General features: G+C 48.4%; 1 long non-coding RNA gene across 1 annotated transcript; it reads left to right on the top strand.

Moving 5' to 3' along the window:
* Positions 1–40,359: 40,359 nt before the first annotated feature.
* Positions 40,360–46,031, top strand: LOC143792906 (uncharacterized). The gene is made up of 2 exons (XR_013219994.1): positions 40,360–41,559; positions 44,651–46,031. It is a non-coding gene; the product is annotated as an uncharacterized LOC143792906 (long non-coding RNA).
* Positions 46,032–72,089: the final 26,058 nt, after the last annotated feature.

Here is a 72,089-nt window from a genome sequence, read left to right as displayed (position 1 = left end):
CACCTACGGGACCGAGAAGGCCCCAAGGTCGAAACTACAGGGACAGATCAGATCGTGATGACCAAGGAAGACCTCTGTGTTGGGAGTGTGGCAGCCCTGACCACGTGAGAAGAGATTGCCCCCACAAGGAGCACCATCAGAGACCCCCTCCTCCACGTTCATGAAGTTCAGGCCAACCGGTGCCCACCTTCCCCACCACTCGTACTTCTTCATCTTGCGGTACAGTGACCCTGGAAGTGGACAACCAACCTCTCAAGTTCTTAGTGGACACTGGGGCGGCCACCTCTGTCATCTCCTCTTCTCAGCTGCCTCCTACTATCTCCCTGTCTTCAGACTTCCTCACGTGTATTGGAGTTGAAGGCCAACAAATCTCGTCACCACTCACTGTTCCTGTCCCAGCTGGCCCTTTCTCCGGTGTCTTTGCCAAGTTCCTGGTGGCTGAAACCTGCCCCGTCAACCTCTTAGGAGCTGACCTCCTTCAAAGGCTTCGTGCTACCATCACCTTCGGTGATCAAGGGATGGAACTGCAATTACAAGACCCTGCTTCGCAACAAGGCACCGAAGATCGTTGTGTCCTTAAGGCCTTCCCTCTGATGATGATGACTCTGCAACCGACACCTACCCCAAACCTGCCTGACCTACCTGCTGCTTTGTGGTCAGCTGGACCTGAAGACGTGGGTCTGCTCAAAGTGCCTCCAGTGAAAGTCCACCTCAAACCTGGGCACCCGTACCCCAGGCTACCTCAATATCCACTTAAGGCTGCCCAAGAACAGAGCCTCGGAGTCCAGATTACCTCCCTCCTACGTTCTGGAGTTCTGATCAGGTGTGTTTCACCCTGTAACACACCCCTGTTTCTGGTAAAGAAGAAGACAGCCCCCGGGAACCCTCCGAGGTACAGACTCGTTCAGGACCTCAGAGCAGTCAATTCAGCCACCATCTTGGAAACTCCTGTGGTACCCAACCCAAACACTTTTCAGGATTTGAAAATTACGTCACGGCTTGTGATTGGTCGCGTCGCGGTCACATGGGCGGCACGCGACCAATCACAAGCCGTGACGTAATTTTCAAATCCTGAATGCCTAGATTAGGCATTCAGGACCTGAAATTACGTCACGGCTTGTTGTGATTGGTCGCGTCGCGGTCACATGGGCGGCACTCGACCAATCAGAAGCCGTGACGTAATTTTCAAATCCTGAATGCCTAGAATTAGGCATTCAGGACCTGAAATTACGTCACGGCTTGTTGTGATTGGTCGCGTCGCCGTCACATGGGCGGCACGCGACCAATCAGAAGCCGTGACGTCACGGAAGGCAGTAAACGCGCGCATTTTAAGCAAAGAAGGCTGCCGGTTCCCTCGGTGAGGTGCAGGCTGCGTCGGAGAGGTGAGTATAGCAATATTTTTTATTTTAATTCTTTATTTTACACATTGCTATTAATCCCGATACCGATTCCCGATATCACAAAAGTATCGGATCTCGGTATCGGAATTCCGATACCTGCAAGTATCGGCCGATACCCGATACTTGCGGTATCGGAATGCTCAACACTACTGACAATTATACCTGCTATAATTCCCACGACACCACAGGTACACCAGTAGGGATCTTCGAGACAGGTTTCTCCAAAGAGAACAGTTCCCTAGATACTGACTTGCTAATTAATCATACACAATATATGTGCAACATTTATTGGTTATGTGGAGATGGTAAGCTCCATCCTAGGTTGCCTAACGCCTAGACAGGTCAATGCACCCTTGTTAAACTAGCTATGCAGCTCAAGATTTTACCTTGGGATGCAGAGGTACCTGATGAACCTACTAGAAAGAGGAGAAGCCTTGATCAGCTCCACATGAGTTATGAAGAAGATCCACTAGTATATATTGATGCCATTGGAGTGCCAAGGGGGGTGCCTGACCAGTTTAAAGCCCAGAACCAGATCTATGCTGGCTTTGCTTCATTAATCCCACAGGTGCAGATCAATAAAAATGTTGATTGGATCAATTACATATATTACAGTGAACAAAGATTTGTCAATTATAGTTGTGATGCCTTTCAGGGTATAGTTGAGGAATTGGGCCCTAACACTAGAATGACCCTCCAAAACCGACTAGCCCTTGATATGATTTTAGCTGAGAAAGGAGGAGTCTGTGGGATGGTGGGAGAGGAGTGTTGTACCTATATCCCTCAGAACTCTGGGGTGAATGGAAAGACCATGATAGCCCTTAAAAAGATAACTGGGTTGGCAGCAGAATTGAAAACTAATGCTGGAGTAGACACATCTTTCTTTTTCGGCTGGTTGGGTGGGCTCAAGGGATTCCTTCAACAAGCTTGTCTGGTACTGATTGCCCTCCTCATAGTTGGATCGATAATCCTCTGTTGTGTTATTCCCTTGTATAAAAAGGTTATTGCTGAGGCAACTCCGACTGGCACCTTCCTCAATCAAGAAGTAGACCCACCAGAGTACGATGGTACTGATCCAGGGGAGATCCCTAAGTACGTCCCCCTCAAGAAATTAGACAAAACCCCCTATTCTCAGATGACGCTAAGAGATTTAGTTTAGGGACAGCGGGAGAACTCCATGTGAGTTTAGTGAAGGGTTCAGCTGCCTGGAGGCCTCTCGCAAGGGGAGAGCTTCTGAGGTGCCTGGATGAAGAAATCCACCTCCCCTTTCCCCATCACATGGACAGTCTCGAAGGATCTTTCTTTTTAGGGAAAAACTTAGTGTTTAGGGGGGAATTGTCAGGGTGAAAAGATATATCTTTATACACTTTTTTGTACTTTTATATTCTTATGCTGTGAAACAATAAGTTTTCCTCTTTGCTTGCTGATGCAAATGTAACTATATTTAAAATGGCTGTCAGTATTCGCCTATGCCCTAGTTTTGTTCCTGAGAAGTTAAGTATCGTTTCTGCTGAAGTCGAAACCTGAGATACGTGGAGAGAAGAGGATCCACCAGATGACGTCAGGACTAACCAGAAAGACAGGATACTAGACATATATTGCTTAAACCCTGCCCATTGCACGCCATCCCCTAATACACTACATAATGCTGTGTATCAGGAAATAAAGTTCAGTTGCTGTGACCGTTGCTAATACTTGTAGAAGCACGAGCATGCACTGAGATTGAACCAGCTCTTTGTCTGACTCATTCTTACCTGGTACCAATGCTCATAGTCTAATTTGGGATGACTGGTGAATGAAGGGTATTGTTGTGACGACCCCGACAGTGTGTGTTGCCAGCGGCAAAATACACAATGAACCAAACCTTTTTGGGGGAAAAAAATATTATTATTTATTTTTTTAACAAATAAAAAAAAAATTAACTGCGCCTGCTTGGGGTAGAGTGCTGGAAAAGGGGGGTATGTAGCTGTGAAGTTTTACTGACTGTGGACGACGCAGGGGTGGCAGGAGAATGGGCAATTAAATTACTAGGGTCTGGCAGATCGGGGATGGGGCTCGATGTATGAGAGGGCTGAGACATACTGGAAGGGTGAGACAAACCTGACATTACAGACACATTGGGAGGTGAGGGGGGAGGAATAGAAATAGTCCGCTGTTTTTTTCCCTTTTTGGGATCGGCACTGCGGTCTGGGGAGCCTCGGTGGGCTCATTTCTTGTGGCCTGGTCATAGTGGCCTAACTGTCAGTCTCTTTGTCCCGCTGCTGCGGCTGCATGGTTGCGGTTGGAGGTTGGAAGGCCATGCCCGGGTCCTGCTGCTGCATTGTGGTGGCGAAGCGGAAGGACATGCCAGGGTCCTGCTGCTGCATCGTGGTGGCGGAGCGAAAGGACATGCCAGGGTCCTGCTGCTGCATCGTGGTGGTGGAGCGGAAGATCATGCCAGGGTCCTGCTGCTGCATCATGGTGTCAGTGGAGGAGGTCCAAGCAGGAGCAGCAGTTGTCATGGTGGTGGCGGTGGGCTGTCCTACAGCACTAGGCATGGTGGTGGTGCTGTAGTGGTGTCCAGCAGTGCTAGGAATGGAGGTGGCCATGCAGTGGTATGCAGCAGAGGTCGGCATTGAGTTCAATTGTGACACTATAGGCACAGGTGGATATGTGGCCACTGTCTGCTGAAAATACCGACTCTGCTGCATAGCCTGCAAGTAAGCAGCATTGCAAACCTGCATGACACTAAGCTGGAGATCAGGAGTAAGGTGTTCCAACATTCCCTGTTCAATTTGGTTAAAAAAATGATGTGCTGGCCTCTGGAGGTCGGCTTTTACTTGGTCAAGGCTTTTGGTGACCTCCTGGATACATGTATTCATATGGCTAATGGCAGTATCCAGTCGGTCACCCAAAGCCTTGAGTCCATCGTGAAAAAACGAGCTCAAGTGCAAAAACTCGGGCATGAGTGACCTGTCCGATGACCTCTGCCGCTGTCGGGAGGAGCCCCAAAAAAAGGAGCAGAGGCAGAGGACTGGGAAAGGGGAACACCCCGCTCCAGAACCTGGGTCAACAGTGCTGCTCCATGTGCTGTGAACAAAGGAAAAAAAATGAATACCAAAAACTAAAACAATGCCAACTCCTGTTGAATAGAAACATACAGAATATGGCAATACAACACAACCTAATACACAGGAAAAATACTTACGTTCTCTGGGCAAGGACCGGTCTTAAAAATGCCAGAATGCGATGTTATTTATACTTTCGGATCTTTGCTCCAGAACCACTGGGAACACGGCTCTCTTGACGCAGGTCCTTGTTGAAGCGGTCCTTCATCGAACGCCAATGTGTTTTGACTTTGAGCACTGTTGAAAAAACAAAACATAATGGTTAGACAATGTACTTTTGGCCATGCTCACACAACTGTGTGTGATGAGAGAAACTCCTGAGAGTTTGTGTCATCACACACAGTTGTGTGAGCACGGCCAAGGTCTCTGCTGCTTAACACTGCATTGCAATACTTACAAAATGTATTTTGGACCCGAGTCAGGGCATTGTCCCAGCCATCCCACATCGCTTTTGCCACCTCATTCCATAGCCGCCGGATCGTTACGTTGTCCAAGTGCTGTGGAACCTGGGAGATGAGGATATCATTGTCAATGAGGTCCTCATTCTGTTCTGGAACCTAAAACATAAATGAAGACATTAAATGTTGTATACATTAAAGGGGTTGTCCACTACTTTCAGTTAACCCCCAATGAATCCCCCGGGGCCCCTGATGAATTGTGTAAATACCTTCTGTTGCCGTTTTCACCTGTGAGCGGCGCTATGCTGGCGGCTGAGTTCGGGTCACGTGACCCCCAGGCTGCAGCCACCGCTTATTTCTGCCGACGTCACGTCAATTTCCAGACTCTGGAAATTGACGTGACGTCATGAGCAGGCGTGACCCCAGGCTCACAGTCAGCAGTCACTCATCAAGAGTGACTGGGCTGTGGGCGGCGCTGGGGGCTGCAGGGCTGTGATGGGGTGGGCGGGGCTAGGCGGGGATGTGCGGGCAACGCTAGGCAGGGATGGTTGTGCGGGCCGGCGCCGGTATGTGCGGGGGTGTGCGGGCTGGCGCCGGTATGTGCGGGGGTGTGTGGGCTGGCACCAGAATGTGCGGGGGTGTACGGGCCGGCGCCGGTATGTGCGGGGGTGTGCGGGCCGGTGCCGGTATGTGCGGGGGTGTGTGGGCTGGCGCCGGGATGTGCGGGGGTGTGCGGGCCGGCGCCGGTATGTGCGGGCCGGCGCCGGTAAGTGCGGGGGTGTGCGGGCTGGCGCCGGTATGTGTGGGCTGGCGCCGGTATGTGCGGGCGATGCTGGGGTCTGCTGGCCGTGCAGGGGTCTGCTGCGGGGCGGTGCAGTGGTGGTGACGGCGGGGGTGTCTCTGTTTGCAGGCTTCGTCCGATGGGACTACAAGTCCCATCGGGCTCTGCCTGCTACAGTGACAGTAAGTGACACATTAGCCAATGATGGGACAGTAGTAGTCCCATCATCCGGTTAATGTGTTGAATGTAAAAAAAAAAAAACACATACACACATATACACTACATACATACATACAACACACACCATCTGACATGTAACATGTGACAACATGCGACAACATACGACATGCAATGACATGCGACGAGTCCTAGTGTTGAGCGATACCGTCCGATACTTGAAAGTATCGGTATCGGAAAGTATCGGCCGATACCGGCAAAGTATCGGATCCAATCCGATACCGATACCCGATACCAATACAAGTCAATGGGACTCATGTATCGGACGGTATTCCTGATGGTTCCCAGGGTCTGAAGGAGAGGAAACTCTCCTTCAGGCCCTGGGAACCATATTAATGTGTAAAATAAAGAATTAAAATAAAAAATATTGCTATACTCACCTCACCGAGGGAACCGGCACCTTACCGAGGGAAGCGGCAGTGTTCTTTGTTTAAAATTCGCGCTTTTCTTTCCTTTACAAGAAGTCCAGGCTTGTGATTGGTTGCGTGCCGCCCATGTGGCCGGGACGCAACCAATCACAGCAAGCCGTGACGTAATTTCAGGTCCTTAAGGATTTTAAAATTACGTCCCGGCTTTGTGATTGGTTGCGTCGCAGTCACATGGGAGACGCAACCAATCACAAGCCGTGACGTCACGGGAGGCTGAACACGCGCGCATTTTAAAATGGGCGCGTGTCCAGCCTCCCGTGACGTCACGGCTTGTGATTGGTTGCGCCGCGGTCAACCAATCACAAGCCGGGAGGCTGGACACGCGCGCATTTTAAAATTTTAAAATGCGCGCGTGTCCAGCCTCCCGGCTTGTGATTGGTTGATCGCGACGCAACCAATCACAAGCCGGGACGTCACGGGAGGCTGGACACGCGCCCATTTTAAAATGCACGCGTGTCCAGCCTCCCGTGACGTCACGGCTTGTGATTGGTTGCGTCTCCCATGTGACTGCGACGCAACCAATCACAAAGCCGGGACGTAATTTTAAAATCCTTAAGGACCTGAAATTACGTCACGGCTTGCTGTGATTGGTTGCGTCGCCCATGTGACTGCGACGCAACCAATCACAACGCCGGAACGTAATTTTAAAATCCTGAAGGACCTGAAATTACGTCACGGCTTGCTGTGATTGGTTGCGTCCCGGCCACATGGGCGGCACGCAACCAATCACAAGCCTGGACTTCTTGTAAAGGAAAGAAAAGCGCAAATTTTAAACAAAGAACGCTGCCGCTTCCCTCGGTAAGGTGCAGGCTGCGTCGGAGAGGTGAGTATAGCAATATTTTTTATTTTAATTTTTTCTTTTACACATTTTTACATTAATGTTGTTTCGATACCGATACCCGATACTACAAAAATATCGGATCTCGGTATCGGAATTCCGATACAGCAAGTATCGGCCGATACCCGATACTTGCAGTATCGGAATGCTCAACACTAGCGACGACATGCAGCGACATGCACCATGCGATGACATGCGACATGTGACAACATGCACCATGCGATGACATGCACCATGCGACGACATGCAACATGAGACGACATGCATTATGCGACAACATGCAATATGCACCATGCGACAACATGCGGCGACATGCACCATGCGACGACATGCAACATGCGATGACATGCAACATGCGACGACATGCACCATGCGACGACGTGCAACATGAGACGACATGCACCATGCGACAACATGCAATATGCACCATGCGACAACATGCGGCGACATGCACCATGCGACGACATGCAACATGCGATGACATGCAACATGCGACGACATGCACCATGCGATGACATGCACCATGCGACGACTTGCACCATGCGACGACGTGCAACATGAGACGACATGCACCATGCGACAACATGCAATATGCACCATGCGACAACATGCGGCGACATGCACCATGCGACGACATGCAACATGCGATGACATGCAACATGCGACGACATGCACCATGCGATGACATGCACCATGCGACGACATGCACCATGCGACGACATGCACCATGCACCATGCGACGACATGTGGCAACATGCACCATGCGACGACATGCACCATGTGACATGCACCATGCGACGACATGCAACATATGACATGCAACATGCGATGACATGCAGCATGCAATGACATGTGACGACATGCAACATGTGACATGCACCATGCGACATGCACCATGCAACGACATGCAACATGCGACGACATGTGACATGCACCATGCACCATGCAATGACATGCGACATGTGACAACATGCACCATGCGACGACATGCACCATGCACCATGCGTTGACATGCACCATGCGACGACATGCACCACGCGACATGCACCATGCGACGACAAACAACATGCACCATGTGACGGCATGCACCATGCGACAACATGCACCATGCGACGGCATGCAACATATAACATGCGGCGACATGCAGCATGCAATGACATGCGATGACATGCGACGACATGCAACATGTGACATGCGGCAACATGCAACATGCGACGACATGCAACATGCACCATGCAACGACATGCAACATGTGACATGCAACATGCCACATACAGTACGTACATACATACAGACATACAGTACATATAACATAGAGTACATACTCACCATCACTTGTCACTTTGATCCCTGAAGCCAGTGTCATCTGTAAAAAATATTAAAATAATAAACAAACACTATACTCCCTGATCCGCAGAAATCCAATTAAAACGAGTGTCCCTCGACGATCTCCCGTTTAGAGCAGGAGCATCAACTGATGCGACCGCTCTCCGGGTCTCCAGGAATACAATGATGGAAGGTATCCTTCCACAATGTATTCCTCACAATGTATTCCTACGCCCCTGTGAGAAAATAGTCCCTACTCTCACTTTATGGCATTGCTGTTTGAGAAATTTTCCCAGGCAGCAATTGCCATAAAGTGAGACTTTGTCCTAAGGTAACCTCTCAGTGATGCACTGCAGGAGCCATTGTCTCCTATCAGTATGTCACTGGAGGTCCTATAGAGCAGTGACATCACCCGATGTCACTGTTCTATAGGGGAGATGATCGTCATGGGACACTCACTATTAATTGGACTACGACGGACAGGTAGTATACGGTTTATTATTTTACGTTTTTTGCAGGCGCTTAAGTATGGTAAGTATGGTTAAATGAAGAATATTAAAATACTTTTTTCCTAATGTGCGTGTGTTTTATTAACCCTTTATTAGTATTGGATTAATAATGGATAGGCGTCTTATTGACGCCTCTCCGTTATTAACCCGGCTTAATGTCACCTTACAATAGCAAGGTGACATTAACCCCTTATTACCCCATATCCTACCACTACACGGGAGTGGAAAGAGAGATGCGCCATTTCTGGGGCAGCTGCGGACTGGTATTTTTAGCCGGGGGGACCAATATCCATGGCCCCTCCCTAGGCTATGAATATCAGCCCGCAGCTGTCTGCGTAGCCTTTCTGGCTATAAAATATAGGGGGACCCCACGTCATTTTTTTGGGGGTCCCCCTATTTTAATAGCCAGTAAAGGCTATGCAGACAGCTGCGGGCTGATATTCATAGCAGGCTACAAATATTGGCCCCTGGCCGTCGGCTTTCCCCCTCTGGCACAGAAAATTGCGTGGGAGCCCATGCCGTTTTTTTCCATTTTTTTATTAAATTCAATGCTCATTAAGGCCTCTTTCATACTTGCGTCGGTACGGGTCCGTCGCTATGCATCGGGCCGACGTACCGACGCACATTGTGAAATTTGTGCACGACGTGGGCAGCGGATGCAGTTTTTCAACGCATTCGCTGTCCATTCTGAAGTCCGGGGAGGTGGGGGCGGAGTTTTGGCCGCGCATGCGTGGTAGAAAATGGCGGAAGCGACGGACAAAAAAGTTCACTTGAATGTTTTTTTGTGCCAACGGTCAGCCAAATCACGACGGATCCGTTGCACGACGGACGCGACGTGTGGCCATCCGTCACCATCCGTCGCTAGTACAAGTCTATGGGTAAAAAACGCATCCTGCGAGCACATTTACAGGATCCGTTTTTTCCCCAAAAAGGTGGATTGCGACAGATTGCTAAAAACACAAGTGTGAAAGTAGCCTTAGAAACCGGCCTTTCTATTATATATCTATGGATATATCTATCTATAGATATATTTATAGATAGATATATCTATAGATACATAGATGTATCTATCCATATATCTGGCTGCTTTCATACATCAGGTTTTTGCCGTCAGGCACAATCCGGCGAGTTTTGTAAAAAACGGATCAATTTTTTTCCGCCGAATCCGATTTTTTCTCATAGAGTTGTATTAGCACCGGATTGTGCCTGATGGCCACACGTTTCATCCGTTTTTTGCCGGATCAGTCAAAAAAGCTGTTTCCGCTGGACGGAAAACACATACAGAGGAACGTTTTTTCTGTCCGGCAAAAAAACGCACAGCAACGGATCCTGCAAAAAACGTATGAAACTGAGATGTGAAATGATGAATCCGGCCTCCGAATCCGTTTTTTCATGCATGTTTCCATTCAAATGATGCACATTTTTCGTTTATTTCCAAAAACTGCATCAAAACCAAGCAAGAACCGCACCAAAAACAGCATCAAAACCACCAAAAAATTCATCAAAACTGCACCAAAAACTGCATCAAAACCTAGTGCAGTTTTGCAGTTTTGGTGCGGTTTTGATGCAGTTTTTGGTGCGGTTTTGATGCCTTTTTGGTGCAGTTTTGAAGCGTTTTTTATGCAGTTTTTGGTGTGGTTTTTGAGCGGTTTTGATGCAGTTTTTGGTGCAGTTTTGATGCAGTTTTTGGTGCGGTTTTGGTGCAGTGTTGATGCAATTTTGGTGCGGTTTTCATGCAGTTTTTGGTGCGGTTTTTGCGCGGTTTTGATGCAGTTTTTGGTGCGGTTTTGGTGCAGTGTTGATGCAATTTTGGTGCGGTTTTGATGCAGCTTTTGGTGTGGTTTTGATGCCTTTTTGGTGCAGTTTTGATGCGTTTTTGATGCAGTTTTTGGTGTGGTTTTTGAGCGGTTTTGATGCAGTTTTTGGTGCAGTTTTGATGCAATTTTGGTGCGGTTTTGGTGCAGTGTTGATGCAATTTTGGTGCGGTTTTCATGCAGTTTTTGGTGCGGTTTTGATGCCGTTTTTGGTGCGGTTTTGATAAGTTTTTGGTGCAGTTTTTGGTGTGGTTTTTGCGCGGTTTTGATGCAGTGTTGATGCAATTTTGGTGCGGTTTTCATGCAGTTTTTTGTGCGGTTTTTGCGCGGTTTTGATGCAGTTTTTGGTGCGGTTTTGGTGCAGTGTTGATGCAATTTTGGTGCGGTTTTGATGCAGTTTTTGGTGCAGTTTTGATGCTTTTTTAATGCAGTTTTTTGCGCGGTTTTGATGCATTTTTTAATTCGCTTTTGGTGCGTTTTTTGCGCGGTTTTTATGCTGATGTCCTGTCTGTACCCTGATGTCCTGCCTGCGTCCTGATGACCTCGTGTTCCCTGATGTCCTGATGTCTTTCCTGTGTCTCATGTCCTGATGTAACTGATGCCTTGGCCTGCCACGCCAATGTCCCAGCTGATAACCTGGGCTACCACACCAGTGTCACAGATGTCCATTCGGTATTCCTAATGTTCTGATGCCCTGCCTGTGTCCTGATGTCCTGAAGTCCTTCCTGTGTCCAGATGTTCTGTCTGTACCCTGATGTCTTGCCTGCGTCCTCATGACCTTGTGTACCCTGATGTCCTGCCTGTGTCCTGAAGTCACGCCTATGTGTGCCTCGGTGATCTGTTTGTGCCTTGGGGTCCACTGTGTGGTACCCTTCTGGAAGGTGTGGAATCAGGAGCCTGACATCATTATGTTTTGCTTATGTACTGTGTGACTTTACTTTAGTAAACTTTACTTTCTCTATACCTGAAGTTGTGCGGTGTAATCAAGTCCTACATGTCTCTTTCCTTGTCCACATGCTCTGCTGCCACAGAACCCGGTCTCTGCCCTCCCCTAGTTCGGGTAGGCCCGGGTCCCCCTCTGTGGTATAAAGGGTCCGTATTGCGTCCCCGGGGGATGTGCACCCCTCGCCGTCGTGGTCGGTCAGCATGGGGGCATCTATGGGCAGGGTCGCATCAGCTGCTGCAGCTTACCGTGACACCAGTAATGCAAAAAAGCCCATTCTCTTCTGACAGTAGAAAGGTTTCACTCTTTTGTGGAAGCAACTATGTGAAAAATGATGTCCCCCTCAGTGTAGATTATAACTAAATTCTGGGTGTAATATTGCTTTGAATGATGAGGTGAAGAAAGGCTGAATTAATCCCATTGACAGTAACAGGGCTTGCTTGTCAGAAATACCAACCTTCTAGTCATCTGGCTAGGCCAAGACCAGACTGGTTTGGTTTGTTCCAGCTCCCAGGGTATGAGGTCACTGAGCTGGTAGAGTCTTCTCACATGATTCTGGAATCATCCAGAAGAAGCTTATGATGAGGAGATTGAATACCAAATTCTAATATGCATACATTAATCAGGAGATGGCAGAAAAGTACAAAGCACATTGCATATTAGTCACTCCTCAAAGTTAGCACTAGTGATGAGCGAACGTTCTCACCACTACTCGGTACTCGCCCAAGTATCACTATGCTCAGTGTACTCGGCGAGCACCGAGTATTTCCGGGATTATTCGGCAGGAGCTTGGGTCTCCCCCTTTTAATTTTGGCACTTTTTAGAGTGACAATCAGCATGCAGGCATTGTCTGCCATGCACTGTAATACCGCAGCCATCTTTGTTGTGGTATTACAGTGATTTGATGCCTCACAGCGTCATCGGGTCTATAAGAGACCTGGCGCTGCCCTGCTCACTGCATTCTGCTCCAGACTCAGCTAGTGTAGGGAGAGCTGATGCTGAGACTGCTGAGATAGGGTCAGATTCTTACTTTTATTAGTTACTGTGGGTCTACTAGTGTTCAATCCACAAATCCTGATAAACCAAAAGTCCTTTTTAGGGCTAATTCGTGGGTACTAGTGTTGAGCATTCCGATACCGCAAGTATCGGGTATCGGCCGATACTTGCCGGTATCGGAATTCCGATACCGAGATCCGATACTTTTGTTGTATCGGGAATCAGTATCGGGATTAATATCAATGTGTAAAAGAAAGAATTAAAATAAAAAATAGGGATATACTCACCTCTCCGGCGCAGCCTGGACTTTACCGCCGTAACCGGGAGCCGTTGTACCTAAAAATGCGCTCTTGAAGGGCCTTAGATGAGGTCACTGCGCTCTGATTGGTCCGTAGCGGTCACATGGGCCGTCGCGACCAATCACAAAGCTGTGACGTCATCTTAAGGTCCTTCACGCGCTGATTCTTAGGAAGGAAGGCTGCCGGAAAGAAGCCGAGGGTGAGTATATACCTAATAGGAATATACTCACCCTCAGACGCGCCCTGCTTGTTTCCGGCAGCCTTCCTTCCTAAGAATCAGCGCGTGAAGGACCTTAAGATGACGTCACGGCTTTGAGATTGGTCGCGACGGCCCATGTGACCGCCACGCGACCAATCACAAAGCCGTGACGTCACCTAAGGTCTTTCAAGCGCTTGAAATACCTTAGGTGACGTCACGGCTTTGTGATTGGTCGCGTAGCGGTCACGCGACCGCTACGCGACCAATCAGAAGCTGCGGACGTCTTCTAAGGTATTTCAAGCACTTGAAAGACCTTAGGTGACGTCATGGCTTTGTGATTGGTCGCGTAGCGGTCACGCGACCGCTACGGACCAATCAGAGCGCAGTGACCTCATCTAAGGCCCTTCCAGCGCGCATTCTTAGGTACAACGGCTCTCGGTTACGGCGGTAAAGTCCAGGGCGCGTCAGAGAGGTGAGTATATCCCTATTTTTTATTTTAATTCTTTCTTTTACACATTGATATGGATCCCAGGGCCTGAAGGAGAGTTTCCTCTCCTTCAGACCCTGGGAACCATCAGGGATACCGTCCGATACTTGAGTCCCATTGACTTGTATTGGTATCGGGTATCGGTATCGGATTAGATCCGATACTTTGCCGGTATCGGCCGATACTTTCCGATACCGATACTTTCAAGTATCGGACGGTATCGCTCAACACTAGTGGGTACATAGATTGCAGCACTAGGTAGGCAGGGGAGTCAATGTGCACATATCTACATCAGTGCACGGCATGAAGCCACTGTATGTGAGTATATAGAACACTCACTGCATGCCTCAAAAAGCTCCACTCCTATCTGCTGCTGCGTATTTTATATATACGTAGCTGCAGGTATCCATGGCAATTTTTTTTGCACCTTATACCTGCTAATTTTATTATAAAGCAATCCATAGCCCCCTTTTTTCTACATTTATTTGCTTGGTCACACTGCAGCCTACAGCCAGGTCATTGCAATACAAGAGAGTGAAAATCTAGCAATTTAAAAAAAAAAAAAATTGTCCCAGGCATCAAATGTGAGTGCGCAGAAAAATCTGGCCTTTTTTTGTACTATATTATTTTTGGAGTGTCTTAAAACATTTTTGGACACCATTTTGCTGCCCCAAAAATCTGTAGCTGGTCCAGAAATATTTTGCTATAGTTCTTATATTTATCACTGTGATTTGTATGCCACACGCATCACATATCATTGCGCTAAATATTTTACAATTTTAGTACTCCAATTTTTTTATAGTGTCATAGCCTACTTATTGACACAATTTTAGTGGACCAAAAAAAATCAAGGCCACATTTTGATCAGTCTGTTATCTCAGTCTGACACCTAGTCTATCTGTGGTCTCCAAATTCTTGCTTTTCAGGCATACATTGCATTTTTTTTGTCTGCTAGCCTTGGTCTATACAGTATTTTGTGGTAAAAACAAAACAGGCCACATATTGAAACAATCTGTAATCTTCGTCAGACCCCGGTGTATCTGTGGTGTCAAAATCCCTGCTTTGCAGGCATACATTGCATATTTTGGTCTGCTGGCCTTGGTCTATACAGTATTTTGTGGCTAAAAAAATTTTAAAACAAAAAAACAGGCCATATATTGAAACTGTGTGTTATCTCCATCAGACACTCGGTTGGTGTATCTGTGGTGTCCAAATCCTCGCTTTGCAGGCATACATTGAATTTTTGGTCTGCTAGCCTTGGTCTATACAGTATATTGTGGTTAAAAGAATTTTAAAACAAAAAAGGCCGCATATTGAAACAGTCTGTTATCTCCGTCAGACGCCTGGTGTATCTGTGGTCTCCAAATACTTGCTTTTCAGGCCTACTGATCACATATAAGTTTTGTCAAAATTAATCCATTTGTATTGAACTTTTCAAATATTTCAGTAGTCCATTTAAAATGGGAAAGGCAAGGGATGTGGAAGTGGACGTGATGCTGATGGTGCATGCAGAGGACGAGGCCGTGGCCAAGCTGAAAGTGGGCCACAACAAAGACCCACATCTTCTTGCTCGACCTTCCTGTCCCAGTTTCTAGGGGACCGCAGCACACCACTATTGAAGCCAGAGCAGTGTGAAATGATTGTTGGTTGGATAGCGGATAATGCTTCCAGTCACTTTGCCACCACCATGTCTTCCACACCGTCAAGTCTGAGTAGCCGTGAGTGTGGACCGCATATTACTCACCCTGATCCTCCTTCCTTCCACCATGCCGAGTGCCCTGAGACAACTGATCCCACACTTGGACACTCCGAAGAACTGTTCTCTTTTCCCTTTAAAGATTCCGGACTCTCAGCCGGTCAACTTGAAGTGAGGCCAGATGAGATCGCATGTATCAATGCCCAAAGATTTGAACAGCCACGGTCACACGAAGGCGATTGTGGAAAAGTGTCACAAGAGGTGGATGTTGATGAGGCACAATTGCCAGAAAGTCAGGAGGAGGAGCAGGGTGCAGATGTGGATTATGAGATGGTGGATGACATAGTAACTGACCCAACCTGGCAGGAAGACATGCAAAGTGAAGACAGCAGCACACATGGGGAAAGAGGCAAAGCACCCCAACAGGCAGGAAGAAGCAGTGTGGTGGCCACAGACAGAAAGCGTGCATCCATTCCCAGCAACACCAACATGACGGAAGTTGCCATTCCAACTGCTAGATCTTCCTGAGTCTGGTTATTTTTTAGAGACTCTAACGATAACCCCAAACAGGCCATTTGCAGCACTTGCCATGCTCACATCAGCAGGGGTAGCAAAACTACCAGCTTGACCACCACCAGCATGATCAGGCACATGGCAGCAAAGCACCCAATTTTGTGGACCGAACCCCAGGAACACTGTCAGCAGGTGACACCACTGCTTCCTGCACTGTTTTGCATAGAAGACAATCCCCAGTCCAGGGTGCATGTGAAGATGCCGCATGCCTTGCACCTGTTGTTGCCCACAGTCAACCAGCACCATCATCAAGCCCATCCACATCCTTTCCCCCAGCGCAGCCTTCAGTTGTCTATACCCCAGTCATTGGAACGCAAGCGAAAATGCCCAGCCAACGCCCCACAGGCTACAGTACTAAATTCTAACATTTCTTGTCTGCTTGCGCTCGAAATGTTGCCTTTTAGGCTCACTGAGACGGAAGCTTTCCGAAATCTGATGGCAGCGGCCATCCCAAGGTACTTGGTCCCCAGTCGCCACTATTTCTCCTGGTGTGCCGTACCAGAATTACACCAGCATGTGTAACACAACATTACCCGTGCCCTCAAAAATACTTTTACTGGGCAAGTCCACCTAACCACAGACACGTGGACAAGTGCTTGTGGGCAGGAACAGTACATCTCAATGACGGCACACTGGGTTAACATAGTGGAAGCCAGGACACAGTCGGACCTTAGGATGGAACACATTCTCCCCATGCCGCAGATTGCGGGCCCTACATAAATCGGGATTACCTCCACAGTCTACAGCTCCTGCATCTCCTCCTCCTCTTCAGCCTCCATCTCTGAAATGCGCACATCAGTCAGAAGTTTGAAGCACTGCAGCACTGCCTCAGCCAAGCGGCAACAGGCTGTGCTGAAGCTAATCTACTTAGGTGACAAACTGCACAATGCTGAAGAGTTGTGGACAGAGCTGAAAGAGCAGTCAGATTTTGGACGATACCGTTGAACCTACAGCCAGGCATGGTCGTGTGTGAAAATGGCCGGAACCTGGTGGCGGATGGCCTGAGGACAGGGAGGAGGAAGAGGAGGATGAGAAGGAGGAGGACAGCATGGTCAGTCGTCCTGTTGGTGAGGACACTGAAGTCTTGCCTGTTAACAGTCTGGCACTCATGGCTGACTTTATGTTGCACTGCGTTTCCGGTGACCCTCACATTATAAAAATTTTCAGTGACACTCATTACTGGTTGGTGACACTTCTGGACCCAAGCTATAAGGAGAACTTTCAGTCTCTTCTTCCAGAGGCAAACAGGTGCACTAAAATGTTGCAGTACCAGAGGGCCCTTGTAGAAGAATTACAAAAAAAATTCCCATGTGAGAACGCTGGCAGCAGATGTCAGCGTTTGTTGTACAACCAAGGAGTCCAAGCAAAAGAGACAGAAGTACAATCCAGCTCAGGCAGGGGAACAATGGCAAAGTTCTGGGACAGTTTACTCAGACCCTCCCATCATGCCGCCACAGAGGCAAGGGGTGCTGGCACAAGAAGTGCAAAGTTTGAGAAGATGCTGAGGGAGTACCTTGCAGATCGTACAAACCTCCTCCCTGATTCCTCTGTGCCTTTTAATTATTGGGTATCCAAGCTGGACAGGCAGGTGGCATGAACTGGACCTCTATGCCTTAAAGGTCCTGGCCTGCCCTGCTGGTAGCTTTCTGTCAGAGCAGGTTTTTAGTGCCGCTGGTGGAATTACAACAGACAAGCATATCAGCCTGTCAACTGACAATGCTGACAGGCTGACTTATAAAAATGAACAAGGGCTGAATTGGGCAAGACTTCTTTCTGTACACCACAGAATGAAAACAGTGAAACATAACCTCAAATACATTGTCTTTTTTTGTGAAGGTGTCTTGTCATGCACCTATTATCATTCTCCGCCACTAGAACACCATGGTGAATGAGTTCTGTGCTGCTACAGCCATTCAATGTTTGGGCAAGGGCGTCTATGGTCCCCATAAATAATTTTATAAAAATGTACCCCCCATGGGGAAATGTTTGTCAGCCCATGCACTTAGTGTATTGTTATGATCCGGTGGCCTTGGAGCCGCATGAGACCTTCTCTGGAGAAGGTGGTACCTGTACAGACCGCAACCCTAAACTGACACCGCAACTAGAAGTAGCCGTGGGGTGTACCTAACACATCCTAGACACCTCGACACAGCCAGAGGACTAAATAACCCTATAGATGGAAATGGGAATTCTATCTTGCCTCAGAGCAGAAACCCCAAAGGATAGGCAGCCCCCCACAAATATTGACGGTGAATATAAGAGTAAAGACACACACAGGCTGAAAACAGGATTTAGCAAAAGAGGCACTTCTAGCTAAATAGTAAAGGATAGGACAGAGTACTAAGCGGTCAGTATTAAAACTCTGAAAATATCCACAGCAGAAAATACAAAAATTCCACATCTAACTAAAGACATAGAATGTATATCTGCATCTCCAGAGAATCCAGCATGACTGAAAAAATCCAAACAAGTCTAAGCTGGACAAGACAAAACAATAAATTGTTCTGAACTGAAAAGCACACTACATGTGTGCTGCAGGAAAATAAACAAGACACTTATCTTGGCTGAATTGGCAGCAGAGCAGAAGGAACCAGACAGGGATGTAAACCCTCCAAGAACAATGGACAACTGGCACTGACTAATGAATACAGCACACCTAAATACCGAATAGAGCTGCAATCAGCAGAAACACCTGCCCGGATTACAACCCAGAGACAACTGCACTATCACAAACAACCACCAGAGGGAGCCCAAGAACAGAATTCACAACAGTACCCCCCCTTGAAGAGGGGTCACCGAACCCTCACCAGAGCCCCCAGGGCGATCAGGACGAGCCAGATGAAAGGCACGGACCAAATCAGCAGCATAGACATCAGAGGCAAAAACCCAAGAATTATCCTCCTGGCCATAACCCTTCCATTTGACAAGATACTGAAGCTTCCGCCTCGAAAAACGAGAATCCAAAATCTTCTCAACCACATACTCCAACTCCCCATCAACCAACACAGGGGCAGGAGGATCAACAGAGGGAACAACGGGCACCACATATTTTCACAATAAAGATCTATGGAAAACATTATGGATGGCAAAAGAGGCTGGAAGGGCCAAACGAAAAGAGACCGGATTGATAATCTCAGAAATCCTGTAAGGACCAATAAACCGAGGCTTAAACTTAGGGGAAGAAACCTTCATAGGAACATGATGGGAAGACAACCAAACCAAATCCCCAACCCGAAGCCGGGAACCAACACGCCAACGACGGTTAGCAAAACGCTGAGCCTCCTCCTGAGACAACACCAAATTGTCCACCACATGAGCCCAAATCTGCTGCAACCTGTCAACCACAGAATCCACACCAGGACAGTCAGAAGGCTCAACCTGCCCTGAAGAAAAATGAGGATGAAAACCAAAATTACAAAAGAAGGGCGAAACCAAGGTAGCCGAACTAGCCCGATTATTAAGGGCAAACTCGGCAAATGGCAAGAAAGCCACCCAATCATCCTGATCAGCAGACACAAAGCATCTCAAATAAGTTTCCAAAGTCTGATTAGTTCGCTCGGTCTGGCCATTTGTCTGAGGATGAAATGCGGAGGAAAAAGACAAATCAATGCCCAACCTAGCACAAAAGGCTCGCCAAAATCAAGAAACAAACTGTGAGCCTCTGTCAGACACAATATTCTCCGGAATACCATGCAAACGAACCACATGCTGAAAAAACAACGGAACCAAATCAGAAGAGGAAGGCAATTTAGGCAAAGGCACCAAATGGACCATCTTAGAGAACCAGTCACAAACCACCCAGATAACAGACATCCTCTGGGAAACCGGAAGATCTGAAATAAAATCCATAGAAATATGCGTCCAGGGCCTCTCAGGGACCGGCAAAGGCAAAAGCAACCCACTAGCACGGGAACAACAAGGCTTAGCCCACGCACAAGTCCCACAGGACTGCACAAAAGAACGCACATCCCGTGACAAAGAAGGCCACCAAAAGGACCTACCAACCAAATCTCTGGTACCAAAAATACCAGGATGGCCAGCCAACACAGAACAATGAACCTCAGAAATCACTCTACTAGTCCATATATCAGGAACAAACAGTTTCCCCACTGGACAGCGGTCAGGTTTGTCAGCCTGGAATTCCTGAAGAACCCGTCGTAAATCAGGGGAAATGGCAGAAAGGACCACCCCTTCTTTCAGAATGCCGACCGGTTCAAGGACCTCAGGAGAATCAGGCAAAAAACTCCTAGAGAGGGCATCAGCCTTAATATTCTTAGAACCCGGAAGATACCAGACCACGAAATCAAAACGAGAAAAGAAAAGGGACCATCGAGCCTGTCTAGGATTCAGCCGCTTGGCAGACTCGAGATAAATCAGATTTTTATGATCGGTCAAGGCCACAATACGGTGCTTAGCTCCCTCAAGCCAATGTCGCCACTCCTCAAACGCCCACTTCATAGCCAACAACTCCCGATTGCCGACATCATAATTGCGTTCAGCAGGCGAAAACTTACGGGAAAAGAAAGCACATGGTTTCATCAAGGAACCATCAGAATTCCTCTGAGACAAAACGGCCCCTGCCCCAATCTCAGAAGCGTCAACCTCAACCTGAAACGGAAGAGAAATGTCCGGTTGACGCAACACCGGGGCCGAAGTAAATCAGCGTTTAAGCTCCTGAAAGGCAGAGACAGCCGCAGAAGACCAATTCGTCACATCAGCTCCCTTCTTCGTCAAATCGGTCAAAGGTTTAACCACACTGGAGAAGTTAGCAATGAAACGGCGATAAAAATTAGCAAAGCCCAAAAATTTCTGAAGGCTCTTCACGGATGTGGGCTGAATCCAATCATGAATGGCCTGAACCTTAACCGGATCCATCTCAATAGATGAGGGAGAAAAAAATGAAGCCCAAAAAAGAAACCTTCTGCACTCCAAAGAGACGCTTAGACCCCTTCACAAACAAAGCATTATCACAAAGGATCTGAAATACCATCCTGACCTGCTCCACATGAGACTCCCAATCATCGGAAAAAATCAAAATGTCATCCAAATATACAATCATGAATTTATCAAGATAAGTCCGGAAGTTGTCGTGCATGAAGGACTGAAAAATAGATGGAGCATTAGAGAGCCCGAATGGCATCACAAGGTATTCAAAATGACCTTCGGGCGTATTAAACGCGGTTTTCCATTCATCCCCCTGCTTAATACGAACAAGATTATATGCCCCCCGAAGATCAATCTTAGTAAACCAACTAGCCCCCTTAATCCTAGCAAACAAATCAGAAAGCAAAGGTAAAGGGTATTGAAACTTGACCGTGATCTTATTCAAGAGGTGATAATCAATACAGGGTCTTAAGGAGCCATCCTTCTTAGCAACAAAAAAGAATCCCGCTCCCAACGGTGAAGAAGATGGCCGAATATGCCCTTTCTCCAAAGACTCCTTAACATAACTCCGCATGGCGGTATGTTCAGGCACAGACAGGTTGAAAAGTCGGCCCTTAGGAAACTTACAGCCTGGAATCAAGTCAATAGCACAATCACAGTCCCTATGCGGTGGAAGGGAACTGGACTTGGGCTCATCGAATACATCCTGAAAATCAGACAAAAACTCAGGAATTTCAGAAGAGGAGGGAGAGGAGATTGACATCAAAGGAACGTCATTATGAACCCCCTGACAACCCCAACTAGTCACAGACATAGACTTCCAATCCAACACAGGATTATGTACCTGCAACCATGGAAAACCTAGCACAATAGCATCATGCAAATTATGCAACACCAGAAAACGACAATCTTCCTGATGGGCTGGCGCCATACACATGGTCACCTGTGTCCAAAACTGGGGTTTATTTTTTGCCAAAGGTGTAGCATCAATGCCCCTTAAAGGAATAGGATTCTGCAAATACTGCAAGGGGAAACCACAACGCCTGGCAAATTCAAAGTCCATTAAGTTCAAAGCAGCGCCTGAATCCACAAACGCCATGACAGAAAATGATGACAATGAGCAGATCAGGGACACAGATAACAGAAATTTAGGTTGTACAGTACTGATGGTTAGGGTTGAGCGACTTTCATTTTTTTAAGATCGAGTAGGGTTTTGGGAAACCCGATTTTGTCCAGAGTCGAGTCGAGTGCAGTCGGCCGATTATCGCTAAAAGTCGGGGATCGACCGAAACACGAAACCCAATGCAAGTCAATGGGGAAGCATAGTCGGCAGTGAGTGGAGGCCAGGAAAACACCTACAGTGCCCATTTTAATGCCAAAAACATCCATTCTTGTTTCTGAAGCTTGCCAATCTTAATTAACTGTATAATAATAGTTGGGCATAGGGAATTGGGGGAAAGTTGTGGGGGGAGTAGGGCTGGCTCAAGTTTTTCGTGGGCCCAGGAAATGCGGACTACGTCACGGCGGTGTTGCAGGGAAAGGTAAGTATTTAAATGTTGCAAGTGCTGTGATCCTGAGCAAGCAGGGGGGGGCCCACTCGTTCGCATTGGCACTGGCACAGGGCCCCTCAAAGTACAGCGGTGTGTTTGCATGGCGGGGGCGCCTCCCACCAGCAGCGACACTTTTGCGTACTCTGAGGGGCCCTGTGCCAGTGACGTCGCCAACGAGTATGCCCCCCCCACCTGATGAAGGAACCTGCACTTTCATCTGCACCTTCCTCTTTGTCCCTGTGTAAGGTGGTATAACATGCGGGAAGGGGAACCTTACTTTCAGCAGGGTCAGATTCTGGCTGTGTAGAGTACAAGGGGAATGTAGTGGTCTAGGTCAATGTACCAGCAGACTCATTTAGCAGTGGCTGGGCAATGGGCAGGATGAGGAGGAAACAGATATAGGGCCAAAGAATAAAGTAGGCTAAATGCAGTTCAAAATTGGTAACAGGACTAAACAGGCGGCATTGCTTTGTTCAGTGGAGTAGCAAACCCAAGAGCAGCAGACACTGTTTCAAGGGCCTAACCACACTAGTAGGCCAAATGCAGTTTAATATCTGATAGTATAGGGCGAAAGCCAGAATGTGGAAGCTCAGCTTTGTTCAGTTGAGGACAACACCAGGGAGGGGCAGACACCTTTAGTAGGCCGGAAAAGCCTATTGCATTTTTTAAAATGGTAATTTGGAGCAGAAGGTTGAAGCTCAGCTTTATTTAGTTGAGGGCAACACCAGGGAGGGGCAGAAGCCGTTAGTAGGCCCTAACCACCATTTTTTTTTTTAAAAACCACTTAATGAGAGCCGGAAGGTTGAAGCTCAGCTTTATTTAGTTGAGGGCAACACCAGGCAGGGGCACACAGACAGACACCTTTAGTAGGCCGGAAAAGCCTATTGCATTTTTTAAAATGGTAATTTGGAGCAGAAGGTTGAAGCTCAGCTTTATTTAGTTGAGGACAACACCAGGCAGGGGAACACAGACAGACACCTTTAGTAGGCCGGAAAAGCCTATTGCATTTTTTAAAATGGTAATTTGGAGCAGAAGGTTGAAGCTCAGCTTTATTTAGTTGAGGACAACACCAGGCAGGGGCACACAGACAGACACCTTTAGTAGGCCGGAAAAGCCTATTGCATTTTTTAAAATGGTAATTTGGAGCAGAAGGTTGAAGCTCAGCTTTATTTAGTTGAGGGCAACACCAGGCAGGGGCACACAGACAGACACCTTTAGTAGACCGGAAAAGCCTATTGCATTTTTTAAAATGGTAATTTGGAGCAGAAGGTTGAAGCTCAGCTTTATTTAGTTGAGGACAACACCAGGCAGGGGAACACAGACAGACACCTTTAGTAGGCCGGAAAAGCCTATTGCATTTTTTAAAATGGTAATTTGGAGCAGAAGGTTGAAGCTCAGCTTTATTTAGTTGAGGGCAACACCAGGGAGGGGCAGAAGCCGTTAGTAGGCCCTAACCACCATTTTTTTTTTTAAAAAACCACTCAATGAGAGCCGGAAGGTTGAAGCTCAGCTTTATTTAGTTGAGGACAACACCAGGCAGGGGCACACAGACAGACACCTTTAGTAGGCCGGAAAAGCCTATTGCATTTTTTAAAATGGTAATTTGGAGCAGAAGGTTGAAGCTCAGCTTTATTTAGTTGAGGGCAACACCAGGGAGGGGCAGAAGCCGTTAGTAGGCCCTAACCACCATTTTTTTTTTTAAAAAACCACTTAATGAAAGCCGGAAGGTTGAAGCTCAGCTTTATTTAGTTGAGGGCAACACCAGGCAGGGGCACACAGACAGACACCTTTAGTAGGCCGGAAAAGCCTATTGCATGTTTTAAAATGGTAATTTGGAGCAGAAGGTTGAAGCTCAGCTTTATTTAGTTGAGGGCAACACCAGGGAGGGGCAGAAGCCGTTAGTAGGCCCTAACCACCATTTTTTTTTTTAAAAACCACTTAATGAGAGCCGGAAGGTTGAAGCTCAGCTTTATTTAGTTGAGGGCAACACCAGGGAGGGGCAGAAGCCGTTAGTAGGCCCTAACCAAAGTTGAAGGCCAAATGCAGTTTAATTTCTTATACTATAGGCCGAAAGCCAGAAGGTGGAAGCTCCAATTTAGACAGTGGAGGACAATTTGAATTAGGGACTGCAGACAGACTTAGTAGGCTGTCCCCTGTGGACCATGCATCCACCACATTAACCCATTGCGCCGTAATGGACACGTAATCTTCCGTGGCCATGCCTACAGGTCCATGCGTCTGTTGTCAGGTGCACCTTTGTACTCACAGATTGCCAGAGTGCATGGACAATGCGGTCTTCTACATGCTGGTGGAGGGTTGGGATGGCTTTTCTCGCAAAAGAAGTGTCGACTGGTTAGCTTGTAGCGTGGTACAGCGTAGTCCATCATGGCCTTATTAATAGTAAATAAAATATATAACTAGGCTCTATGAACTTTTAAATAGGTTCCAGGGGTACACGGGCAGCATTGGTGTGGTCAGTGGAGGAGTATTGCAAGTAGGGGCTGCAGACAGGCTATCAAAGGCCTAAAATACCAAACAGTAGGCACTCATGGCAGTTTTACATCGGTTACATGGATACACAGGCAGGCACTCCAGGCAGCATTGTGGTCAGTGGAGGAGTATTGCAAGTAGGGGCCGCAGACAGGCTATCAAAGGCCTAAAATAACAAACAGTAGGCAGTCATGGCAGTTTTACATCGGTTACATGGATACACAGGCAGGCACTCCAGGCAGCATTGTGGTCAGTGGAGGAGTATTGCAAGTAGGGGCCGCAGACAGGCTATCAAAGGCCTAAAATAACAAACAGTAGGCAGTCATGGCAGTTTTACATCGGTTACATGGATACACAGGCAGGCACTCCAGGCAGCATTGTGGTCAGTGGAGGAGTATTGCAAGTAGGGGCCGCAGACAGGCTATCAAAGGCCTAAAATAACAAACAGTAGGCAGTCATGGCAGTTTTACATCGGTTACATGGATACACAGGCAGCTAGGTGGTGAGTGGAGGAGTATTTAAAGTAAGGACCGCAGACAGGCTATCAAAGGCCTAACATAACAAACAATAGGCTCATGGCAGTTTTACAGCGGTTACATGGATACACGGGCAGGCAGCTTGGTGGTGAGTGGAGGAGTATTTAAAGTAGGGACCGCAGACAGGCTATCAAAGGCCTAACATAACAAACAATAGGCTCATGGCAGTTTTACAGCGGTTACATGGATACACGGGCAGGCAGCTTGGTGGTGAGTGGAGGAGTATATAAAGTAGGGACCGCAGACAGGCTTCAAAGGCCTAACATAAGAAAATGGGCTGGCTGTAGGCACTTTATAATTGGTTCCAGGGGTACACGGGCAGCAGTGGTCTGGCCAGTGGAGGACTAGTGGAAGGAGGGACCGCAGACAGGCTTCAAAGGCCTAAAATAAAAAAATGGGCTGGCTGTAGGCACTTTATAATTGGTTCCAGGGGTACACGGGCAGCAGTGGTCTGGTCAGTGGAGGACTAGTGGAAGGAGGGACCGCAGACAGGCTTCAAAGGCCTAAAATAACAAACAATAGGCTCATGGCAGTTTTACAGCGGTTACATGGATACACGGGCAGCTTGGTGGTGAGTGGAGGAGTAGTGCAAGGAGTGTCTGTCCCAGTACTCCCAAAATATAAATAGATGTTAATGTCTCGCAAAACAACCAAAACAAAAAAAAAGGTGGCATACTTAGGTACAGGGGTGGGCTCATCTGCTGAGTTTCTGACATAGTAATTTGGCAGTAACTATTTAATGGTGCCAATATAGGACACAGACACAGACTACTTTAAGTTGCATCATAGATGTCTACAAATTTGTATTGTCAGTGCCAGACATTGAATGATGTCAGCGAATAGACTAAAGATTGGTGGAGCTGTGCGACATAATTTTGCACGTGGTAGAGCACATTTTGAGCTGGGGTAGGGGGGAACTCTCTTGAGGCCGGCGGGACCGCCCCAGGGCCCCTCATGTTACAACGGTGTGTCTGACGTTGGGTGCGCACCACCACCGCCAGAGACACTACATTGTACTATGAGGGACCCAGTAGCAATGCCGTCAACCAAAAGCGAGCACACCCACCTCTTCAGACAAACAGCAGTCTCACGGGTGCTTGCGCCAAGTCGCGATACCACGGCCCCGTGTGGGGAGTTTTGCCATTTAGGGAGGTGTAAACATGTCGTATGCTGTACAATCAGCTGCAGCAAATTAGACATTAGAAAAGTAATTCACAGGCAAGAGCTTTTCATAGGAAAGCTAGGTGTCGGCCGGGCAAGGTGGGGCAAAAGATTTCGAAATCCAGTTGTGGTTCATTTTAATGAATGTTAGATCATCAACATTTTGGGTAGCCAGACGAGTCCTTTTTTCGGTTAATATTGAACCTGCAGCACTGAATACTCTTTCTGATAGGACACTTGCTGCCGGGCAAGCAAGCTCCTGCAATGCATATTCTGCCAATTCTGGCCAGGTGTCTAATTTGGAGGCCCAGTAATCAAATGGGAATGACGGTTGAGGGAGAACATCGATAAGGGATGAAAAATAGTTAGTAACCATACTGGACAAATGTTGTCTCCTGTCACTTTCAATTGATGCAGCAGTACCTGTCCTGTCTGCGGTCATAGCAAAATCACTCCACAACCTGGTCAGAAAACCCCTCTGTCCAACGCCACTTCTGATGTGTGCACCCCTAACACTCCTAGTCTGCTGCCCCCTGGAGCTCGTGTGAGAACGATCACGTGCGCTGTGTGCTGGGAATGCCTGAAGCAAACGGTCAACAAGAGTTGATTGTTTGGTTGCTAATATTAGTTCCAAGTTCTCATGTGGCATAATATTTTGCAATTTGCCTTTATAGCGTGGATCAAGGAGGCAGGACAACCAGTAATCGTCATCGTTCATCATTTTCGTAATGCGTGTGTCCCTTTTTAGGATACGTAAGGCATAATCCGCCATGTGGGCCAAAGTTCCAGTTGTCAAATCTCCGGTTGTGATTGGTTGAGGGGCAGTTGCAGGCAAATCTACGTCACTTGTGTCCCTCATAAAACCAGAACCCGGCCGTGACACGCAACCAATTTCCTGTGCCCCCGGGAAAGGTTCGGCATTAAAAATATACTCATCCCCATCATCCTCCTCGTCCTCCACCTCCTCTTCGCCCGCTACCTCGTCCTGTACACTGCCCTGACCAGACAATGGCTGACTGTCATCAAGGCTTTCCTCTTCCTCTGGTGCAGACGCCTGCTCCTTTATGTGCGTCAAACTTTGCATCAGCAGACGCATTAGGGGGATGCTCATGCTTATTACGGCGTTGTCTGCACTAACCAGCCGTGTGCATTCCTCAAAACACTGAAGGACTTGACACATGTCTTGTATCTTAGACCACTGCACACCTGACAACTCCATGTCTGCCATCCTACTGCCTGCCCGTGTATCCTCCCACAAATAAATAACAGCACGCCTCTGTTCGCACAGTCTCTGAAGCATGTGCAGTGTTGAGTTCCACCTTGTTGCAACGTCTATGATTAGGCGATGCTGGGGAAGGTTCAAAGACCGCTGATAGGTCTGCATATGGCTGGCGTGTACAGGCGAACGTCGGATATGTGAGCAAAGTGCACGCACTTTGAGGAGCAGGTCGGAGAACCCAGGATAAGTTTTCAATAAGCACTGCACCACCAGGTTTAAGGTGTGAGCCAGGCAAGGAATGTGTTTCAGTTGGGAAAGGGAGATGGCAGCCATGAAATTCCTTCCGTTATCACTCACTACCTTGCCTGCCTCAAGATCTACTGTGCCCAGCCACGACTGCGTTTCTTGTTGCAAGAACTTGGACAGAACTTCCGCGGTGTGTCTGTTGTCGCCCAAGCACTTCATAGCCAATACAGCCTGCTGACGCTTGGCAGTAGCTGGCCCATAATGGGACAACTGGTGTGCAACAGTGTCATCTGCCGATGGAGTGGTTGGCAGACTGCGTTCTGTGGAAGAGCTGTAGCTTCTGCAGGAGGACGAGGAGGAGGAGGAGGAGGGAGTGCGAACGCCTACAGCCAACTGTTTCCTAGACCGTGGGCTAGGCACAACTGTCCCTAAATTGATGTCGCCTGTGGACCCTGCATCCACCACATTCACCCAGTGTGCCGTGATGGACACATAACGTCCCTGGCCATGCCTACTGGTCCATGCATCTGTAGTCAGGTGCACCTTTGTACTCACAGATTGCCTGAGTGCATGGACGATGCGCTGTTTAACATGCTGGTGCAGGGCTGGGATGGCTTTTCTGGAAAAAAAGTGTCGACTGGGTAGCTCGTATCGTGGTTCAGCGTACTCCATCAGGGCTTTGAAAGCTTCGCTTTCAACTAACCGGTAGGGCATCATCTCTAACGAGATTAGTCTAGCTATGTGGGCGTTAAAACACTGTGTACGCGGATGCGAGGATAAGTACTTCCTTTTTCTAACCAGAGTCTCATGTAGGGTGAGCTGGACTGGAGAGCTGGAGATCGTGGAACTTTCGGGTGTGCCGGTGTACATGGCAGACTGAGAGACGGTTGGAGACGGTATTGTTTCCGCCGGTGCCCTAGATGCAATATTTCCTCCTACAAAACTGGTGATTCCCTGACCCTGACTGCTTTTGGCTGGCAAAGAAACCTGCACAGATACTGCCGGTGGTGCGGAAAATGGTGGCCTTACAGTGACGGAAGGGATGTTGCGTTGCTGACTAGCTTCATTGGCCGAGGGTGCTACAACCTTGAGGGACGTTTGGTAGTTAGTCCAGGCTTGAAAATGCATGGTGGTTAAGTGTCTATGCATGCAACTAGTATTTAGACTTTTCAGATTCTGACCTCTGCTTAAGCTAGTTGAACATTTTTGACAGATGACTTTGCGCTGATCAGTTGGATGTTGTTTAAAAAAATGCCAGACTGCACTCTTCCTAGACTCGGATCCCTTTTCAGGGATTGCAGACTGAGCTTTAACCGGATGGCAACGCTGTGCTCCAACAGGTTTTGGCTTTGACACGCGTTTTGGGCCAGATACGGGCCCGGCAGATGGAACCTGTTGCGATGTTGATGCCTGCTGCGGCCCCTCCTCCACCTCCGCTTCTGAACTACTGCCGCCTGCACCCTGTTCCCCCAATGGCTGCCAATCGGGGTCAATAACTGGGTCATCTATTACCTCCTCTTCGAGCTCGTGTGCAACTTCGTCTGTGTCACTGTGTCGGTCGGTGGTATAGCGTTCGTGGCGGGGCAACATAGTCTCATCAGGGTCTGATTGTGGATCTGTACCCTGAGAGGGCAATGTGGTGGTCTGAGTCAAAGGAGCAGCATAGTACTCTGGCTGTGGCTGTGCATCAGTGCACTCCATGTCAGAATATACTTGTAATGGGCATGGCCTGTTAAATGTTTCACTTTCTAAGCCAGGGACGGTATGTGTAAAGAGCTCCATGGAGTGACCCGTTGTGTCGCCTGCTGCATCCTTCTCTCTTGTTGTAGTTTTTGCTGAGGAGGACAAGGAAGCGACTTGTCCCTGACCGTGAACATCCACAAGCGACGCGCTGCTTTTACATTTACCAGTTTCGGAAGAGGAGGCAAAAGAGCTAGAGGCTGAGTCTGCAATGTAAGCCAAAACTTGCTGTTGCTGCTCCGCCTTTAAAAGCGGTTTTCCTACTCCCAGAAAAGAGAGCGTTCGAGGCCTTGTGTAGCCTGACGACGAAACTGGCTCCACAGCTCCAGACTTAGGTGGAATATTTTTATCCCCACGACCACCTGATGCTCCACTACCACTACCATCATTACCAGCTGACAATGAACGCCCACGACGACCTCTTGCACCAGACTTCCTCATTGTTTTAAAATCTTAACCAAAGTAACTTTATTTGTTGCTGTCAAACAACTTACACGGTGAGCTATAACTTCAGTATGATTTCAATATCCCTTAACAGGTTGGTGAGACCACAAGGAAAATCAGGCACAATGTTACACACTCTGTTTTCTGTGGCACAAAATCACAGAGATGACACACACGCAGGACTGTCACTCAAGCACTAATGTCAATATTAATCTCCCACCTAATTTATTTATTTATTTTTCTCAGGGAGACTTTAGAAACCAAATAATATTAAAAAAAAAAAAAAAAAAGGCTTTCTATGGCCCACAATTAGAGAGAGAGAGGTGGCACACCCAGGAGTCAAGACTGGCGCACAAGCTGAAAGGGCAATATTACTCTCCCACTGTTTTTTTAAGTTTTTTTTTTATTTCAGGGAGACTTTAGAAACCAAATAATATTAAAAAAAACAAAAAAAAAAATAGCCTTTCTATGGCCCACTGAATGAGAGACAGAGGTGGCACACCCAGGAGTCAAGACTGGCACACAAGCTGAAAGGGCAATATTACTCTCCCACTGTTTTTTTATGTATTTTTTGTTTTTTAAGGGAGACTTTAGAAACCCAATAATATTTAAAAAAAAAAAAAATAGGCTTTCTATGGCCCACTGAATGAGAGGGAGAGAGGTGGCACACCCAGGAGTCAAGACTGGCACACAAGCTGAAAGGGCAATATTACTCTCCCACTGTTTTTTTATGTTTTTTTTTTTTTTTTTCAGGGAGACTTTAGAAACCAAATAATAAGAAAAAAAATAAATAAATAAATAGGCTTTCTATAGCCCACTGAATGAGAGATAGCACACACAGCAGTGGCACACAAGCCCTGACTGAGGCCAATATTTTTCTCCCACTGATTGATGTAGTGTTTTTGTGTTGAGGTAGATTTTAGAACACAAATCAAGGAAAAAAAAAAAAAATGCTTTTTTATGGCCCACTGAATGAGAGAGAGGTGGCACACCCAGGAGTCAAGACTGGCACACAAGCTGAAAGGGCAATATTACTCTCCCACTGTTTTTTTATGTATTTTTTGTTTTTTAAGGGAGACTTTAGAAACCCAATAATATTTAAAAAAATAAATAAATAGGCTTTCTATGGCCCACTGAATGAGAGGGAGAGAGGTGGCACACCCAGGAGTCAAGACTGGCACACAAGCTGAAAGGGCAATATTACTCTCCCACTGTTTTTTTATGTTTTTTTTTTTTTTTTTCAGGGAGACTTTAGAAACCAAATAATATTAAAAAAACCAAAAAAAAAAATAGCCTTTCTATGGCCCACTGAATGAGAGAGAGAGGTGGCACACCCAGGAGTCAAGACTGGCACACAAGCTGAAAGGGCAATATTACTCTCCCACTGTTTTTTTATGTATTTTTTGTTTTTTAAGGGAGACTTTAGAAACCCAATAATATTTTTTTAAAAAAATAAATAGGCTTTCTATGGCCCACTGAATGAGAGGGAGAGAGGTGGCACACCCAGGAGTCAAGACTGGCACACAAGCTGAAAGGGCAATATTACTCTCCCACTGTTTTTTTATTTTTTTTTTTTTTTTCAGGGAGACTTTAGAAACCAAATAATAAGAAAAAAAATAAATAAATAAATAGGCTTTCTATAGCCCACTGAATGAGAGATAGCACACACAGCAGTGGCACACAAGCCCTGACTGAGGCCAATATTTTTCTCCCACTGATTGATGTAGTGTTTTTGTGTTGAGGTAGATTTTAGAACACAAATCAAGGAAAAAAAAAAAAATGCTTTCTATGGCCCACTGAATGAGAGAGAGGTGGCACACCCAGGAGTCAAGACTGGCACACAAGCTGAAAGGGCAATATTACTCTCCCACTGTTTTTTTATGTATTTTTTGTTTTTTAAGGGAGACTTTAGAAACCCAATAATATTTTTTTTAAAAAATAAATAGGCTTTCTATGGCCCACTGAATGAGAGGGAGAGAGGTGGCACACCCAGGAGTCAAGACTGGCACACAAGCTGAAAGGGCAATATTACTCTCCCACTGTTTTTTTATGTTTTTTTTTTTTTTTTCAGGGAGACTTTAGAAACCAAATAATAAGAAAAAAAATAAATAAATAAATAGGCTTTCTATAGCCCACTGAATGAGAGATAGCACACACAGCAGTGGCACACAAGCCCTGACTGAGGCCAATATTTTTCTCCCACTGATTGATGTAGTGTTTTTGTGTTGAGGTAGATTTTAGAACACAAATCAAGGAAAAAATAAATAGGCTTTCTATGGCCCACTGAATGAGAGAGAGGTGGCACACCCAGGAGTCAAGACTGGCACACAAGCTGAAAGGGCAATATTACTCTCCCACTGTTTTTTTAGGTATTTTTTTTTTTCAGGGAGACTTTAGAAACCAAATAATATTAAAAAAAAATAATAAAATAAATAGGCTTTCTATAGCCCACTGAATGAGAGATAGCACACACAGCAGTGGCACACAAGCCCTGACTGAGGCCAATATTTTTCTCCCACTGATTGATGTAGTGTTTTTGTGTTGAGGTAGAATTTAGAACACAAATCACGGAAAAAATAAATAGGCTTTCTATGGCCCACTCAGTGAGAGATGGCACACACAGGGATGGCACTGTAGCAGAAATGCCAATCTTAATCTCCCACAAAAAAAACAAAAAAAAAACAGGGACTGTCCTACAATTACTATCTCCCTGCAGTAATCTAAGCCAGGTATGGCAGGCAGCAATAGGAGTGGACTGATGCACAAATTAAATAAAAAGTGTGGACAAACAAAAAAGATAGCTGTGCAGAAAGGAAGGAACAAGAGGATATGTGCTTTGAAAAAAGCAGTTGGTTTCCACAGTGGCGTACACACAGCAATACAGCTATCACGGAGCCTTCTAGGGCAGCCCAACGAGCTACAGCGCTGAGGGGGAAAAAAAAAAAAAATAGCTTCCACAGTCCCTGCACACCGAAGGTGGTGTTGGACAGTGGAAATCGCTGCAGCACAAGCGGTTTGGTGGTTAGTGGACCCTGCCTAACGCTCTCCCTGCTTCTGACGAAGCGGCAGCAACCTGTCCCTAAGCTCAGATCAGCACCAGTAAGATGGCGGTCGGCGGGAACGCCCCTTTATAGCCCCTGTGATGCCGCAGACAGCAAGCCAATCACTGCAATGCCCTTCTCTAAGATGGTGGGGACCAGGATCTATGTCATCACGCTGCCCACACTCTGCGTTCACCTTCATTGGCTGAGAAATGGCGCTTTTCACGTCATTGAAACGCGACTTTGGCGCGAAAGTCGCGTACCGCATGGCCGACAAGCACAGGGGTCGGATCGGGTTTCATGAGACGCCGACTTAGCCAAAAGTCAGCGACTTTTGAAAATGATCGACCCGTTTCGCTCAACCCTACTGATGGTAACTGAACTGGCGATTCTCTTTGTACGCTTAGGACAGACTGAAATAACATGAGAAGCATCGCCACAATAAAAACACAACCTATTCTGATGTCTGAATCCTTGTTTTTCTGTTCTAGACAGAATCCTATCACACTGCATAGGCTCAAGCATCTGCTCTGAGGACAACGCCACAGCGCGCACAGCTCTGCGCTCACGCAAGCGCCGATCAATCTGAATGGCCAGAGACATAGAATCACTCAGACCAACAGGCGTGGGAAACCCCACCACAACATCTTTAATGGATTCAGAAAGACCCTTTCTGAAAATTGCCGCCAAAGCATCATCATTCCATTTAGTCAGCACAGACCATTTTCTAAATTTCTGACAATACAATTCTGCTGCCTCTTGACCCTGAGACAGGGCCAACAAGGTCTTCTCCGCTTGAGCCACAGAATTTGGTTCATCATATAATAATCGTAGAGCCTGAAAAATGGCATCTACTTTAAGCAAGGCCGGATTCCCAGATTCCAGGGAAAATGCCCAATCCTGAGGATCGCCACGCAGCAGGGAGATGACAATTTTAACCTGCTGAATGGGATCACCAGAGGAATGAGGTTTCAGAGCAAAAAACAGTTTGCAGTTGTTTTTAAAACTCAAAAATTTGGACCTGTCCCCAAAAAACAAATCAGGAGTAGGAATCCTAGGCTCTAAAACCGGAGTCTGAACAATATAATCTGCAATACCCTGTATTCTAGCAGCAAGCTGGTCTACACAAGAAGCTAATCCCTGAACATTCATACTAGCACAAGACTCCACAGCCACCCAGAGGAAAAGAGGGAAGGAGAGACAAAGCAGACTACAGAAAAAAAATGGCTCAACACCCTTCTTCCCTTCTTCTGAGATGCATTTAACTCATTGTTGGCCAGTTGTACTGTTACGATCCGGTGGCCTTGGAGCCGCATGAGACCTTCTCTGGAGAAGGTGGTACCTGTACAGACCGCAACCCTAAACTGACACCGCAACTAGAAGTAGCCGTGGGGTGTACCTAACACATCCTAGACACCTCGACACAGCTGGAGGACTAAATAACCCTATAGATGGAAATGGGAATTTTATCTTGCCTCAGAGCAGAAACCCCAAAGGATAGGCAGCCCCCCACAAATATTGACGGTGAATATAAGAGTAAAGACACACAGGCTGAAAACAGGATTTAGCAAAAGAGGCACTAGCTAAAGTAAAGGATAGGACAGAGTACTAAGCGGTCAGTATTAAAACTCTGAAAATATCCACAGCAGAAAATACAAAAATTCCACATCTAACTAAAGACATAGAATGTATATCTGCATCTCCAGAGAATCCAGCATGACTGAAAAAATCCAAACAAGTCTAAGCTGGACAAGACAAAACAATAAATTGTTCTGAACTGAAAAGCACACTACATGTGTGCTGCAGGAAAATAAACAAGACACTTATCTTGGCTGAATTGGCAGCAGAGCAGAAGGAACCAGACAGGGATGTAAACCCTCCAAGAACAATGGACAACTGGCACTGACTAATGAATACAGCACACCTAAATACCGAATAGAGCTGCAATCAGCAGAAACACCTGCCCGGATTACAACCCAGAGACAACTGCACTATCACAAACAACCACCGGAGGGAGCCCAAGAACAGAATTCACAACAGTGTATGGGCATTATGAGTCTAGGAGACCCGCTCCTTTGTAATGGGAATTTTTTTATGAGGCCCTCCACACTCTTCCAAGGGGGATTGTGTTGCGTGGAAATTTGGGTCAAGGTGGCCCTTGAATTCAATGCATAAGGAAACAGTATGGCAGGACCAACTGAAGAATGTAAAGTGGGTTTTCCTATGGCCATCCATTCCCTTGGTTCAAAGGCTTATTGGGGTGCATATGACTTGGTAGGAGGGCAGGCCTTGCAGTCAATACATAAGAAAACAGTATGGGATTACAAAATGAATAATGTGAAGTGTATTTTCCTGGGTCCATCCAGTTCCTGGGTTCAAAGGCTAATTGGAGTGCATATGACTTGATAGCAGGGCAGGCCTTGCATTCAATGCAACTGAAAGGGGTATTGGGGTGTGTTGTAATTCTTGGCAGCCCAGCTACTCACTGCATAGGCAATAACAGCAAAGGAGACCTAATGTTTAATAATGTCCCTTTAAGAATATTAATGCCTCCTGATGGCCCTCTAAAAATAGGCTTTGTGACTTTAAGAGTCCCTCCTTCAGAAATGAAACAAGATGTGTCTCCTTATGTGTCACACACCACATGGCCAGCTAGGGTTGTTAAATGTTACAATGACATTTCCCAGTGAATGCATGTGTATTGGTTGAAAGCAATGTGAAAGTTGAAAAACGCATCATAAACGTGAACATAGCCCAAGTGGTGGAGGAACATTTCAGTCTGGGGTAAATTATTTTCCCTGGAAAGGATGTACCTTAACATATTTCCCAGCAAAATCCATTTTGGTTTCGTTTTTGTATGTTTTTTGGTGCACCTGTAAAAATGGCGTGATACTCTGACAACATTGCTTACAGCTGTGACATAGGAGTCAGAAATGCTTCCAGAGGCGATCCCAATGATGTTCCCGTGTCATTACTGCAGTGTTCCCATCATTTTCAGATGTTTTTAGACCTTAAAAGGACCCCCGGGTGGATCGCGGTAAAAATACTTGGTTCTCCCATAGACTTACATTGGGCTCTTTGCTCGGGTCGAGTACCCGAGTATTCCAATTTGCTCGACCCGAGCAACGAGCACCCGAGCATTTTAATGCTCACTCATCACTAGTAAGCTCAACTCTCTGGCTGATGCAATCTTCAGCATTGTGTGAAATTTCACCGGGCACTTTTTATTGCGATTTTCTTAAATTAAATTGCCAATACTTGCAAATATAATGAAATTACACTTGAAGTTGATTAACAGCTGACCAATTTGATCACCTCTACTCAGGATAAATATAAGAGCATATTGTTAACGATATGCATAATCTACTACTACCTAAAAATGTGTTTTAGAGTGAATCCAGGTCAGATATTTTCCAAGCATTGTGATGGGGTTCTTTGGATCTTTGGAACTAAAATAAATGTTTTGGCTTTAACATTGCAGTAATATCAACTCAAGTCCTCAAAGACTTACAGAAAAGTCATCAAAATTTTACTAAATGTGAAATGTGCCAAATTATTTGCTTATCTTTAGCGTGTACAAAAGCTGTTTCCTTAGCCTCATAATTATGCCAAAACTTAAATATGCTTCCTCTAGAAGGAAGAGGCATGAATTAAAATATAACTTGTTTTTTAGAACATTTTATAAATTATGTACAGTTATAGCTATCATCGGACAAATTAAAAAAAATGTTTTTTTCAATAGAACTGTTGTTTTCACATTACAAAACTTATGATTTGGACTTTTTTTTTACATTGTTAAATTTCCGAGCTGCTGCAGTCTAATTGATATATGATTAGTACTTGGGGCATAGCTAAGTGGGGGTTAACGGAGTAGGTACCTGGGGTGTTGAGTAGTGATGATTGAGCACTAAAATGTTCTAGTGCTTGACATTCGAATCGAGCAGTCAGATGTTCGGACGGGCTCAACTCAAGTACCGGGTATAATGGAAGTTAATGGGAAACGCAAGCATTTTTCCTTAAGACCCAAACAGGAGGGCTGGGGAGGCAGAAAATCGCTGAAATGGATGGAAACAGTGCTCCAATGGAATGGGAACAGCATGGGGAAGATGCGTAGACGCATCTCTGACTCTCAGGTAGCTGCTGGGAGCAATATTGTCAGAGTATTACTCAACTTTTTCAGGCTGACAATAAAACATACAAAACAGGGGCCTGAGGAAGTCCAATGCGCGAAATGTGCATTGGGGCTACTTCACTAATGTACACTTGGCACCCTCCCTCATGAGTAAGCACTAGTCTGCATTTTAGCATGATTAGTAACCATGAAGTGAGCCATTTTCATTCTCCTTTCATCTACTTACATTGCCTGTACCCTTTCATTATACATGTGTACTTGCATGAGAGAACACTGTTTCTATACTTGAATAGCATTGCATGGCTGTATCACATTGCTGTCCATTTTTACAGTACATCTTTCCTCTCAAGTAGGAGTTGTATTTTGGTGTATTAGGCTCATGTGGTTGCCTAGGACTCTGTATAAGACTTGCAGGCTCAAAATATTGCTTTTTGATGGTGACGCTCAATTGTTTTGTGTCCTCTTCAGATACCTACATGTATCTGTCCATGATCTACTTTTTATTTGTGAGTAAATAAAGTTTATATATTTTATATGATTATTATGAGTATCATTCTAGTACTATTTCTTTCTGGGTCTCAATGCTCCAAACCTTTGTAGGCTGCCAAAAAAGAAGATAAAATTGATTTTCCAGGAAAATATTTTAGGAAACATTCTAACTATTGGATATAAGGAAAAATTTAAAAGAGAAAAAAATATACCTCCTCCACCCCTTAATAGCCAGACCATCTTTCACTGAATTCCCCCATTGCCTATGACTACAGCAGATGACATAGTAGAGGGGGAAATAAAACTACACCCATCAATAGTCCCCAGTAAATGTAATTTTAACATTTTAACACCTTATCTGGGCATGTGGCGTGTGTGACATGATCAGCCACATCCTGTTTGATTTAAGAAGGGACTCTGAAACTCCAAAAGGCTATGCAGACAATGCAAGAACTGCCAAAAATTTGAAAATGGAGGGACTCTGATACACCCTGTATTAGACATAAAGGAGGGCCTTATACACTGTGTCTCATCATCATCTACCTCTTGAGACATTAATTACCGTTCCCCACTGTTGTCTTCTCACCTTGGCTGCTGAAATATTTGGGCATTATTACACATAATGTGTTCATGACAAGTGGAATCACTTGTCTCCTGGAACTCGCCATGGTGGGAGGAAGTAGGATCAGGATGAGTATTATGTGGTTCAGACTCTTAACTAGTGAGACTGGACCATGAGGAAGACAGGGTGGTGCTGGGAAACATACTGATAGCATTATCTGCCACCCAGTTGACCACCTGTTGGCACGTTTCTGGCTTCAAGAAAGGTGTCCCACGCCCCCCTGCAAAGTGGGAAAGGAAGCTAGGTGTCATGGTTGAGTATGGTAGGCACGGCACTGTATAAGGAACGTGCCTCTGACTGCAGAGCTCCTAAGGGACAGCTAGAGGGGAAATCTGTGCAGTGCCAAATTCCCCCCTCCCACTACCTCCCCCAGGTGAGGTCATGATTGGGACGCCCAGCGGACCAACCGGGGAGAAGAGGTGAGTCAGGCCACACCCTCAGGGGTTAAATTCTAGTGACGGGGCCAGGTTCTCCCTCTTTCTCCCCGGCTGACCCTTGGAAGCTGTTGTCCCTGCAGCCATGTCCGAAGCTTTGTTTGAGGCCTGCGGCGGAGAGCAGCACAGGAAGGTGAGGAATGGTTAAGAGATTTTGCATCCAGCCTGGGGACTCACCTCCCTGTGCCCTCTCAGGACCCACTGACTGCACCGCAGGCCTCTTCCCTTCCCCAGGGGCGCCATCCGTTCCCAGGCTGCAGTCGTCTCACACAGCCTCTGGGCCCCCATCCCTTCCCGTGCCGCTGAGTTCGTCGGCCCTGCATGTTCCCGCGCTCCTTCGGGCCCCCACCGCTTTGCCCGGCCCCACACTCCAGCCCGGACCGCTGGCCTCCCCTTCATCCCTCGGGCTCCAGTCTTGCTCCGGGCTCTCCCCCTGCCATAGAGGCTTCGCTACCCGGTCCCCGCTCACCTCCTCCCCCATGCTGTCCACCGCTCCCATGGCTGCAGCTGTGGGAGGCAGGCAGGCGCGCCGCTCGGTCCTCCCACCCCCCGGAGCGTCTTCATGTTGGCGGCGGTCCGGCGCTCCCGACCCGATGTGCCCCCCCCCCGCTCCCGCTCCATCTGTCGCTGCTGCGGGGGGGGGCGCCATGCAGGGGCCGCTGTCTGGGTGTTTCAGGTCCCGGCTTCAGGCAGCCAGCGGGCCCTGCATCGCGATCTGGCGAAGCCCCGCCCACTTCCGGTTTGCGGGCACAAACTTCCGGTCCTGCAGCTGGAGCTCTGCTAGCTCCCTCTCCCTTCTCCTCGGTGCCCAGGCCTAATTACATGACAGGCCAGGACCGAGCTACGCTGCGCAGCGCCGCACCGGCCCCAACCACTCCGGTTCTACACTACCGTGGACCTCCGGCCAGCCCACTCCTGGCCCGCAATGTCCCCCCCAGCAGGCACATCAGCGTTGCCTGTGCGGGGGGGGCGGGGGGTCAGGGGCCAGAGCCCACCACATGGCCGCAGAGCGCGATGACCGGTCTAACCGGACCGGCCAGCGCGCTCTGCAGCCAGGAGAGTGCGCACCAAGCATGCACACAGTCGCACCAAGCACGAACATAACTACAATAAATTACGCGCCACCAACACCCCCGGCATGGGACCGCCAAGCCCCGCCCACTTACTCCCCGGAAAGCAGCAGCGCAGCGTTAGCCTGTGGGGGCCCCAACCCGCCAAATTGGTCGGGGGGCGCCTCACAGACAGCGCTCACTAGCCCCCCGTGCCAGTACCCACCACCGAGCGCTGGACCGGCCCCTGCCAGAACAGGACGGCACCACCGTGGGCCTCTGGACAGCCCACCCCTTGCCCGCCATGTCCCCCCAGCAGGCACATCGGCGTTGCCTGTGCGGGGGAGCAGGCGGTCGGGGGCCAGAGCCACGAACACGGCCGCGGAGCATGATGACTGGTCTATCGAGACCAGCCAGCACGCTCCGCAGCCAGGAATGTACGCACCAAAACACGCACACGGTCGCACCAAACACTAACACAGCTGCAATAAATTACGCGCCCCCAACACCCCCATGCTCCCAAATGCAAATCGCAGACAGTTTCCTATCTGTCCCCGCCCTTCTGCGCTCACCCTGCGGTGCCAGCCTAATAGTCTCCGCACCTTCCCTGCCCTACTCCCTGCACCGCCACTCACGCCCCACGGCCAAGGTAACGTCCCCCCTACTCCCGAGGTAAATGCACCTAACGCAACCCCGATACAGGGCGATCACAGGCATAGATGCCGCAGATCGTCCTCACCCTCATCAGTAGACTCCTACCACCGTTCCCGCCGTCCCTCTAGCTGTCGGCATTCCCACTCCAGACGCCGACACCACTCACACAGGAGCCATCCACAACTGGCTCAGAGACATCGGGGAGTTACAACGGGCGGTACCGGTCGCATGCCGAAAGACGGCGGTCTCACCGGACACCCAGAGTGGGTACCCGGTGGGAACAGACACTGACACCCCCCGTTACGGACCAGGCAGAGATCGGAGCCCCAATAGCCTCTCGTCCTCGAGCACACGACAGAGGTCATCCGTCACGTGCTCCGTCCTGGGCTGACGTACGGGGAGACATGCCATACGTACCTCCCCGGTCCACCAGCCAGCACCGAACCATCAAAACAATAGAAGCCGGAGCACCTCCCTCTCCAGGGGACGCTCGGCACCAGACACAATGCAGCAGAATACATCCCCATCCTCGAGCACACGACAGAGGTCATCCGTCACGTGCTCCATCCTGGGCTGACGCACGGGGAGACACGCCATACGTACCTCCCCGGTCCACCAGCCAGCACCGAACCATCAAAACAATAGAAGCCGGAGCACCTCCCTCTCCAGGGGACGCTCGGCACCAGACACAATGCAGCAGAAGACATCCCCGTGCCACGGCGCTGGCCGCTGGCACGCCATCTTCATCCTCCTGGGCGGGCGGCCAGCACCAGGACAGCGCCACGGCAGGAGCCAGAGTACCTCCGTCCGGAGACACTCGGCCCGCATCTGACAGCGGTGAGTTCTTTGATATCGGTGAGCACTCTACAACACAAAATGCGGGAGAAAGCGAGCTGGCAGCCGCTATTAAGACCCTAGTTCAGCAGTTGACACGCCCAGGCGTACCAACTGACACTAGCACCACCCAAGCAGCTAGTCTGCACAAGGGTGCATTTTTCTGTGGTGTTAGCCCACTGGGAGCGCACGTTGAGTTAGAGACAAAGCAAAAAATTTGGGATAATGCTGGCGTAGATAAATGGTCACTGTTATCGGCCGACCAACAGTCCGTGGACAAGGAAAGGAGAATAGGCGAGCGGTTACAGCGGCGGAACTGCTATATTTCGGTTCTAAAAACGGCTTTTATATCCCTTTTAAACCCAGACCCTTGCCAAACTATTGCAAATAATTTAAAATCACCCAGAACGTTGTTCCGAATTATTTATTTACCAAGATCTAATATATAATTCATCCCGCGCGTTTACAAGATAAGGGCAAACCAAAAATAGCGCAAACGATGAATAACTGGCTTCAGGCTTTCGCGTTTCTCGGCTGTATCATGGGCCAAAAGCACTCAGAACGCTGTTCCGAACTATTTATCTATCAGGCCCTAATCTATAACTCATATAAGTGTCACGGCGGGTCTGCATGGAAACGGTACGACGAGGAGTTCCGCAGGCGGCTGGCCTTGCAACCAGACTTGGGCTGGGGAGTGAAAGCGATGGACGTATGGTTACGATTCATGCTGTCCCAAAAAAACAGCCCCTCTTTTCATCAGCGACCACTTATCACTCAGCAACAGCAGGCCAGAATACAGGGGTCGGACGCGGACATGGGGCCGGCTTACTTTTTAACGACGGATACTGCCGCTTCCAAGGGTCCTGTAAATATAGACACGAATGCTCCTCCTGCGGAGGTGGACACCCTGCATTCAGGTGTACCCGCCAAGCAAAACAGAGCGCCTGCGACGTTTAAACCACGGTGAACTTAACCGCAATGGCCCATGGCTAAACCGTTATCCCAATAAGAAGCGGCGCAGCAACCTCATTTCTGCTTTAAATACGGCTTCTATATCCCCTTCGAGCACAGTCCCAAGTTTAAATCAGCACGCGAATTCCCAAGATTTTCAAAAAGGAGTAGAACTAGGCTCGATGGCGGGCCCATTAAAATCATTGTGTGCTCCATCGCTGACTGACAGCCTGAGTGAATCTTCACCCAGGGCTACCAGCCAGTCCAACCAACGGGAGCCGGTTTTCATCCTTCAACCGAAGGGTTTACAAATGAGCTACACAGGAGTCGGAGTTCCTCCGTTGGCGGATGTCACTCCTCCTGCGACACGCAATCGGTGTGCATGGTATGATCACTAAGGAATTAATGCCGAAAAAGGTGGTTACTTGAATCGATGCCAAAAAAGGCGGTTAATACAGTTATGACGAATCAATGATAAAGCAATGCCGAACGGGCTTTTACGGCAAATGAGAATAAACTACACTGGAGCAGGAGTTCCTCCATCAATGGGAGTCACTCTGCCAGAAGCAGATAGCGGTGAGTGTTTTCATTTTGGCGAACTCAATGGTCCGGCGGACGGTGGAACAAGCGTCCCTGAGGTGGACTTTACGAATGGGTGAAATATGGTTTCATAATGCGGGCAATGAATACAGGTCCCCGGGAATATGCTCAGAGGACAGTAAATGAGATTATTTATGGACTTGACATCATACATGCGTTATGGCGCGGGGGACGCCAAACAAAGATTTAGGCCTAAGGGTCGGTGGAAATATTGCAGATGGTTTTGCGGCAATCTACAAGGACCAGTGGTGAAAAGGCCAATGGCCTGAACTATGGACCACGGCCGCATGGGGCCGTGACCCAGCACTGGTAGAGATCTTGGCATCGAGCCATGGGGGCTCAATTGGAAAATACGAACATCCGATTTCTAACCAAACAGCTGAGAACAGCAATAGCTCTAAACAGCATGCCCTCTTCTTCTCAGCCAGCACTCGCGCTGTTGCGCCACCTAGCACTATTATGCCTCAAACACAACATCTGGTGCCGTTACAGCATCTGTAGATGATAAAATTGTTAACTCTTTGTTATCTTCCGATTGGCAGGCATTCAAACTCTTCCTCCCCAAGGCGCAAACATCGGGCCTACAATGTCCTCCTTCCCTCTTGGACATGGTGGCCAATCACTGATGCCCGTGATACGTGCTTCAGTGACACCGGCTACTTGGCAGGTTTACGGTAAGGCGTGGGAGGAGTGGTGCTCACTAACTCAAGGAACGCCAGTCGACAGGTGCGAACGGGCGAGATGCGACGTCTTTGTAGAACTCTTAGAACGGCTCAGGCGTAGAGGTGCGTCAGGGACATTAGCGTACCGTTATTTATCGGGAATAGCCTTCTTCTCTCAGCTGCTGGGGTGGATGGACATAACCAAATATTTTCTCATCAAACAAGCCGTTAAAGGCTGGAAAGGGCTCCAACCTAGTCAGGAATGCCGTCGCCCAGTTTCCTTAAAGCTACTGCACGACGTAGTTGCAATATCTTCATCAGTGTGCAAGTCACAATACGAGGCAACGCTGATATCTGCAGCGTTCGCAATCGCCTTCTTCGGGGCGCTTCGCATCAGTGAATTAGCGCCGCAGTCAAAAAAAAAAAAAAACATCAGTAGGCGGTTTAATCAACGAAGACCTCGTCATATGCAGCGAAGCTCTGCACATTGGAGTATGTAGATCCAAACGCGACCCCACCGGGAGGGGGACATGGATTGGTCAAGGCGTCAGACGGCCCCTATATGCCCGCTAAAAATAGTTAAACACTATACGATGGTCATACATCCGGGTAGATTTTTTCTTTCAAACAACGATGGGTCCCCTCTTACAAAATATCAATTTCAAGCGATTTTTACACAGTGCCTAGAGGCGGTCGGCGTGGCTCAAAAAAAAAAAAAAAAAAAAATATGGGACACATTCCTTCCGAATAGGGGCGGCTACCGAAACAGCTAGAGCGGGGGTATCGGAAGTTGAGGTGCAGAGAATGGGCCGCTGGAAATCCGCATGCTTCGCAAGATACATAAGACCAGACCTGCTTTAACACTTTTTTGTCTCTTACAGGCAGCTGTAGGTCCACAGTCCGGGTAGTGGGGCATTCTTTTGTCTACCGGGCGCGCAAAAGGGCCAAACTGAGGCCGGGCGGAATCAAGTTTGGCTTCCCGAATCTGGAAGTCAACTAGAGAGGCATCAGAGGGCTCCGGTGGCGGCAGATCTTCCCGGAGATGGTCGACATCACGAAGAGGGCCAAGGGGCCGGTGGTTCTGGTCCTACATGCCGGAGGCAATGATTTTGGGAAGCGGAAAGGGGCCGAGCTGTACACAGTAATGTCAACAGACATCGATCGCTTTGTCTGTTTATTACCAGATATGGCGGTGGTGTGGTCCGAGATAATACCTCGAGCGGTCTGGCACGGAGCTAAGGACGTAAAAGCCATTGAAAATGCAAGAAAAAGGATTAACACAAAGATGTCGAAGTTTGTGTGAGAAAAGTACGACATTGTGGTTCGACACCAAGAGTGAGAAGGGAACAATTTTGCTTTGCTAAGACTGGATGGCATCCACCTCACGGACATCGGGCTCAACATAAGTTTGGAGGGTTTGCGGGATGGTGTTGAACAGGCTCTAAGGATGTTGTGTGGGGGTCGGAGTCTTGTGTAGGTCATACACATGATCCTCCGTGGCGGTAAGTAGAGGGGGGCAAAGGTTCGTGACCTCTCATCGGCTTGCTGGCCCAGCGGTCATCGGCTGGGGCCTTCAGCAATGAGTGCGTCGCGATGTGTAATTGCCTTTCTCTACTTTGCAAATAATAAAACTGTGACCGACCTGTTCAACCCATCCAGGATTGTCGGTGTCTTATTACGGAATGGTGGGACGGGGGGAAGGCACTGGTTACGACACACGGGTCTCTGCAGTCTGGTAGGCACGGCACTGTATAAGGAACGTGCCTCTGACTGCAGAGCTCCTAAGGGACAGCTAGAGGGGAAATCTGTGCAGTGCCAAATTCCCCCCTCCCACTACCTCCCCCAGGTGAGGTCATGATTGGGACGCCCAGCGGACCAACCGGGGAGAAGAGGTGAGTCAGGCCACACCCTCAGGGGTTAAATTCTAGTGACGGGGCCAGGTTCTCCCTCTTTCTCCCCGGCTGACCCTTGGAAGCTGTTGTCCCACCCTCCCTCCCTTATAAACTGGTAAATGTACTGTGCAATTACTGTTAAAATGTTTTGAATTTTAAATTTAAAAAAAAAAAAAAAAAAAAAAATGATGATTTTTTTCTTTATATACGTCACAGCGGTAAGTAGAGGGGGGCAAAGGTTCGTGACCTCTCATCGGCTTGCTGGCCCAGCGGTCATCGGCTGGGGCCTTCAGCAATGAGTGCGTCGCGATGTGTAATTGCCTTTCTCTACTTTGCAAATAATAAAACTGTGACCGACCTGTTCAACCCATCCAGGATTGTCGGTGTCTTATTACGGAATGGTGGGACGGGGGGAAGGCACTGGTTACGACACACGGGTCTCTGCAGTCAGTTTGTTATGCTACTACAGCACAGCCTCTGTGGGCACCATAAGCAGCACGTCCACTTTCCCATCTCTTACCGAATGCTTTGTGCATTTTAAATTAGGAATATAATATATGCCTTCAAGCTTTCCCAGTATTAATAGGGAAAAGGAAATGTAGCCCTGAAAAGGACCTTTGTTTTAAAGTGGCAGCAGCAGTATACCTATAGAAGGACTGTAAGGCAATAAACTCTGCCTATTTGCTTCTAATCCAAAACTTTCTCCCCTTCACCAGCTATCTCTAAACTGAATGCAGGTAACAGCAGTTTTACTAGACAAAGGACAGTATTTAGCCTTGAAAAGGACTTTTGTTTCAGTGGTGCAGCAGCGGTATACAAGTACTGCAATAGCAATTAAATGCTGCCTAAATGCCTGCTCTAATTTAAACTTTTCCTTCTAGATCAACTCTCCCTGAACTGCTTCCAGAAGAGAGTGTGCTGAGCATTGTGTCACTGAGCCTTATATAATGTAAGCCAACATGACTACAGCATTACCGTTTATGGCAGGCAATCTCAACATGTTTGTTGGCTGTCTAACAGCAGCAAAACATGTTGGGCAGGTACTCGAGCATGGCGCTCGAGTAACCATGATTCTCGATTGAGTAATGAGCATACCCAAACACCCCGATGCTCTATCTAGTATCGAACAGTTGTGAGCACACTAGCTCATCACTAATGTTGAGTCCTATTGAGGTGGGTCAAAGACACTCTGCTTTACCCCTTGTGTTTAGATACAGGGCTAGGGAAGCTAAAGGGAACCTGACAGCTGACATATGCTGCCTGATCCAAGGGCACCATGTATCAGACACTGACTGTATGATTTCAGTATGTAGTGATGGAGCCAAATTTTTTAAATTTGGCCAGTATCACTTTATGTGGTAATAATTCTGGAACGCTTCAAAAAATCCCAGTGATTTTGAGAATGTGTTTTCGCAACACATTTTACTTTATGATTGTTAGGTGTCGAGTTGCTGCCGCTGCACAGGGGGAATCTCGAACCATGTCCGCTGTGGTTTCCCATTCTTCTCCAGCCACAGTGGAACCTGCTCAGTGGAGATGACAGTCCCAGCTCCTGGCTCAGACAGACACTGCACGTTTGGTTACTGCTGCCCTTCCAGGTTCGGCCATTATAACCAGTACTGTTCGGCGGCGAGCAAGCGCTCCTGGGACTAAGTACTGCTTTTCTCCTTCTGAGCATGCCCAAGGGAAGACCTCTCATTGGAGGTCGGGGGTCACAAGTTCAGGTCCTGTAGCAGCTCCTATTGGTCCACTAGGAAGGTCCTGGAGAGCTACAACTATAAAAGGTTCGCATGGCCGCACGGCCATGCGCCAGTATCATTTGTGTTTGGCTGTTGCCACTGGATACTCTACCACTCAGTTCATATGTGGTGTGAGTCTGTTTAGCTTTGGGGCTGTACACTCAGGCAGGCAGCTAGCGTCAGTGGGGGCAATTAGCCTTGGCTTAGCATCTGGTTCCTTCATGTGTGCGGTTAGCACAGAAGAGTTCCAGAGCAAGCACAACCCTAGTTAGGGTATTATTCCCTGGGTACAGCGTGACTCTGTGAGGCAACATAGCTTGCTTTTATTTCACACGGGGTGAAGTTTAACCCACGTGCGAGCTCAGTGTCCATCTGCCATTATGGTGCAGCAGGTATCTCTGCATGGTGGACCCCGGGCTGCGAACGCACCTCATATCAATCTTTCTATTACTTGGTGCATTCCGCTAGCCCTAACAATGATAATTGTAAATTTAGGTCGATATATTTTGAGTTTATTTATGAAAAATATCAGAAATTTGAGAAAAAAAATAAAAATTTAGCAATTTTCAAACTTTGAATGATTATCCCTTTAATTCAGATAGTCATGCCACAGGAAAACATTAATAAATAACATTTCCCTCATGTCTGCTTTACATCAGCACCATTTGTAAAATGTTATTTTATTTTGTTAGCATTTTAGGATGTTTAAAAATGTAGCAGTATTTTTTTCATTTTTTCAAGGAAATTTACAATATTTATTTTTTAGGGACTTATCCATGTTTGAAGTGACTTTACGGGTCCCATATATTGGGAAACCCCCAAAAGTTATATCATTTTAAAAACAGCATCCCCTGACATATTGAAAACTGCTGTCAGGTTGTTTATTAACCCTTCAGGTGCTTTTCAGGAATTCATTCCAAGTGGCGTGACAGAAATGAAAATGTGTATATTTACCACCTAAATGTCACTAACATCTGAACAGATTACAACAGCCATCAGACTCTAAGGCTGCTATTTGGTTGTGAATTACCATGGCAAACATCAGGACCACACAGTCATGATCTGAGGGCACCAAATGGGATAAAGAGGAAGCCCCCACACTCTGTTAACCATTTATAATGATGTAGTCACTATTGACAGCAGCATCTATGGGGTTAAAAAGATTTGGACAGTGCCAACACTGATCGTGGATGATGCAGTAAGTTGTCAGCTATAGTGTACAGGCCGACAGCTGCTGGATTGTTACCTGTATGGGGATGCTATTCTCTTATATCTCAGGTCAGTTAAAAGACACATTGGCGGTCATTAAGGGGTTAACTCTGAACGCTGTGTCGGTTCACGTGAACCCACCCTTACACACAAATCACATTGAAACTTTATACTAAATTGGTCCTTTACATTTTATTGGTGTTGACTCAATGATTGGATGATAGTTGTGTTTTACAATTTTACAAGCAGGTTCAATACTTATATACCTAATGGTTTGGTTACACATATACATTAGCATTATTTTTTTCACTTGTAAAAATAATACATACAGTATATTTATTCACATTTAACATGTTGATTGTTAGCTCATAGCACACCAGTCAATACTGTAGATCTTATATTGAGGTTCATTTTGACACATTACATCACATGTTTTATTTGTGCATGACATTGATCAAGCAAGCTTATTCATGCCATCTTATATGGAAAATACATTTGGCAATGTTTGGTGGGGGTAGTTTTTAGTGAGGTGAAATTTATATATTTTTTCTTTAATATTTGTTATTCTTTGCGTTATTATGGTGAGATTATTAGTCTTTTGTACAGTAAATATTTGTTCCTAATAATTATTGAATTGCCATCACCTCTTTTCTATTTTCAGTACATTTTATGGAAAATCAGAAGCAGTGCAAAAATGCTTCTGTCAACTTTCACTTAATTCTTAACCATAAGCAGTTAAATTATAAAAGTTTTAGCTACTATAAAATGTGTTTTCTCTCATTGTTTTATAGAAAATGTTCTTATTTCATACTCTAGAGTATCTAAAAGAATCTAAACACAGGAAATTAAGAACAGAACATAAGTGAACATACTACAATAGTAATAGCAAGTTTTAATGTCTTTGCAAAGATGTTGCCAACTATACAATGGTAGATCCAGGTGTCCATCTTTAAAATCAAATATGCCAACTTCCAGATCCCCTTCTTAATTCTCAGTCGATTGGACATGGACTACTTCCAATGGGGGTTTATGTTACACTACATGATTTTCATTTTTATATTGGCTTGTCCATTTTGCATTGAATTGTTTAAAAATAAATTTGGATTGGTGCCTCTATCCTAGCTAAGTGAGCAAATGTTTCAAACTGTGAAAGTTGATTAAATGGACCTTATAATAGAAGAACACTATATTAGGAGTTGATTGCACACACAAATAATGAATGACTGAAAACATTGGCAGCTTTATTACTATAGCCAATAATGTACATAATCACATTACAGATATTCAGACTCCATAACTAGGTTGCAAGTATGGGGCTCCTTTCACAGTGGTTCTTTATGTCTCTATTGAATCAGTGCTCACACAAAGAACTTTCTCAGACATTGTCAACTCTTTTACAGAGGTCTAACACCCCAGGTAACCGGTTGTTACAATGGCATTGCTTTCCTCACGGGGAGAGTGATGACATGCTTGGAACCAAGGAAGGATCCCTTTAACAGGTAACCAGCACATACAACACTGTTCTGACTCTGGGCCAGAAGGGGGAGCTCTAAACCCGGATTCAGGGGAACTTCCCTATATATTCTGACCTGGGGGAGGAGTTAAGTCAGTCTGTCAGAGACAAGAAAGGGGGTTAAATTGTGAGAGGAGAGTGAGGAGAGAGGAAGCAGACAGAGAGAATCTGAAAGAGGAAAGCTGGGGCCGTGCAGTCGGGAGGAGACTGAAGGGGAAGAGAAGCACAGGAGAAGTAAAGAGCTGGAGGGAAGCTGCGACGGTGCTTCCCCCATGCTGAAGTGCAGAATACCGGTAGCCGGAAGACTGAGGTTTTGGGGGTAACTCTATGCCCCAGAGCAGAAACCGGCAGACAGGAAATTGCAGGTCGCCTGCCCACCACTAACACCTGAAGGCACAGCAGCACATAGAGCCCAGGGTCATCCTGAGAGACCCCTGTAAAAAGGCTTGCGCTGCCTGCCATGCGGGTAGTGTCCTACCTCAAGGGACATAGAGAAAGTGAGGACCTTGTGTGAGGCCTAAGGCAGCAAAAGACTAGAACACAGCGCAGAGAGGAAGGCTTCCAACCCATCCTGGCTAGGGGGATTCCTGAATCGCTTCCAAGAAGGCCGGACCACACCAGCACCTGTGATCTGTACCCTGGAATGTGGCTGCCTTACACCAGTAAAAAAATAAAGTGACTGCAACCTCGTGTCCTCTAGTTCTTTCTGGCACTACACCATCTTTATCTACTACACCGGGAGCCCTGGGGACCCAGCTTAACCTTTGGGAGGCCATACCATGCCTACTGCCATACCATCACCCAAGTGGACCCCTCTAAGCAGCATCGGTCATCCCTGACTGAATACCACAGGTGGCGTCACGAACAAACTTTATTCTTTATTCAAATAACCCATTTAAAGACCTTCCCTTTTATTGGACATCCAGGGCTACGGACTGGGGTCACTGCCGCTGTGACTTTAATGACCACCGACCCGGCCTGAGTACCCCAAGATCCTAGCAGGGAGCTCCAAAACTTGGTGTCATGAACAGGATGGACCGACCCAGCAAACCCGGTCTTGTGCGCCTAAGAGACGGTGCTTTATTGAGAGACTATTGAACTGCTAATTTCCGCCAAACTGCCACCATTACAGTACCATGTGGCATGCAGGAGGAGAAGGGCATGTTGTTGTGGGAGGAGCTTGGAGGAACGGCACGAAAACTATGGCCACCCCTCACCAATACTACTATGTGAGAGAAGTATGCCCATCAATGAGAGAGGTCCGCCTCCTGGTCTGGGATGGCGGGAAGAAGAGAAAGAATGGATCACGAAAACAAGCATTTTGGAGTGAAACCGTGGCAAACCAGACTGAGGAGGAAGTGCCGGAAAGCAGCATGGTGGAGGGAGATGAGCGAGCACCGGAGCGTGGGATGGAGCAGGAGGACTCCCCCAGCCGGGACCCATAAGAACTGTACCAGCCACCGACATTGAATCCAGACCTACTGTGGAAGGAAGTGGAGGAACTTACCCAGCAGCTCGTGCAGATGGAGCTGGTGGCTGTGGCCGGGTGGAAAGAGGCCTTCCTAGGAAACCTTATCGGGCAACCGCCAGCAATCTTGTCTGGCCTGGAGCGAGAAAGAAGATCCGGCACTCCAGAAGAAAAGGTAAGGGGTGCGACCCTGACCCCGGCGGCAGAAGGCCCAATGGCTAGGCCTGAGTCCCCCCACACCGCTGTACACACCCAATGAGAGTTTTGGAGGAGCAGATCATCGACTTCACTGGGATTAGGGGGATGGCAGCCTGGACCAGATGACAGCTCCATTAGGTACAGCCAGCAGGCCCTGGGTTAACTATACTGAACCCATCGTGTGTGAAGAGAGACCCACGAGAGATGACAGAATAGAGCTCCAAGGGAAAATCCCCATCATAACATGGTGGGAGCACTGTAGACGGCGGGAGCAGGAGAGACAGCAATCTCTGGCCTGGCAGGCAGCATATGAAGAAAGAAACCTGCAGGCAAAAGCCCGAACTCGTAAAATCCCTCGGGCAGAAAGGGGACCACTATGGCAGGAAGAAGTAGTTGTCTTTAACCGAAAGAGAGGCTGGGGCTTTATTAAAGAAGCAGGGATGATAAACGAGATCTTCATTAACCAAAGAGACATTGAATCCCACTTAATGGAAGGACACCTTGACAGAGACCTTTACCCCGGTGATAGAGTGTCATATACCCGCCATATCGGCGACAAAATGTGGTACGCTCTGGATTGCAAAACGTTTGTTAAAATATGCAGACCAGGCTGCAGTATCAGTTCCCAGAGGAGCAGCAGCAGGCCAGGCCAGTTACTAAACGCCACCAGTCCACCCAGACACCCATGGTGGAACCAGCCAATGTGCCCTGGTATGCTGTTCCAATTGAGAGATATGATCTTGAGGTTTCCCGGTCAGGGAGTAGCAGTCACCAGGTGCTACCCTGGCAGAGGAAATAGACAGCTTCTGAATGTTATGACAATTGCTGAAAGTTCAAAAAGACTGCTGAAGTTTAAAAGTTCATTTGTTTGAAAAGACACTAAGGCCATGGACAGTGAATGGTCCACAAACTTTCAATTCTAAATAGCTGGCACCTCTTAAGGTGCTTTCTACTGGTTTTACATGAAACCAATGAAGAAACTTTATTGTTGATTGCACTAAAAAGTTGTTTGTCTTAAAGGGACCAAGAAGAAAAACCATTTGGCATGGCCAAAGAAGTGGTCCAGAAAGGAGACCACCTATGCCTTGCAGCCCTCCCAAAGCCTATGTTCAGGGTTTAGAACGGATCTCCCACATCATTGCTGTTGTTGGTGAGAGAGATCTCAAAATTTGCTAAATGAAACAGTTATTGATATAATGTTGAAATACTTGAATGTTTGCACCTTTAAATGATGCACTACCTCAGTTTAGAAAATGTTGACCTTGTTGCACTTTGGTTAAGAAGGTGATAGTCTGTAATATTGTTAGAAAAAGTTAACCCGTAAGGGAATTGAATAGTAGTTTATATATCAGAAAGTTAATATTGGTATTACAGAGAGTTCTATATTTTTGGTAAAGTTAATGTTTTGTACTTTATATATAGTTATGTAACATTGAAAAAAAAACAACCTCCCATAAAGGGAAGCAAAATTTTTTGCCTGTATAACCTGGTACATGCATTTCAAAAATGTTTGCAAAATCTTTAACCTGTTATTGTTGTTTTTGTTTTCCCAGTCTGGGAGTACTGAATTTAATTGGTGGGGAGTGTAACACCCCAGGTAACCAGTTGTTACAGTGGAATTGCTTTCCTCACGGGGGGAGTGATGCCATGCATGGATGCAAGGAAGGATCCCTTTAACAGGTAACCAGCACATACAACACTGTTCTGACTCCGGGCCAGAAGGGGGAGCTCTGTACCCGGATTCAGGGGAACTTCCCTATATATTCTGACCTGGGGGAGGAGTTAAGTCAGTCTGTCAGAGACAAGGAAGGAGGTCAGATTGTGAGAGGAGAGTGAGGAGAGACTGCATCACACTATACCTTGGAAATCAAGGTCCCAGAGTTTGGAAGAAGAATGGAAAGACAGACAATCCAAGCTGCGGTCTAGTGTGAAGTTTCCACAATCAATGATGGTTTGGGGAGCTATGTCATCTTCTTGATTCCCTCTGCCGACAAGCTTTTTGGAGATGGAAATGTAATTCTCCAGCAGGACTTGGCACCTGTCCACCTAGAATCTATGGGGTATTGTCAAGAGGAAGATGAGAGACACCAGACCTAACAATAGAGACGAGCTGAAGGCTGCTATCAAAGCAACCTGGGCTACGATAACACCTCAGCAGTGCCATAGGCTGATCGCCTCCATGCCACACCACATTGATGCAGTAATTGATGCAAAATGAGCCTCGACCAAGCATTAAGTACATTTACTGAACATACATTTCAGTAGGCCAATATTTTGGATGTTGAAATCATTTTTTCAAGCTGGTGTTAACTTGTAAAGTATTCTAATTTACTGAGATAATGACTTTTGGGTTTTCATTGGCTGTAAGCCGTAATCATCAACATTAACAAAAATAAACACTTGAAATACATCACTCTATTTTTAATGACTTTATACAATATATGAGTTTCACTTTTTGCATTGAAGAACTGAAATAAATTAACTTTTTGATGATATTCTAATTTTGCAAGATGCACCTGTAACTAGTGTTGAGCGATACCTTCCGATATCGGAAAGTATCGGTATCGGAAAGTATCGCTCGATACCGTCAAAGTATCGGATCTAATCCGATACCGATACCCGATCCCAATGCAAGTCAATGGGACGAAAATATCGGAATTAAAATAAACCCTTTATAAACTTGTAGGTTCATTCTACATGAAGGAAAACAACTAAGAATAATGTAGGATGTATTGGGGGACGTGCCGGAGACATTAAAGGCACAGAGGTTTAGCCCAATGTAATAGAATAGCAGGATTTTGTTTTGTTTTTTATGACGTTCGGCGTTAGAAAGATTTTGACTATGTTAATTTTTTTTTTATTTTGTCAGATATTGATGTTTCACTACTTCCACGCCCTTCACCTTCTTTTTTACTTCTCCCACACTTTCTTCTTCATTATCTTTATCATCAGCTTCTTTGACATCAACTTCTTCACCTTATTCATCTTCTTCTTCATCTTCTACCTATTATTTTTTTGGTTACATTGTTAATAATCTTTTTATTTTACTATTATCTTCATCATATTCTACTTCTTCATCATATTCTTATTTGTGACAGGCATTCCCGTAGTTGTTATCTATAAAAGTTTGAAGATTACACCTTCCGTTCTGCCTGTCACAAAACAGTTACATTTGTCCGCGTTCAGTTTGGCCTGCAGCATCAGGCTTTATCCAGGGGCACCACGAGGAGGAACGGACTCACCCCCATACACTGCTTAGTCTTCTTCTGCTTATAATTTAGATAATATTTTTTGCTCTGATATTTAGTGTTATGCTTAATGTTCTTCTGCTCTTTGTTCTGCAGCCTCTTGTTCTTCTGCTTCTCGGTCTTCCAGGTCGTCGTCGTCTCCAGGGTCGTCGTCATCGGGGTGGTCTTCAGGGTCATCGTTTCCAGGGTCGTTGTCATCACGGTGGTTGTCGTCTCTGTTGTCGTCGTCATCTTAGGGGTGGTCTTCCGGGCCATCGTGTTTAGTCACTTGAACTTGGAAATGTAGCAGAAGGTACAAGAAGGCTGAGAAAATGCCGAGAACCAGCTGATGGAACTGGAACTCGGATGGCTACCCGAAGGTCCAAGAGCCAATGGAACTACCGAGGACCAGCTGACGTTACTGGAACCCGGTTACTAAGCAGGAGGTACCCGTGCCTGAAAGCACTACCAAGGACCACCTGACGTTGGTGGAACTCGGATACCCAGAGGGAGGCACCTAAGCCAAAGGCTCTGCCCGGAACCAGCTGACGGTACTGGAACCAGGATGGGGAGCAGAAGGTACAAGAGCAAAAGACACTGCTGAGAACCAGCTGACGGTGCTGGAACCCGGATGGGTAGCCGAAGGTCCAAGAGCCAATGGAACTATCGAGGACCAGCTGACGTTACTGGAACCCGGTTACTAAGCAGGAGGTACCCGTGCCTGAAAGCACTACCAAGGACCACCTGACGTTGGTGGAACTCGGATACCCAGAGGGAGGCACCTAAGCCAAAGGCTCTGCCCGGAACCAGCTGACGGTACTGGAACCAGGATGGGGAGCAGAAGGTACAAGAGCAAGTGTCTGCGTGGCTCTTGCAGGACACGATGCCGGCTGCACAGCAGGGGAACAGCTGGCGGTGCTGAACCCCACTGACACATTGGCTGGTGTTTTTCTCTGTGCAGCTAGCAGTACCGGGCCCCAACTGGCGGTGTTAAGAGCCCGGGGTCAGCAGGAGGAGGAGATGGAGCAGAGTGTAGGCCGAAGCCTGCACTGGCGGCAGCTTTGGGTCTGTTGTGCCTGCGTGGCAGTTGCAGGACACATTGCCGGCTGCACAGCAGGGGAACAGCTGGCGGTGCTGAACCCCACTGACACATTGGCTGGTGTTTTTCTCTGTGCAGCTAGCAGTACCGGGCCCCAACTGGCGGTGTTGGAGCCCGGGCTCTGCAGGGGGAGCAGAGTGTAGGCCGAAGCCTAATTGAACCAATTTCAAAGGTAACCTTTAACCCCCCCTCAGGTGTTACAAAGTAGAAGAGCCACAGCTTATGCAGCAGTAGTGCTGCACAAGTCAAAGGTTGCTCTTTTAATTTTTCTCCTTGCACACGCTGAATGAAACACGTATAACATTTAGCCCTTTATACAGTCAAACTGTGTTGGAGGCGCGAGTTCCCTTCGTAATGAGACGCAGCACAGATGTCAAGAATCCCACCTTGGTGCTGGGTGCAGCCTCCTGAGCGTTGTTATTTGCTGTACAGGAGTCTGCGCTGTCGTGTTATCCCCTGGCCTAGTGCTGTTGGCGCTGCCCATCTTCTGACATCATTTAATGTCGGCCGGTGTGGTTCGCGATGACCATGAATCCCAGCCCCGCAGTGTCTTAACATTGTTAAAACACTGCGGGGCTGGCATTCATGGCCTGGCGCAGCACATATGTTCGCCTCTCACACTCGGGTCCTTACACCCTCTTCAGACTGTGCGGCGTCAGCTGATCCCTTATCGCATGCCACGGCCATGAAGCCGCACAGTCTGAAGAAGGCGGAAGGAGATGAGGGACAGGCGAACTGATGCACTGCTCATGCCCATCAATCACACCCTCGCAGTCCCAATAAATAAGACACCGAGGGGCGTTGTGTGGGTCAGGGCGGCCGCAGAGGAGCAGGCAGCCAAAAAATGATGCCAGAAGACGGGCAGCGCTACCAAGGGGGTTGCAGCGTGTCATTACAAAGGAAAGTCACACCACCGGGACGGTTAAATGGTCACACAGAGGACACATTTTAGACGTGTTTTCCGTTCCACATGTGCGAGGAGAATACGTTTATGAGCCACCTTGCACACATGCAGCATTACCGCTGTACAAGGTGGCTGTAAAACGCACAAACGCCTGGGGGAGGGGAGACAGGTTCCCTTCAATTTCAGTTCTTGTGTCTGCGTGGCTTTTGCAGGACACGATGCCGGCTGCACAGCAGGGGAACAGCTGGCGGTGCTGAACCCCACTGACACATTGGCTGGTGTTTGGCTCTGTGCAGCCAGCACATCTGGGCCCCAACTGGCGGTGTTAGAGCCCAGGGTCAGCAGGAGGAGGAGAGGTAGCAGAGTGTAGGCCGAAGCCTGCACTGGAGCAAGTTGAAAGGGAAACTTTAACCCCCCCCCCCCCAAGCGTTTGTAGCTGAAAGAGCCATCGTGTACAGCACTAATGCTGGAAAAGGTAAACTTAGCTCTTTTAATTATGGTCCTTGCACATGCTGAACCTAATACTTATGAAAAGTGTCCCCTCCTACCGTGATACCGTCCGGTTGGTGGAACTTTCCTTTGTGATGTGACGCAGCACAGCCGTAATTCTTACCCCCTTGGCGCCGTGCGCCGCCTCCTCAGCGTTGTTTGAATCAGTCCCGGAGCCTGCGCTGTTAGGTTAGCCCTTGGCCATGCACACATTTTGCGCTGCCCGTCTTCTGACATCATTTGGTGTCAGGCTGGCTGCGCCTGTGCGGCCGCGCTGGACGAGATCCCGCCTCGTACTGTCTTCTGATTTAATCCCACTGGGGGCCTGGGATCCGTGGCCATGCGCAGTGCATATCCTCACCTCTCACTCATCTCCCTACGGCTTCTTCAGACTGTGCGGTGTCACGGCCGTGGCATGCTATTAGGGACCAGCTGACACCACACAGTCTGAAGAAGCCGTAGGGAGATGAGTGAGAGGTGGAGGTTCAGATATGCACTGCGCATGTCCATGGATCTCAGGCCCCCAGTGGGATTAAATCAGAAGACAGTACGAGGCATGATGTCAGAAGACGGGCAGCGCAAAATGTGTGCATGGCCAAGGGCTAACCTAACAGCGCAGGCTCCGGGACTGATTCAAACAACGCTGAGGAGGCGGCGCACGGCGCCAAGGGGGTAAGAATTACGGCTGTGCTGCGTCACATCACCAAGGAAAGTTCCACCAACCGGACGGTATCACGGTAGCAGGGGACACTTTTCATAAGTGTTAGGTTCAGCATGTGCAAGGAGCACCACAAAAAGAGGCACTTTTTCCCTTTGCATCATTACTGCTGCACAAGGTGGCTCCTTCAGTAACAAACGCCTGGGGGGGGACAGGTTCCCTTTAATTTAACTTGTTGTGCATGCGTGGCGGTCGCAGTACACGTTGCCGTATACACAGAAGGGGAACAGCTGGCGGTGCTAAACCCCACTAACACATTGGCGAGGTGTTTGGCTCTGTGCGGACAGCACTTCTGGACAACAACTAGCGGTGTTGGAGCCCAGGGACAGGAGGGGGAGGTGGAGGTGGAGGAGATAGGAGGGATTGCCACACACACAGCAGGGGAACAGCTGACGTTACTGAACCCCAATAACAGAGGAGGGACTGTTGACTGTGCGTACAGCACTACTGGACGGCAACTAGCGGTGTTGGAGCCCAGGGACAGGAGGGGGAGGTGGAGGTGGAGGAGGTAGGAGGGATTGCCACACACACAGCAGGGGAACAGCTGACGTTACTGAACCCCAATAACAGAGGAGGGACTGTTGACTGTGTGTACAGCACTACTGGACGGCAACTAGCGGTGTTGGAGCCCAGGGACAGGAGGGGGAGGTGGAGGTGGAGGAGATAGGAGGGATTGCCACACACACAGCAGGGGAACAGCTGACGTTACTGAACCCCAATAACAGAGGAGGGACTGTTGACTGTGCGTACAGCACTACTGGACGGCAACTAGCGGTGTTGGAGCCCAGGGACAGGAGGGGGAGGTGGAGGTGGAGGAGGTAGGAGGGATTGCCACACACACAGCAGGGGAACAGCTGACGTTACTGAACCCCAATAACAGAGGAGGGACTGTTGACTGTGCGTACAGCACTACTGGACGGCAACTAGCGGTGTTGGAGCCCAGGGACAGGAAGGGGAGGTGGAGGTGGAGGAGGTAGGAGGGATTGCCACACACACAGCAGGGGAACAGCTGACGTTACTGAACCCCAATAACAGAGGAGGGACTGTTGACTGTGCGTACAGCACTACTGGACGGCAACTAGCGGTGTTGGAGCCCAGGGACAGGAGGGGGAGGTGGAGGTGGAGGAGATAGGAGGGATTGCCACACACACAGCAGGGGAACAGCTGACGTTACTGAACCCCAATAACAGAGGAGGGACTGTTGACTGTGCGTACAGCACTACTGGATGGCAACTAGCGGTGTTGGAGCCCAGGGACAGGAGGGGGAGGTGGAGGTGGAGGAGGTAGGAGGGATTGCCACACACACAGCAGGGGAACAGCTGACGTTACTGAACCCCAATAACAGAGGAGGGACTGTTGACTGTGTGTAAAGCACTACTGGACGGCAACTAGCGGTGTTGGAGCCCAGGGACAGGAGGGGGAGGTGGAGGTGGAGGAGATAGGAGGGATTGCCACACACACAGCAGGGGAACAGCTGACGTTACTGAACCCCAATAACAGAGGAGGGACTGTTGACTGTGCGTACAGCACTACTGGACGGCAACTAGTGGTGTTGGAGCCCAGGGACAGGAGGGGGAGGTGGAGGTGGAGGAGGTAGGAGGGATTGCCACACACACAGCAGGGGAACAGCTGACGTTACTGAACCCCAATAACAGAGGAGGGACTGTTGACTGTGCGTACAGCACTACTGGACGGCAACTAGCGGTGTTGGAGCCCAGGGACAGGAGGGGGAGGTGGAGGTGGAGGAGGTAGGAGGGATTGCCACACACACAGCAGGGGAACAGCTGACGTTACTGAACCCCAATAACAGAGGAGGGACTGTTGACTGTGCGTACAGCACTACTGGACGGCAACTAGCGGTGTTGGAGCCCAGGGACAGGAGGGGGAGGTGGAGGTGGAGGAGGTAGGAGGGATTGCCACACACACAGCAGGGGAACAGCTGACGTTACTGAACCCCAATAACAGAGGAGGGACTGTTGACTGTGCGTACAGCACTACTGGACGGCAACTAGCGGTGTTTGAGCCCAGGGACAGGAGGTGGAGGTGGAGGTGGGGGAGGTAGGAGGGATTGCCACACACACAGCAGGGGAACAGCTGACGTTACTGAACCCCAATAACAGAGGAGGGACTGTTGACTGTGCGTACAGCACTACTGGACGGCAACTAGCGGTGTTGGAGCCCAGGGACAGGAGGTGGAGGTGGAGGTGGAGGAGATAGGAGGGATTGCCACACACACAGCAGGGGAACAGCTGACGTTACTGAACCCCAATAACAGAGGAGGGACTGTTGACTGTGCGTACAGCACTACTGGACGGCAACTAGCGGTGTTGGAGCCCAGGGACAGGAGGGGGAGGTGGAGGTGGAGGAGGTAGGAGGGATTGCCACACACACAGCAGGGGAACAGCTGACGTTACTGAACCCCAATAACAGAGGAGGGACTGTTGACTGTGCGTACAGCACTACTGGACGGCAACTAGTGGTGTTGGAGCCCAGGGACAGGAGGGGGAGGTGGAGGTGGAGGAGATAGGAGGGATTGACACACACACAGCAGGGGAACAGCTGACGTTACTGAACCCCAATAACAGAGGAGGGACTGTTGACTGTGCGTACAGCACTACTGGACGGCAACTAGCGGTGTTGGAGCCCAGGGACAGGAGGGGGAGGTGGAGGTGGAGGAGGTAGGAGGGATTGCCACACACACAGCAGGGGAACAGCTGACGTTACTGAACCCCAATAACAGAGGAGGGACTGTTGACTGTGCGTACAGCACTACTGGATGGCAACTAGCGGTGTTGGAGCCCAGGGACAGGAGGGGGAGGTGGAGGTGGAGGAGATAGGAGGGATTGCCACACACACAGCAGGGGAACAGCTGACGTTACTGAACCCCAATAACAGAGGAGGGACTGTTGACTGTGCGTACAGCACTACTGGACGGCAACTAGCGGTGTTGGAGCCCAGGGACAGGAGGGGGAGGTGGAGGTGGAGGAGGTAGGAGGGATTGCCACACACACAGCAGGGGAACAGCTGACGTTACTGAACCCCAATAACAGAGGAGGGACTGTTGACTGTGCGTACAGCACTACTGGACGGCAACTAGTGGTGTTGGAGCCCAGGGACAGGAGGGGGAGGTGGAGGTGGAGGAGGTAGGAGGGATTGCCACACACACAGCAGGGGAACAGCTGACGTTACTGAACCCCAATAACAGAGGAGGGACTGTTGACTGTGCGTACAGCACTACTGGACGGCAACTAGCGGTGTTGGAGCCCAGGGACAGGAGGGGGAGGTGGAGGTGGAGGAGATAGGAGGGATTGCCACACACACAGCAGGGGAACAGCTGACGTTACTGAACCCCAATAACAGAGGAGGGACTGTTGACTGTGCGTACAGCACTACTGGACGGCAACTAGCGGTGTTGGAGCCCAGGGACAGGAGGGGGAGGTGGAGGTGGAGGAGATAGGAGGGATTGCCACACACACAGCAGGGGAACAGCTGACGTTACTGAACCCCAAAAACAGAGGAGGGACTGTTGACTGTGCGTACAGCACTACTGGACGGCAACTAGCGGTGTTGGAGCCCAGGGACAGGAGGGGGAGGTGGAGGTGGAGGAGGTAGGAGGGATTGCCACACACACAGCAGGGGAACAGCTGACGTTACTGAACCCCAATAACAGAGGAGGGACTGTTGACTGTGCGTACAGCACTACTGGACGGCAACTAGCGGTGTTGGAGCCCAGGGACAGGAGGGGGAGGTGGAGGTGGAGGAGATAGGAGGGATTGCCACACACACAGCAGGGGAACAGCTGACGTTACTGAACCCCAATAACAGAGGAGGGACTGTTGACTGTGCGTACAGCACTACTGGATGGCAACTAGCGGTGTTGGAGCCCAGGGACAGGAGGAGAAGCAGAGGAACACAATGTAGGCCGAAGCCTGATTGGAGAAAGTCGAAAGGGAACCTTTAACCCCCCCCCCCCAAGGCGTTTGTAGCTGAAAGAGCCAGCTTGTGCAGCAAAAAAGATGCGAAAGGAAAAGGTGGCTCTTTTCATGATGCTCCTTGCAAACACAGAACCAAACACTTATAAAATGTGTCCCCTGATACCGTAAAACCGTCCCGGAGGTGGGACTTTCCTTCGTAATATGACGCAGCACAGCCGTCATTCCTACCTCCTTGGCGCCGTTCACCGGCTCCTCAGCGTTGTTTGATTCCGTCCCGGAGCCTGCGCTGTTATGTTATCCCTTGGCCAGGCACACTTAGCGCTGCCCATCTTCTGACATCATTTGGTGTCAGGCTGGCTGCGCCTGTGCGGCCGCGCTGGCCGAGAGCCCGCCTTGCAGTGTCGTCTAATGTAATCCCACTGGGGGCCTGGGATCTGTGGCCATGCGCAGTGCATATCCTCGCCTCTCACTCCCCTCCCTACGGCTTCTTAAGACTGTGCGGTGTCACGGCCGTGGCATGCTATTAGGGACCAGCTGACACCGCACAGTCTGAAGAAGCCGTAGGGAGATGAGTGAGAGGTGAAGGTTCAGATATGCACTGCGCATGTCCATGGATCTCAGGCCCCCAGTGGGATTAAATCAGAAGACACTGCGAGGCGGGCTCTCGGCCAGCGCGGCCGCACAGGCGCAGCCATCCTGACACCAAATGATGTCAGAAGACGGGCAGCGCTAAGTGTGCCTGGCCAAGGAATAACATAACAGCGCAGGCTCCGGGACGGAATCAAACAACGCTGAGGAGCCGGGGCACGGCGCCAAGGGGGTAGGAATGACGGCTGTGCTGCGTCATATTACGAAGGAAAGTCCCACCTCCGGGACGGTTTTACGGTATCAGTGGACACATTGTATAAGTGTTAAGTTCTGCGTGTGCAAGGAGCTAAACAAAAATAGCTACCTTTTCCTTGTGCAGCATTACTGCTGCACAAGGTGGCTCTTTCAGTAACAAACGCCTTGGGGGGGGGGGACAGATTCCCTTACATTTCAGTTGTTGTGTCAGCGTGGCGGTCGCAGGACACATTGCCGGCTACACAGCTGGGGATCAGCTGACGTTACTGAAACCCAATAACACTGGGTCGTATGTTTTGACTGTGCAGACGGCACTTCTGAGCCTCAACTGGCGGTGTTGGAGCCCAGGAATGTAAGTTCAGGTGGTAGAAAGATGAACACAACAGGAGACCTGGATAACGTAGACAGTGACCTAATTATTTAATCAGGAAGAGGAGTGGCAAATTCCTGCGAGATCCAGGCCTTGTTCATTTTCAGGAAAGTAAGCCGGTCAACGTTATCGGAGGATAGTCGCATGCGACGGTCAGTTAGTACACCACCTGCAGCACTAAAGACACGTTCCGATAATACACTGGCCGCAGGGCAAGACAGCACCTCCAATGCATACTGGCTTAGCTCTGGCCATGTATCCAGCTTTGAGACCCAAAACTTCAAAGGGGAAGAGCCGTCTGGGAGTACAGCAAGAGGGCAAGACATGTAGTCTGTCACCATCTGACGGAACCGTTGCCTCCTGCTGACTGGAGCCGTCTGTGATGGTGTAGACTTTTGTGGCGGGCACAGAAAACTGTGCCACAGTTGGGCCATACTGGTCTTGCCTTGGGCAGAGGCACTGCTTCTGCTCCCTCTTTGTGCAGAGCCTCCACCACTGCCTGGACGCACTGAGCTGCTTTGGAATGCACTAGCAGCACTTCTCTCAGTTGGAATGGAGAAGATGATGGAATTCACCAGTGTGTCTTGGTACTCCCGCATTTTTCGCTCCCGGTTCAACGGTGTGATGAGGCTTTCTACGTTGTCCCGGTAGCGAGGATCGAGGAGGGTGAACACCCAATAATCAGACATGTTGAGAATGTGGGCGATGCGGCGGTCGTTTCTCAGGCACTGCAGCATGTAATCCACCATGTGCTGCAGACTGCCAACTGCCCAAGAAACGCTGTCCCCTGCTGGAGGCGTGATCTCTGCCTGCTCGTCATCACCCCACCCTCGCTCTACACACTGAGTACTGGACAATTGTGTAACTCCCTCCTCTGGACGGATGACTTCCTCCTCCATTGACTCGTCCTCATCCTCCTCACAAACTGTCCCCTGCCTACGCGTTTGTGAGGAACCACGTGGCGCTGACTGTCCAGAAGATGATGGAAATGCTGAATCCTCATCCTCCACCTCTTCCACAACATCATCCCTTAGCGCTTGCAGTGATTTTTCAAGCAGGCAGATAAGGGGGACAGTCATGCTGACTAGTGCATCATCTGCACTCGCCATCCGCGTGGAATAATCAAAGGGACGCAAAACCTGGCAGACGTCATTCATAGTGGCCCACTCTGTGGTTGTGAAGTCTGTACGGCGCTGACTGCGACTTCTTTGCGCCTGAAGCAGCTGGTACTCCATTACAGCTTGCTGCTGCTCACACAACCGCTCCAACATATGTAACGTGGAATTCCACCTGGTAGGTAGGTCACATATGATGCGATGTTCCGGCAGGCGGTGTCGGCGCTGCAGAGCCGCAATGCGCGCTTTTGCCGTGCTGGAACGCCGCAAGTGAGCACACTCTAGGCGGACCTTGTGCAGCAGTGCATCAAGATCCGGATAGTCCCTCAGAAAACTCTGCACGACCAAATTGAGCACATGTGCCAGACATGGGATGTGAGTGAAGTTGCCGAGGCCCAGAGCTGCCACCAGATTTCGGCCATTATCACACACTACCATGCCTGGCTGGAGATTCGCTGGCACAAACCACACATCGCTCTCCTGCTTGATGGCATTCCAGAGCTCCTGCGCTGTGTGGCTTCGATTCCCCAAATAAATTAATTTCAAGACGGCCTGTTGACGTTTGGCCACGGCTGTGCTCATGTCGGTCGTAACAGGTACACGTTCATCACGGGTCCATGTGGAGGTGGACTGTGACGGCTCCTGCAGCGATGATTCTGAGGAACTGGTGTAGGAGGAGGAGTCAATGCGTACAGAATGGATTCCTGCAATCCTTGGAGTGGGCAGGACACGTCCTGCGCCACTCGCATGGTCTGTACCCGGCTCAACGACATTAACCCAATGGGCAGTGAGGGAAAGGTATCGCCCCTGTCCATGTTGACTGGTCCACGCATCGGTGGTGAGGTGGACCTTGCTACTGACGCGTTCAGTAGCGCGTGTTTTATGTGTCCCTCCACATGCTTGTGCAGGGCAGGGACGGCTTGCCTGCTGAAGTAAAAGCGGCTGGGCACATTGTACTGTGGGACTGCCAATGACATCAAGTCACGGAAGCTGTCAGTCTCCACCAGCCTGAATGACAGCATTTCCAGTGACAGAAGTTTGGCAATGCCTGCAGTCAGAGCCTGTGCTCGTGGGTGGTTTGACAAGAAAGGCCGCCTTTTCTCCCATGCCTGTACTACCGATGGCTGTAGACTGGGCTGGGAGTGTGTGGATGACTGGGAAAGTGGTGCTGCAGGTGGAATTACAGCGGGTCTCTGGACAACAGGGCCAGAGGTTCTTCCACGGCGATCCTGGGAGGAAGCCGAACCAGCTGCGTGTGAGCTGGAGGAAGAGGCAACACGAGCTGAAGAGGTGGTAGCTGCCGCTGTTGGTTGGCCTAGCTCTTCAGTGTGTTTTTCTAACTCCGCCGGGTGCCTGGTGCGCACATGTTTCCACATGTTGGAGGTATTGAGGTTGCTGACATTTTTCCCTCTTTTTACTTTGTGATGACACACCTTGCATTTGACATAGCAAATGTCATCTGCAACTGTGTCAAAAAAGGACCAGGCACTGCAAGTCTTGGGAGCGCCCTTTTTGGCTTTTGGAAGAGACATGCTCCTAACGGCTGCCAAAGCGGAGGCTGCAGGATCCGCAGTCTTCCCCCTCCCTCTCCCTCTTTGGGCCGTACGGGGAATCTCTTCCTCAGAGCTGCTCCCACCACCTTCCTGTCCCTCACGCCAAGAAGGGTCAAGGACCTCATCATCTACACTACTCTCTGCCCCCAACTGCTCCTCCTGGGTAGTCTCAGCAGCAGAGCACGCACCAGTAAGTGGCACCTGAGTGTCATCATCAGCTGATGCGGCCTGCGATGTGGTGAACGGAGCCACTGGCCCACCCGCTTCTTCAGACTCAGAGAGAAAAAGCTGTTGGGCATCACTGCACCCTGCCTCTTCTTCCATTTCTCCAATGCTGCTTGGCTGGCCCCCTGTTTCCAAGCCAAGAGATTCAGAGAACAGAAGTAGAGACGGCTCCTGTCCTGGGCTCTCTGTCTGCCTGGGCAATTTGGCAGGTGGTGAAGAGACAGATGGCTGCTCTCCAGTGCTCTGTGTCTGAGAGGATGTGGCACTAATTGAAGTTGATGCATTAGCTGCCATCCATCCGACAACGGCTTCAATTTGTTCTTCACGCAGCAGCGGTGTACGGCGCTCTGCCACAAAGCTGCGCATGAATGACTGTTCCCTGGTGAAAGTGGGTGCTGATGAGTCACCGGTGCCCGCAGCAGGCACAGAATCCCCACGTCCCCTCCCTGCTCCGCGCCCACGCCCACGTGCCTTACTCACTGCCTTCTTCATCTTGGTTGACTGATAAAGATAAGCAGAAAAGTACTAACGGATTTGTGTGCTTATTCCTGAACAACTCCTCCTAACAGGTATAAGAAACACTAATTTTCTAAAGTGTGGACTAGACTTTAATATGAGCTAATGTGGCCTACAAAAATGTAAAGTGGTGTCACTGGTGTGTTTGGTGAACTTTATTATTTATTTATTTTTTGGGGGCTGAACTGACAACAGATAGAGCTGCAGTCACATGGAGACCGTGCAGACAGACGTAAACGGCGCTGCAAGGCCCAAAAACCCTCCTCTACGTTATCCTATGTAGTGTTTTTCCACAAGTTAGCTGGAGACGGGTGGAAAGACACTAATAGGAATTTTTTGAAAAAATGTGCAGCAGCCTGCACTACTTAAAACAAAATGAAAATTGATTTGGCGGTATGACGCAGTGAAGAACCCTGAGCTGGAGACAACCAGGCTATGGCTGCTCACAGACTACAGGGCGAGCTGCAGTCACACGGAGACCGTGCAGACAGCCGTAAACGGCGCTGCAAGGCCCAAAAACCCTCCTCTACGTTATCCTATGTAGTGTTTTTCCACAAATTAGCTGGAGACGGGTGGAAAGACACTAATAGGATTTTTTTGAATAAATTAGCAGCAGACTACACTACTTGGAAAAAAAAAAAAAAAAAAGAACAGTATGAGGCAATGAACCACCCTCCCTGAACTGAATACAACCATCTATGGATGGCCTATGTGGCTGCACTCAGACTAGAGAGTGGGCTGCACTCACACACACACACACACACAGACCTTGCAGATCGCTGTGAAAACAGCGCTGCAAGGCAAAAGCAAGGTGAATAGTAGGTGAACACAGCGGTTGCTAAATTAGCCTTTGGAAAGCACAAAGAAGCAAATCGCTATCTCTAAACTGGCCCTCAGTCAGCAAACAGCGTCCTGTCACTAACTGAATTCACAGCAGAGTGAGCGCAAAATGGCGCCAGCGACTTTTAAACTGCATCATGACATCATTTCAGCAGCCAATCACAGCCATGCCAGTAGTTTCATGCCCTCCATGCTGAACAGGATGTGCCCACACTTGAAATCATTCTCATTGGCTGAATTTGTGCATTTTGAATCTGGGAACTTCCGATTCCGGTATCTGATACGCGGCAAGTATCGGAATACCGGTATCGGAATTCCGATACCGCAAGTATCGGCCGATACCCGATACTTGCGGTATCGGAATGCTCAACACTACCTGTAACACACATATGTCTATGATTGATCACTTCCATAGTACTCTGCATACTTTTTCCCCCACTGATACACTGAGCCAGATGAATAAGAAAAGTGTTATAATAGCAAAATGGTGCCTCGGACTCCCCTTCCCAAGAGTAACAGTACTCTTCACAGCAGAAATGTCCTCCTGTGTGGCTCCCATACAATATTAACCCATTTACCACCTGAGATGTATCCATACATCCCTGTGACTTGGTACTTATTGACCTGGGACGTATAGATACGTCTCAGCGATTTTGCATGCACAGAGGCTGTGCACGCACGAACACTGCTGGGTGTCAACTGATTTTGACACCTGACTCCCAGCAATCTAACCCCCTAAATAATGCAATCAATATCGATCCCGGCATTTCAGAAGCAGGCAGATGGAAGATAGCCCTTGGATCGGGGACCCCGCAACATTATTGTGGGGTTCTGATCATTGCCATGGTGACCCGACATCTGGGTCACCAGAGCTAGCAAAGTTGCTTGATCATGCTCAGAGCATGATCAAGCAACTTTGTCAGTGCAGTGCTGACAATTTGCATAGCATAGGGATGCTGCTGCATTCCCTTGCTATACAGCAATCAGACTGCAAAAATGAAAGTCCTATAGTAGGACGAAGTAAAAAACCTAAAGTTAAAAAAAGTGTTTTAAAAATTGTAAAGAGACAAAAAATAATACAAAAATCAACATATATTGCACCCATGAATAAATAATGTTATGAAAAAAAATATAAACAATAAAAGTGCACATATTTGGTAGAACTGTGTCTGGAATTCCCCGACTTATAAAAATGTCCCACTAGTTATCCTCTTTAGTGAACATCATAAAAAGAAAATAAAAAACACGGCAAAAAAAAAAGCATTATCATCATGGCGCCGAGCAAAAAAAGGGAATAAAACATGATAAAAAAGATGAATATAAATTAACATGGTGTCATGCCCTCAGCCGCCGGTCCGGTCTCCGCTGCGCAGGGAGACCAGCGCCTATCAAACAACCTTACTCACCCTGTCCATGGCTCAAGATGATCAGCGGCTCTTTTCTCTGCTAAGAACCTGCATCCTCTTGGCAGGTCTCCTGGAAATGCTCTTAGGAGCCGCGCCCCGCTTCCTGCACATACCTGAAACAGCAGGGCACCTGTTCGCTATTAGGGCTGTCTGTGTTATGATGCTCTGTGCATAAAAAGCACCCTCCCCTTAAGGGAGGTGCCTGGGCAATGTGTTCATTCTCTGGATTGTTGTCTCAGCTTCAGGCCACGCTCTGCTGTGCTCTGCACTTTACTTATACCTCTATTTTCACAGAGTCCTCTTCTGGCGATTCCCATCCTGGACTCCTCTGGTCTCTCTGGTTCCCACTCCAAGTTGTCTTGCCTCTCCTCACGGAACCCTCTAGACCCTGCTACTGGTGGGATCAACCTTTCTGGATTTCATGGAGCTTCTGGGATTCTCTCCACCAGCAGGCCCAAGTATTCTGCAGTGTTGCTAGTTTGTCAGTATGGGTCATTCTCTGGTCCTGGATTCGTGGCATTCAGGTCACCTGGTGTTGTGATGGGGGAATCCCTGTATAGGGGTACACCTTGCCCGGTGTTCCACTATGTGGTACAGTGTTGTGATCCAGAGGTTCTTTCCCTCTGACACCTTTTTCCTTTTTGTTTTTATCTTGTTAATAAATATCTTTTGTTTTATGAGATCCACTCTCCTGTCTTTTGAGTATTGGGTATACAGCCGCCACTGCACCATCAGTGGTCTAGTGAGTCCACTATACCTTGTCACACGCTGTGGGCATTACAGTTTGCCCAGGCCATGGACTCCGCTGATACCCGATTCTAAGTCCAGAGAGAGCTAGAGGATCTACCCTCTTTCTCCCACTGAGACTCAAGCCATGTCCGATTACATCAAGGAGAATTTGGCTCCAGGGTTTATCCAGAAGTCCTCCTCCCCAGCTGGAGCTGGGTTCTTCTTCGTCAAGAAGAGAGATGGGTCTCTTCGCCCGTGCATCGACTACCGTGGTCTCAACCTTATAACGGTAAAGAACAGATACCGTCTTCCCTTAATTCCCTAGCTCTTTGATCGGCTTTGAGGTTTTAGGATTTTCAAGTTGGATCTCCGTGGGGCTTACAACCTCATTAGGATTCAATCCGGGGATGAATGGAAAACCGCCTTCAACACGCGAGATGGTCACTACGGATATCGGGTCCTGCCTTTCGAGTTAAGCAATGCACCCACCGTCTTCCAGGAGTTTGTCAATCACGTATTCTGTGACTTACTCTATGTTTGTGTGGTGGTGTATCTGGATGACATCCTGGTGTTTTCTCCCGACTTGCCAACTCACAGGAGGAATGTTCGTCTCGTTCTTCAAAGATTGAGGGAGAATCGTCTCTACGCGAAGTTTGAGAAATGTCTGTTTGAACGGAGGTCTTTACCCTTTCTTGGTTATATTATTTCTGATACAGGTCTCGAGATGGATCCAGAGAAAGTCTCTGCCGTGTTAAAGTGGCCCCAACCTGAGGGAATCAAGGCCATTCAGCGGTTCCTAGGATTCGCCAACTACTATTGGCAATTCATTCCCCAATTCTCCTCTCTTGTAAGACCACTCATCGCCCTGACTTGTAAAGGTGCCAAACCTAAGGATTGGACTCCTGAGGCCGAATCAGCTTTCGCCTCCCTCAAACAAGCCTTCTCAACCGCACCAGCTCTTCATAGGCCTATGATCAACAAACAGTTTTTCCTTGAAGTGGATGCTTCATCATCCGGAGCCGGAGCAGTCCTCACACAAAAACTGCCTACCGGTAAGATGGTGACCTGTGGTTTCTTCTCCAAGGCATTTTCACCCTGTGAATGTAACTGCTCAATTGGTGATAGAGAGCTACTGGCAATTAAGCTAGCCTTAGAGGAATGGCGATATCTGCTTGAAGGCGCAGTTCATCCTGTCATCATTTACACTGATCATAAGAATCTGTCCTATCTTCAGTCTGCTCAAAGACTCAATCCTCGCCAGGCTCGTTGGTCATTATTCTTTGCTCGGTTCAATTTCTCTCTCCATTTCCATCCTGCAGAGGAGAATATCAAAGCCGATGCGCTTTCCAGGTCCTTCTTGTCAGACGACCTTGAAGAGGAGCTTCAGCATATCATTGAACCGTCCAAGATGATCACGGTGGCTCCAGTCAGGCTGTCGCAGCTCCCTCCCAGTAAGACCCTTGTAACTGAAAGAGACAGGAAGCAAGTTCTATGCTGGGGTCATTCTTCTAAGCTTGCCGGACACGCTGGTCAAAAGAAGACACTACAACTAATATCTCGACACTACTGGTGGTCCACCTTGTGCCAAGATGTTCTGAACTTTGTTGCAGACTGTCCCTCCTGTGCTCGTAATAAAACACCCAAGAAACTGCCAGCCGGTCACCTCCTACCGCTCCCGAGTCCATCTGCTCCCTGGCAACACATTGCCATGGATTTCATCACAGATCTGCCAGCATCATCCGGTTATGCAGTAATCTGGGTTGTTGTGGACCGGTTTTCCAAGATGGGACATTTCACTCCACTGTCTTGTCTTCCTTCCGCTCCTAAACTCGCAGAACTCTTCATTCAGCATGTCCTTCGGCTTCACGGACTTCCACTCCACATTGTTTCTGACAGAGGAGTCCAATTAATTTCCCGATTCTGGCGGTCCCTCTGTAAACTGTTGGATGTCACCCTGGACTTCTCCTCGGCCTATCACCCTCAATCTAATGGCCAAGTGGAGAGAGTGAATCAAGTCCTCACCAACTATCTATGACACTTCGTGAATGGTCACCACAGCGACTGGACCGACCTGCTGCCATGGGCTGAGTTTTCCTACAATAATCATGTCGGTGAGTCCTCCTCTAACTCCCCATTTTTCATTGTTCATGGACAGCATCCTAAGATCCCGACCCCACTGCCTCTTGCTTTCGGCAATCCTGCAGCTGAGTCCCTGGCCAAGGACTTCACAAAAGTCTGGACTGAGATGAGGACCTCACTGGAGCAGGCATCGGTTCGAACAAAGGAACATGCGGATAAGAGACTTCTGGATCCTCCACCTTTCCAACCTGAA

Source organism: Ranitomeya variabilis, chromosome 1, assembly GCF_051348905.1.
Source record: "Ranitomeya variabilis isolate aRanVar5 chromosome 1, aRanVar5.hap1, whole genome shotgun sequence".
Classification (NCBI taxonomy): domain Eukaryota; kingdom Metazoa; phylum Chordata; class Amphibia; order Anura; family Dendrobatidae; genus Ranitomeya; species Ranitomeya variabilis.
Note: the sequence above shows the minus strand (reverse complement) of the source record. Positions and strands in the feature narration are given on the sequence as shown.